The sequence below is a fragment of the Rhamphochromis sp. 'chilingali' genome, assembly GCF_963969265.1.
Source record: "Rhamphochromis sp. 'chilingali' genome assembly, chromosome: 7".
Classification (NCBI taxonomy): Eukaryota; Metazoa; Chordata; class Actinopteri; order Cichliformes; family Cichlidae; genus Rhamphochromis; species Rhamphochromis sp. 'chilingali'.
Genome location: NC_137934.1, coordinates 542,303 through 614,391, shown reverse-complemented (window position 1 = coordinate 614,391; position 72,089 = coordinate 542,303). Strand labels below are relative to the sequence as shown.

At 43.9% G+C, this 72,089-nt stretch overlaps 3 protein-coding genes across 7 annotated transcripts in view; 1 reads left to right on the top strand and 2 right to left on the bottom strand.

Moving 5' to 3' along the window:
* The window catches only part of lmo3 (LIM domain only 3), a 52,748-nt gene extending 37,788 nt beyond the window's left edge, over positions 1–14,960 (top strand). For both annotated transcript variants that reach the window (XM_080887335.1, XM_080887334.1), the window contains exons 3-4: positions 4,177–4,302; positions 13,435–14,960. In XM_080887335.1, coding sequence (XP_080743461.1) covers positions 4,177–4,302; positions 13,435–13,540 — 232 coding nt within the window. In that variant the 3' untranslated portion in view covers positions 13,541–14,960. The remainder of the gene's footprint in view (positions 1–4,176; positions 4,303–13,434) is intronic.
* Positions 14,961–42,570: 27,610 nt separating this feature from the next.
* dera (deoxyribose-phosphate aldolase (putative)) lies at positions 42,571–54,533 on the bottom strand. Its single transcript, XM_080887934.1, has 9 exons — positions 54,322–54,533; positions 48,505–48,602; positions 48,146–48,293; positions 46,975–47,070; positions 46,748–46,882; positions 46,327–46,455; positions 44,016–44,128; positions 42,911–43,060; positions 42,571–42,841 (listed from the first exon to the last, which is right to left on the bottom strand). Exons 1-9 carry the CDS (start codon positions 54,350–54,352, stop codon positions 42,785–42,787), a joined length of 957 nt encoding a protein of 318 aa, XP_080744060.1. The 5' UTR covers positions 54,353–54,533; the 3' UTR covers positions 42,571–42,784.
* A 6,308-nt stretch (positions 54,534–60,841) lies between these two features.
* On the bottom strand, positions 60,842–69,910 carry msrb3 (methionine sulfoxide reductase B3). Of its 4 annotated transcripts, none has more exons than XM_080886655.1 (7): positions 69,733–69,869; positions 68,640–68,752; positions 64,411–64,519; positions 63,947–64,024; positions 63,492–63,520; positions 62,735–62,832; positions 60,842–62,151 (listed from the first exon to the last, which is right to left on the bottom strand). In XM_080886655.1, the coding sequence occupies exons 2-7, from the start codon at positions 68,740–68,742 to the stop codon at positions 61,972–61,974; spliced, it is 597 nt and encodes a 198-aa protein (XP_080742781.1). In that variant the 5' UTR covers positions 68,743–68,752; positions 69,733–69,869; the 3' UTR covers positions 60,842–61,971. The 4 variants fall into 4 exon arrangements, with proteins under 4 accessions (XP_080742781.1, XP_080742782.1, XP_080742783.1 ...); XM_080886656.1 differs by lacking the exon at positions 68,640–68,752 and adding an exon at positions 65,218–65,367; XM_080886657.1 differs by lacking the exon at positions 69,733–69,869 and adding an exon at positions 65,218–65,367.
* Between the last annotated feature and the right edge of the window lie 2,179 nt (positions 69,911–72,089).

Below are 72,089 nucleotides of genomic sequence, written 5' to 3'. Positions count from 1 at the left end.
CTCCATAATTCTCTTTAGTGAATTTCCCAGAATAATAAAATACATGCGTGAGATACAGATGGAGTCAAACTTGTTCAACGGTGAAAGTAAATCCTGAGCTCAAAGCAGAAATTTCAGTTGACTGTTTCCGAACACGTTCACCAACGAGCCGACCGCTTCAGCTGCACCTGTAGACCTGGTTTAACATCTATGGTCATCTCATCCAGATCAGAGGTGAAACGTCTTCAAGCAACTTAAAGAAGTCTAGACGCTTTTCTTTCCAAGCTCCTTAGACTACGATGAGCTGGATGACTGAGAACCTTCACAGATATTCTAACATCTATGAGACGACTAAAAACTCATTTTAAAAAGTATAACGATGTGGAAATAAAGGGAAGACAAATAATTAGGCCTCATTTATAAACAGGGTGTAAGAACAAATCTGAGCATGAACTGTACATACAAATATTTTATGTACAAGTTTGTGATTTGTCGCCATTGAATCGAATAGAATAAGACAGCAGGAATAAATAACAAACAGGAGAAATAAACAAAACAACAGGAAGGCCCATGTTGGAGTGCAGGTGGGAAAGATCTTGGAAGTAGTGCAGATGATTTGGTCTGAGTGTGTGAGCGGCCCGAGCGATGAGGTTACTCAGACCGTGGCTCAGATGGGTGGATGTTTGTTACTAATCCGAATGGCCCAGAGGAGGAAGCTGTGAGTCTGGAGGTGGAGCCGATTCACCTGAGGCGCCGTTCGGAGGGCAGCGAGTCAAACAGGGGATGGGTGCGATGCAAGGGGTCAACTGTGATGCTGCTGGTTTTCCTGAGGCAGAAGAGGCTTACAATATCCTCCAGGGCTGGCAGAGGGCAGCCAATTACTTTTTGGGTGGTGTTAATTACCTTCTGCACAGCTTTCCTGTTCTCAGCAGTTGTCCCTGCGTAACAAACACCCAAGCAGTAAGAGTGGACGCTCTCCACGAGGAGCGGTACGAGGCCAGCAGCAGCTCCTGTTCTAGTTATTCTTCGTCAGGACACGGAGGAGGTCCATGATGAGTTCATTTGTTTCAAGAACGTTCAACATCAGGTTATTTTCGGAGGACCAGCGGGTCAATTCTCTACCGCTGCCTGTACGATGTGTCATCTCTGTCAGAGATGAGCCCAACCACGATGGCTCCAGCAACGTACTTGACGATGACGTTGGCTGAGTGGATTGGTGTGCAGTCATGTGTAAACAGGGGCTACAGTGGGGGGATGAGGACACAGCCCTGCGTCGGGGGGGGGGGGGGGGGGGAGCCTGACTGAGGCCAGCTGGGGGATCTGAAGGTGGTCCAGTTTTGTGGTCAGGATGTTGAGGATCATGGAGTTGAATGATGAGCTGCAGTCCACGAAGAGCGTCCTCGTGAAGCTCATCCTGTTCTCCAGATGGTTCAGCACTGAACACATGCAGCCCGTGCAGCCCGGATCTCAGCTGACCCTTCTCACCCTGGACACAGTCTGTTTGACCTGCTCCCCTCAGGCAGGAGGCTCCGGTCCATTCGCACCAGAACCTCTCGCCACAAGAACAGTTTCTTCCCCTCTGCTGTTGGACACATGAACAATAACCACATGATTGTCCCCGCCACTAACACATGACCCTACGCTGTGTCACTGCATCATTTCATGTTTGGCACTGAGCACCACCTGCACTCATGTATATATCTTTCTACGTAGCACTCATAATTCTTATTCTCATGTATATATCTCATGTATATCTCATGCACATATCTTTCTTTCTACATAGCACTTTAATTCTTATTGTCTGCACTGAAGCACCGCAGCAATTTCCTAATGTTGTAAACCTCAACATCTGGCAATAAACCCATTCTGATTCTGATTCTGATTCTGATGTAGAGCTGCCTCGGGTCACAGTAAAATCTGAATACTACCTACTATTAGTGGTGGTATAAGAAGTTGTGTTTCCCACTGTAACACTTTACAAAACACAAACATAAGGTGATGCATGTGTCCTCCAAACACACTTCACAAGCATCTCGATTCAGTCACTTAAATTGTATTTGTATCGTACCACATTTCAACATTAGTCACCTGAAGGCGCTCTATATCAGAATCCTCTTTATTTGGCCACGTTTGTGCACACTAATGAAGGATTGGACTGCAGGTCAGCTGCTCCTTTTTCTGTACGTGGACTCCTCATCGCTCTGGATCAGACCGATGGCGTTGTTGTCGTCTACGAACAGATGTTTCGCAGATGGCTCTCCTGAGGTGCAATCGTTAGTGTAGAGGGAGAAGAGCAGTGGGGAGAGAGCAGACCTCTGGGGTGTGCGATGTAACGCTCCTCAGCCTCACCTGCTGCTGCCTGTCCGTCAGGAAGCTCGTGATACAGTCACAGGTGGAGGCGGGCACTGTAAGCTGGGTGAGCTTCAGATGGAGATGTCTGGGATTACTTCGTTGAAGGCTGAGCTGAAGTTCACAAACAGTATCCTGGTTGAGGTGATGCAGGATGTAATGCAATCCCATACTGAGTGCATCCTCAGCCAACCTGTTTGCCCAGTAGGCAAACTGCAGGGGGCCCAGCAGGTGCTCTGTGATGTAATTTCCATTCTTCCAATGAACTTTGTGACCACAGACTTAAGGGTGACAGGCCTGTAGTACTGTAATCCTGTGAAGGTGGAGCATTTGAAGCAGGAAGGAACTTCCCACAGCTCCAGAGATCTGTTAAAGATCCGGTTGAAGATGAGGGGGGTTGGTTGACACAGGCTCACAGGCATTAGCGTAACCGGTCCTGGACGCTTTCGGGTCTTTGTCTCTGGAAGAGCAGACACACATCTTCCTCACAGGAAGCGGGTCAGAGGGGCAGGGGAAGGAGGACTCCAATTAGTCTTTTCTGTGGGTGTGGGGTTAGGGTGAGTAGATGGGAGGTATGAGTGGTTGTCTTTCAAGTTTGCAGTAGAAGGTGTTGAGGTCATCAGCCAGTCTGAAATTCTCATCAGGGGGTACTGACTTCTGTAGAGGGTGATGAGCTGTAGGCCTCTCCAAACTGATGCAGGTCATTGGATCACTGTAGCTGTTAGTTACGCTGATACTGTAAGACTAAGACCCTACAATCATAGAGCCAATGAACAGAACCCCGTTTGTGAGAAACATGCTCTCTTTCTAGTCCCTGTCAGTATTTCAGCTGCAGCATTTTGGATCAACAGAAGACTTTCAAGGAGTTTTTAGGACATCCTGATATATCACTATTCAGCAAAGCGAGTCGGTATAACACTTTAGCCTAGAAGTAATAAATGCATGAACTAGTTTTTCAGCATCGCTCTGAGACAGAATATTTTTATACAAACTGGAGTCTATTAGATAGATATGATACAAACCACTGCAGCACAGTACCTGTAATACCTACAGCATGTTCTAATCGCTCTAATAGGATATTATGGTCGACAGTATCGAACGCTGCACTGAGGTCTAGCAGGACAAGCACAGAGATGAGTCCACTGTCAGAGGCCATAAGAAGATCATTTGTAACCTTCACTAAAGCTGTTTCTGTGCTGTGATGAGCTCTGAAACCTGACTGAAACTCTTCAAATAAACCTCTGCAGATGATCTGTTAGCTGTTTGACAACTACTCTTTCAAGGATGTTTGATATAAAGGAAGGTTGGAGATTGGCCTATAATTAGCTAAGACTGCTGGGTCTAGAGATGCTTTTTGAGTAAAGGTTTTATTATTGCTCCCAGGCATTTGATATGTAGCCTATTAATAGAGAGACTGTCATATTTAATGGCAGGACTTCTTTGGGCAGTTTTGTAGGAATGGGGTCTAAAAGACGCGTTGATGGTTTGGAGGAAATAATTACTGAAGTTAACTCAGAAAGATCGATCTGAGAAAGAGTCTAAATAAATGTCAGTGCTATTGAAAGTAATAATGTGTCGGTGAGACGGTTAATTTTTTTCTGTAATGATTAAAAGTTTATTTGTGAAGAAGTTCATAAAGTCATTACTACTTGCTTGGCTCAACAGCACTCTCACACTACAATTATCCTTGAATTAATGCACAAAGTATGAAAAATAAAAGCAGGCACGAATTAGAAAACAGTTTTGAGGCCAATTGCTAAGTTAGATATATAAGGAGTTTTCCACTGATTCCTTAATTTGATAACTTACACACATATTTTTGTTTGCATCTGTTCATTTGTGCCTCAGGTTGTTTGGTGTAACGGGGAATTGTGCAGCCTGCAGCAAGCTAATCCCAGCCTTCGAGATGGTTATGAGGGCCAAGGAAAATGTCTACCACCTGGACTGCTTCGCATGCCAGCTCTGCAATCAGAGGTGAGTGGACCAAACTTCTGCTCTTTTCTCATATCTGTACTCATACAAATAGCTGGTCAGGATAGCAAGGCACTGTACACTGTTACAATGTACTGCAGTTCAGTACAAGATGCACAAAAAGGAACAATAGCAACACATCATGATGCTCAAGATTTGTTAAAAACAGGGCCATAGTTAGCAGAGATTGGTTTAATTGAATTGCTATAGTTTTTTTAAACTCATTTAAAAAACAAGAACTGAACAGTTTTCAGTATTTTCTAATTCGCCTCGTTTTCTCTTTTGTGGGATGGCAGAGGCCACAGGAAACACGCTCACAGTTTTATCTACTCAGATCAGAAGATGACTGAGTGGTGATGCAGTTGGTCCAAAAAGCCTTGGAATTTGTTGAACAGTCATACACAGACTCATGAGACATGCATATGAGTATTGAATGTTCAGGGGAGCCCATGAGGTTTCATTTCGCAGAACTTCATTACGATTATGGAAACAGTGGAGGGTTTCTGAAGACACTTTCTGGAGGCAATGGCAAAAACAGGATGTTGCCATAAGTATGTGAAGTGTATCGTATCTGTTTCCAAGGTCCTTATGATTCACTTGTTGCTTTTCCACAAATAGCTTTGTTGTAGCCACATGCACACACAAACCAGACATACTAAGCATCCTAAAGGAAAAGAAGTTAGTTATACACAGTTTGCACTGAGTAATTGTTCTGCCACGTCAGTCTTCAGCCTCTCCTATTCAGGGCTCTAGAGTGCGACCAGTTCGCACACACATTCACACACTGGTGATGAAGCTACATTGTAGCCACAGCCGTCCTGGGGCGCACTGACAGAGGCGAGGCTGCCGGACACTGGCGCCACCGGGCCCTCTGACCAAACCAACTTCATTCTAAGCCAAAGACTAGAAAATATGGTGAAGCATATCTGCCCTTTGGCCTCAGCTGCACGTGCCGAGGTAGGTCTCCCTGCAGGATTGCTTTTCCCTTCATCGGGAGCAGCGCTGGGCTGTTTAAATCACGGACAAACAGTATCCCACATTCTTGACAACATTTTTCTTGTTAAACAAAAGGGGGGCCTAGCAAAAGAAGTTTGGGAACCGCTGTATTAAGTTATGCAGGCTTGTTTGCACAACAAGGCTAAATAATTATATAAACCTTTCTGAATCTAAATAGTGTACTTTGGTAGAATTAAAAAATAAGTGTAGTGCAGGTCTATGGTGATTTTTAGTGCTACTATCATCGAGTTTTGATTCTGGTTCTGTATCGGTTAAGTCATAAGCAGTCCTGATTTTGAACTGTTGTAGTCCTGTTTTAATTCTGGATCAGTTCTGGGTCTGGTCTGGTTGAATTGGGGTTTAGTCCCACCATGCATACTACGCCCCGGGTGTATAAAATGTCTGGCTCCGCCTCTGGAGTCAACAGTGTCCATGAACACGACGTAACGTTCGATGATGTGTCATTTCAAAAGCATCAGTTGTAGGAGACGTGCTTACAGAGCGCTTTGTAGTGAATCAGAAGAGTCGACTCCCACTGAACGAGAGCTGCTCCTCACTTAATTTCCTTTGGCTGCTCAGCTCTCACACAGTGGCTCAGCTATGCTCCAATCCCTCCATATTGTGGCCAATCACATGCGAGGATATAGGATAATATCATCATGTGGGTGATGGACGCGACAGTCAAGTGGAGCGAGCGTCTGTCCTCTCAGTGAGTGAGACAGCGGTGAGGAGGGCTGTGCGAGAGCAAGAACACATAAATATGCCTGAAACACAGAAACGAAGCAGCACCTGGCTGCAGTTTAAAGACTTTTTTGTCTCGACTTGGTCTCGGTTTAGGCGGTCTTGACTACAAGTCTAGTGGCAGACATGAGGCAACTGAGACTCCAACCAGAGGCTGTATGGCAATGAACATACAGCATCTGGAAGACAAAAATATGAAAATGTTCAGATAGACAAATCAACTGTCTCCCTGTGGTGTGTGTATGTGTCTTTGTCATGAAAAGTAATTTATAACCAGCGTGGGAAGCCGCAGTAATGCCCCCCAGGAGCCAGAGGCAGAAAGAGAAAGATCCAGGCCATGCGCAGCCCCCAAGAGTACTGAAGACCTGAAGCCACACATCTCGGCAACAACTGCACGTCCATCCAGTTGGCTGAGAGTCCCTTAGAGCCAGAGGCAACCGCCAGCCAACCCTGGCCTCCCCAGGGTGAGTCCAGTCACCCTGGTGTGAGTTGAGAACAGGGCCCCAGGACTCCAGGTGCCCAAGAACCCTCCCCAACACAGAAGAGGCCCAAGCCACCACCCCCAACGTCAACAGCCACATCAGAACATCCAGCCACGTGCCCTGGAACCAACAAACATCCCAGGGAGGGCAGCAGCATCCAATAGGGAATGATGGGGAGGGCCAACCCCATCCTCCATGGCCGTAGAACCACCAGTGTAATTAAAAAGAAGAGGCAGGTCACCATGCAGTACAGCCAGCAAAGCCATGTGTATTGCCCTACCCAATGCAGCCTAAAACCTCCCCCACAACAAAGGGTAAGTCTGGAGTGTGCAGATGACTCCCAGTCTTGGGGCTCAAAGGGCCTGGAGCCCGTAAAGCACAGACCAGACATCTCGTGGGCCTGCTCCCCCCACACTGGAGAAATCTGAACACAGCTTAATCTTCCTCAAGCAAAAGTACAAGCCGCTCGTACAATCGATCACAACGTGACTCTTCAGGGAGTGGTCTCCGGGTCGTAACACTTCCAAGCTCAAATACACAGAGCAGCCATCAATAACAGCACTCAAGACAGAGGTGTGGCAAAACAGGTGGGCTGAACCAAACACGAGAGCCACATGACCACCGCTGCCTGTAGCCTTTTGTTAGCTAATGTCCGCTCTCTCAAAAACAAGATGGAGCGAAGAACCAGGGAAAGATTCCAACATGAAACCAGTGTTGTCCTGTCATTTTTACAAAAATGTGTTACTGTTCTGTGTCTGGCACGCTCATCTGATGCACTGTTCACTTATATCAATTTTATCGCCTCCATCAAACATGAAAGTCCCCTTGACCCATGGACCCTTCAATAAAGCAATTTTATAAATGACCCAGAAATGTCTCAGTGGTGCACCAGAACATGTGAAATCTGATAAATAAACGAGCTGACACCGAGATCATTCGAGGTTATGAAGTCTAATTATTCCCCAGTCCTGCAGACTGGTTAGTTAGAGGCTATGCTGAAGTTTTAAAGCTGAATTCCTACACCCGGGTTTGGATGTACCGCTACTCATGCACAGTCATTCAGGCATGTCTTCATGCCATTAGTAGGTCTGTGAGTACACCCAGCCCACTGTATCCCACAGATTAAAGACAGAAAACTCAAAGTCAGTCATTACTCTGATTTCATACACATCTCACTGCAGGACTCTAATGGCCACTGCCATGTTTAACTGTTAAAGGGCCATGCTTATGTGATGGGGCTGTTAGTGCAGAGCAAAGATGTAGAGACTGGATTAGAGAACTTATTTAATATTAACTTTATTCCCACCAAACCCACACGCACAGCTCACTAGCTGCAACCACCAATATGGCTCTCTGCCCCTTTAGCACACCTTTCTCTGGCCTTAAATACTTCTAATTGCTGATGGGAGTCAGCTGTGCAAAAAGGCAGGAGAGCCAGCAGGACACACCCACACGGGCAGTTTCAGGAGGAGGTCTTGCTGGGTGGTAACAGTCATCACCATTATTAAACTGACAGCCGCACTTTCCATGAAAAAAGGATCTGCAGCTGAACCCACTTCAGGCATAACATGTTTGTCACAAGGAAAAGTAATTTCTTTAAAATGACATCAAGCTGAGGGACTAAAGGGGACTAGATGCAGTACGAGGTCTATCAGTGAAAACAAAGGATCCCCACAGTGGATCTGATCATTCAGCAATAGTGCTGTCCTAGAGCTAACAAGACACGTAGCTGGTTCTGAGGAGAGAAAAGATGTTGGCAACACTGGGTGTAAAGAATAGGGAAGGAGATATGAGGCTTCATCCAGCAAGCAGTTACCCACAGATCAGCCCTGGGGGACAGCTAATCAATGGGGCTGTTGTCAAGTCTCATCATCTCTCCTGTGCTGGCCCAGTTTCTCCAATAAGTCAAGGCCACAGCTCAGAGAGGCTCGGGAAGGTTACAGTTAGCAAGGCGCAAAGGAGTGCAGGCCTGATGACAGTCTGGGAGAAGGCCAGTGCTGATAAAGGTGGAGGCTCCACTCTGATGTGGTGGAAGGGAAAAAACAGACAGCATAGCTAAGCAGAGACACCGGCTAACAGACAATAAGAGGTCTCTGTCACTTTGTGCCTGTGCTGGTAACTGGGCATGTGCAGCCAGTGTGTAAAACAATTCAATGTTTAATATGTCGTTGCTGGCAGAAGAGGAAAAGCCTGAAACGACCGTAAAAATGAAATAGTTGCAAGTGTAACAGGTAACGAAAGGTAACAGTTTGACAGGCATAAAATATTTTGTTTTTTAATTAGAGCTTGTAGGATTTGAAGGTACAATCACTTGAGTAATCAGCACTGCTCTCCTACCTGGTGTCTTGAACGAGACGTGGGTAACCACTTCACTGCGGCTATCAGGCCCATCTCTCCATCTTTAGTCTTCTGTCTTCAAGCCCCTGAGGTCTCAACAGCAACATCTGGCATCGTAGCTATTACCCCTCACTGGTCGTTGCCCAGTTGTAGTTGTTTCTTTTGATCCACACCAGCTGCTGCAGCCTTAGTGACTTGACTGCTTCCTGGAAGACCCGCCCTCCCATTTATAACTGAAATCACCCCAAACGGCCGCAGCAGATGGCCCCGCCCCCCTGCACCATTCAGGAGGAGTTCTTCCTTCCCACTGTCGCCAAAGTGCTGCTCATAGGGGGTCATATGACTGTTGGGTTTCTCTGTATGTATTATTGCAGGGTCTACCTTACAGTTGTTGTGATTTGGTGCTGTATGAATAAAACTGAATTGAATTCCAGAATTATTCCAAAATATTTTGTTCTCAAAATCAATATTATTCATTTTACCATCGTGTGTTCATTTGGCTTGAAGGGTGATCAGGGTGAATTTAAAAATGCAGTTTTGGATGGGGAGTGGGGGTCGTTGTTGTTGTTGTTGTTGTTGTTGTTGTTGTTGTTGTTTGTGCTCGTACAGTGTGTTTGAATCACTGTAACTAAAGTTACCATTGAGGTGGATGTAAGAAATTATGCTCTGAACCTGCAATGTAGCCCTGAATAACTCCTGCATACAGGTGGGTCATGTCAGGTACCCGAGCTCCACTCACTGTGTGGAGGTCCCAGCAATGAACTCAGCAGTCTTAACACTAAAGGAAGTCAGAGGCTCACTGCCCCCCCCACTCCCCACATCCCAGCTCCACTCCCCCCTGGTAAAGACGGCACTGCAGCTTGCTGACTTTGGTGAGCCTGCACACTGAGGGAGATAAGCAGCCCTCAGGACAATACAACAAAACGTACTGCTCTTACATGTTCATCATAACCTTCATTGCCCTCTCACAACATATGGAGTTATTTTTGTGCCACTATTCTGAGCGCACGTAAAAACTATTTGCAGGTGCAAGTGTTGCATTCTGAGGAGAAATTTATTTTGAGCGAAGAAAAGCTGAATTTGAGTCAACAAAATTCATTCCTGCGTGCAGAAAATGTATTTCAGTGTTTGCTGTTATACACACACACTAGCAGCCCCTCTCGCTCAGTTTTTGCATTTGCGCTCGCTCGCCATGTGTTGTTTACACAGCAACATTCTCACATGAAAATATCTTAAAAGTTTATTTTGTGACCCAGACAGAGTAATATTTCAAACTCCGCCCCTCTGTGTTCCTCCGCCACTGCCTCGTTTGAGTTTTGGACGAAATGGATTCTGGGATATTGCATTTCGTCATTTCGAGCTGATTGGAGACCAGAACAGCCAATCAGATGTTTTTGCATCCAAGTCTGTGATTGGCTGGTTTTGTGGCACAAATATAACGGTGTAGAGAAAGAGTTGAAGGCACGGGCAGAAATGTTGAGAGTGCGAGCGACACATTGCGAGCGAGCGCAAATGCAAAAACTGAGCGAGAGGGGCTGCTGGTGTGTGTGTGTGTGTGTGTGTGTGTGTGTGTGTGTGTGTGTGTGTGTGTGTGTGTGTGTGTGTGTGTGTGTGGATAACAGCAAACACTGAAATACATTTTTTGCACGCAGCAATGAATTTTGTTCACTCAAATTCAGCTTTTCTTCACTCAAAATAAATTTCTCCTCAAAATACAACACTTGCACCTGCAAATAGTTTTTACGTGCGCTCAGAATAGTGGCACAAAAATAACGCCATAACAACAAGGCACAGGAAGGTGGGGCTGCCTGGGTCAGTGGGGTTTTGTTTCTCCTGCAAGGGTAAAGGAACCCTGGCCAGAAACACAGATAATCTAGTTAGGATACACTAAACACTCCATTAGTAAATATAAACATATGCATCTTGATGCATCCTCAGTCATTAAGTAAATCTCCTAAAAATCTCCTAGAAACGTTTCGTCATCATCAGGCGACTCCTTCAGTCTCCGCTGACTGCAGGTTTCCAATCTTACAAACAGTACATTTGCATAATGACTGAAACCAGCCACTGAAGGAACAATTCTCATGACCAAAACAACCTCTGGTGAAGCGGACGGCACAACACAGAAGAGCCACCTCGTCAGGCCAGGACTCTGCAGTCTATTCACACCTACAGGCCAGTGGACACTCGTTCAATGATGAGGACGTGCACATCCTGGACAGGGAGGAACGCTGGTTTGAGGGCGGAGTCAAGGAGGGAAAGACCATCTCTGAATGGAGGAGGGGCCTAAGGGTACATCTGTCATCATCTTACAATGCTGTGATTGGAGCCATTCCCCAACTCTCTGTGAATGGGACTCATGGTTGTTGGTCAATGGTCATGAGATTTGTTCCCTCAGTGGGCTGGTTTCAGTCATTATGCAAATGTGCTGTTTATAAGATTTGGGGAAACCTGCAGTCAGCTGAGACTGAAGGAGTCGCCTGATGATGACGAAACGTTTCTCCCACAAAACGCTACGTCCAGATGAACAGAATCAACCTTTGGAGATAAACATATGCATACACACAAACACTCAAACCAGCCCCTGCATCATCTCCAACCATAGTCCCAACACTGCTGTTGAAAGGACAGTGTTGGGATACAGTAGTTAGGGAGAAGCGTTTGTTGTCAGGAAGCTTGGCCTGTTTAAAGCCTCACATTAATGAAACATATGGGGGCTCGTCCGGGATTGCCTTCGCTGGGGGGTCCGGGGACCGCCCCAGCCTTTGTCGTCTGCTGGAGGGTCCGTGGGTCCGCTCCAGCCTTCATTCGCCTTCGCTGGAGGGTCCGTGGGACCACTCCAGCCTTCATCCGCCTTCGCTGGAGGGTCCGAGGGACCGCTCCAGCCTTCGTCGTCTGCTGGAGGGTCAGTGGGACCGCTCCAGCCTTCATCAGTTTCATCTGCCTTCGCTGGAGGGTCCGAGGGACCGCTCCAGCCTTCGTTTGTCTTCGCTGGAGGGTCCGGGATCGCTGGAGGGTCCGAAGGAGGGACAGCTTCGGCCTTCGGTCTTCGCTGGAGGGTCCGAGGACCGCTTCAGCCTCCGTCTGTCTTCGCTGGAGGGCCCGGGGACCGCTCCAGCCTTCATCCGCTTTCGCTGGTGGATCCGAGGGACCGCTCCAGCCTTCTGCAGCTGGTGGGCTGCGTGTCCGTGTGTGCAGCTGGTGGGCTGCGTGTCCGTGTGTGCAGCTGGTGGGCTGCGTGTCCGTGTGTGCAGCTGGTGAGCTGCTCATCCGCCTTCGCTGGAGCGTCCAAGTGACCGCTCCAGCCTTCATCCGCTTCTGCTGGAGGGTCCGGGGGACCGCACCAGCCTTCGTCGTCTGCTGGAGGGTCCGTGGGACCGCTCCAGCCTCCATCAGCTTCGTCTGCCTTCATCCGCCTTCGCTGGGGGGGAGGGTCCGTGGGACCGCCCCAGCCTTTGTCGTCGCTGGAGGGTCCGTGGGACCGCTCCAGCCTTCATCCGCCTTCGCTGGAGGGTCCGTGGGACCGCTCCAGCCTTCGTCGTCTGCTGGAGGGTCAGTGGGACCGCTCCAGCCTCCATCAGCTTCGTCTGCCTTCGTTCAGCCTTCGTTTGTTTTGATCAAACATTTCACTTGGGGTTACATGTTTGATTTTTGGGTGGGGGGAACTGTTACGTTTCGGTGTTGTCAGTGTTTTGTTTTAGGCGTGACTGTAATGTGTTTCCTGCTTTACTTTGAAAGTCTGTCTTATCTCAGTGTTTTCAGTTTACGCTTCCTTGTCTCGTCAGTTCTGATTTGCCCCAGCTGTGTTTCCCTCCTGTTGTCCATTTTCCTGATTGCTCCCTCTAGGTATTTAAACCCTGTGTTTCAGTGTGTCATGGTCGCGATCTCCCCCGTGTTGTAAATAGTTTGGTGTTTTGTTGTAAATAAATAGTTTGTTGTAAATAGCTGTAAATAGATTTGTCGATACTTTCGTTTTGGGATTTTGGTGGTGAGCATTAGTGGGGGTTTTTTGTGTGTTTTTTTTTTCTTTATTTTTACTTTTTTTCGTGTTGCACTCCGGTTGCCTAGGCCGGGGTGTAACATACCCTCCAGCGAAGGCAATCCCGGACGAGCCCCCATATGTTACACCCCGGCCTAGGCAACCGGAGTGCAACACGAAAAAAAGTAAAAATAAAGAAAAAAAAAACACACAAAAAACCCCCACTAATGCTCACCACCAAAATCCCAAAACGAAAGTATCGACAAATCTATTTACAGCTATTTACAACAAACTATTTATTTACAACAAAACACCAAACTATTTACAACACGGGGGAGATCGCGACCATGACACACTGAAACACAGGGTTTAAATACCTAGAGGGAGCAATCAGGAAAATGGACAACAGGAGGGAAACACAGCTGGGGCAAATCAGAACTGACGAGACAAGGAAGCGTAAACTGAAAACACTGAGATAAGACAGACTTTCAAAGTAAAGCAGGAAACACATTACAGTCACGCCTAAAACAAAACACTGACAACACCGAAACGTAACAGATGCTCTGATGTGAACGTTCTCCTTCTTTTCTCTTTGTGCAGGTTTTGTGTTGGAGACAAGTTCTTCCTGAAGAACAACATGATTCTGTGCCAGACAGACTATGAAGAGGGGCTAATGAAGGAGGGCTATGCTCCCCAGGTCCGCTGACCCTCACAGGCCAACATGGAAGAAGAGGAAGAGTGGGAGAAACTCCAGAAAAAGTGCTAATGCCTTCCTGTCCATGTTCCCCACGTGTACATACGTAAGAAAGACTCCCTGAGAGGGCAAACACACTGTTGTACAGAATAGCCATAAAGACGCCGTGGCAGGGAAAAGCCCTGGAAGCCTACAACAAAATGTATCGTGTGAAAAACATTTTTGGATGCTGCCTTTTCCCACCAACCAACAAATACTGGCCTGAAAAGGAATTTTTAACCAACTGCTGGCATTGTTTGCTCTTTTAAAAAAGACTAGTCCCACCTACCATCGCACCCAACTGCACTGCACAGTTCAACAGTCTGTGATTGAATCTGAACTCGACCCGGATATCGTCAATCACTAAAACTGTGTGCTGAAGAACTGAGTATAAAAGTATGAAATCCATCCATTTTGTCTCAAGTGTGGCAAAATAATACTTTTGGGAGTGCGTGTGTCGGTCCATGGACATCCTTTCAGGCTACAGACTTCTGTCATACGTCCTTTAAGGCTTTGCATGGATCCTTTCAGAAACCTGAAACTCCAAACCTGACAAACAGTCAAGTGAGAAACACTTACCTTTATGCTGCCCATGCAGCATTAGCAGAGCAAACAGGGAAGGGAGATATGTCAGACTTAACCAGGGTAAAAATGAAGGTTAATTGTGGACTTGATATTGGACATTTTGAATAAGGTGGACAAACATCCAGCTGCTGAAGTTGCCTCATGTCTGGATGTGTAAATAAGCAATTGTTTGCTAACACCTCAGTCAAAAGATTTATTGGGGAATAGTACAGCATGTCAGCTCCTTCTGCAGCCCACAAGTGTGTAAAAACCTCTATAAGAAAAACTAAGTGTTACAGGATTATAAGTGTGAGATATTTCCATGGTTTGACAAGAGTTATCGCCGTTCCTAAAATGCAGTATTTTGGACTGGGACGCTGCCACTATGATTCTGTGATGGGTTATGTTGTTTTCGGTGGGGACGGCTTTTCTTTTATTAAAAACCTCCAGTCAAAGTGAAGTACTCATGGACACCGAGGATGTTTAAGTGGTTTGTAGAATTTTGAACATGGATAGTTTCAGTCATTTCACTCACACATGGCCACAACGCCTTCCTCCCACAGTGGGACATTGTCCTCGTCAGCTGAGAGGAAAACATCTCATCTTTCTGTATGAACCCATCTGAGCTCATGGCACCGTTAGCAGGACGACAGGAAGAAGCTTCTCTAATCTGTAAATTGTGGATGTACATTCATTTCTGCTTGCTTGTACAATGATTTCTTTTTGTGTCATCCAGCATGAGAATCTTATTTTTAGGACAATGCCTGTAAATACTATAATTGTAATAATTTTAAACACAAATGTAATAAAGTTTTATTGTCTAACCAGTGGTTATGGTGTTTTTCTTCTGTTTCCTATTGATTTGACTGTTGATTGACAGTGTTTGCTGAAGCAGTGAGGGTTCAGTATCAAACCCAAAGATGCAGCTTTAGTTGTAAAGCAGCCTCAGGAATGAAGCTGTTCTCTGTGCCGTGTTACAGCTTATGATATACGAGTCATCAGAAGTGCAGTTATCGGTTTGTTGTCTTTGCTCCTTCTGATGTTCGGGTCACACAACCTAAGAGCAGAGAGCTTTGGTTGACAGTTACATTTTTCCACTTAGGTGAGTTTTTGTTTTGTTTTTTGTGTCAAATTTTTCTATTTTGATTATGTTTCATGGAGCAAAAGAAAAAACAAAGCTTCTTTTACATGTTACTCTTGCAGCCCTCAACAACACTGACAGTTTAGGATCATCTGGAAAGGTAAATTATTTGATGTGAAGTTGGACTTCACAGATGTTTCCATGATTTTACAGTTAAGCTAACTGAATCTGACAAAGAGAGAAAATCTTTGATGATGTTAAAGCTGCTCTGCTCTACATGGAGACGTTATAGTGTTTTTATTTTTAAGTGTGGCACCAATAAGAATTACTCACAGATGCTAAGTGCTCTTATCAACTTATCTGAAGTCAGATGTTCAGCCCTGAATCTCGATGCTGATTATTATTGGACTGTCTATGTTGTTTGTGTCGGTGATGATGAAGAGGAACTCAGTGATGGTCGGCACCATTCAAATGTTGATGAATGCTGGTTTTGTGATTTTGTATATTTTCCAAGATGTCATATCTTAACTCGGGAAAGGTTTGGTGTGGAGTTCTATAATCATCATTATAAATAAAAACATTTGAAATCACAATTAAACAACCAATCACCTCTTACCAATAGCAACAACTTAAATGGTAAATGGACTGATTCTTATATAGCGCTTTTCTACTCTCCAGGAGTGCTCAAAGGCTACGTTCACTCTGCAGGTCTTAATGCTCAAATCCGATTTTTGTGTGTGTGTGTGTGTGTGTGTGTGTGCGTGTGTGTGTGTGTGTGTGTGTGTGCTCGTTCACACGACAAATAAAATGCGACAGCAAACGCGGATTCAGGACCACATACGAAAGTGACCCAGGTCGGATTTGAAAATATCAGATTTGTGCCGTTCACACTGTCATAGCATGATCGGATAGATGGTCGCATTTGTCGGATTTGATGCGCTTTCGCCTGCAGTGTGAACGTAGCCAAAGCGCTCTATACAACATGCCACATTCACTCAGTCACACTCAGTCTCACAAGTACTTTCTCTATACGTAGTGCTTTCTAACTACATTCACACACATTCACACTCCAATGGACGCATCGCAGAGCAACTTGGGGTTAGTATCTTGCCCAAGGATACTTGACATGCAGACTGGAGGAGCCAGGGATCGAAGCACCGATCAGTAGGTGACCTGCTCTCTCTCCTTAGCTTCAGCCCCTCTAAGGAAAGTGTAACCACTAACACAGTGTAACACGCTTTTTCTTTGTGAGTGGATCTAACCCCTTGGTTAACCTTGATAAAGTCACTTGTGTCTTTTGCATATTTTTGAAAACCCTTTTCTCAGTAAAAGTTTGGATTAAACCAAATAAAATAAATTAAAATTTGCAAATTGCTTTAAACCTAAAGACGACGTATACATATTAGAGCACAATTAAAACTGTTGTTTTGACAACAGTGTCGCTAAGTGAGGAATTGAGCTGTTGCAGTTTAAAGACAAATGCATTAGTGTTTGAAGATAAAGAAATAAGTAATAGTTATTACTTGATTATTGTGCCATAAGACTGTACATGATGCTGTTATCAAATTCAAAAGCAGCATTTTTTTAAGTAAAATTTCTGACTGATGTGTTTTCTGTACCATTGTCTGCATTCTGTTATTTACATTTTAGGTAGCATCCATTCTTTTTTGGAGACTGTTTAAACACCTCGTTTTACTGCAGAGTCTTTTCTAATCACAGTGTAAGACGCTCTCAGTGGGATCTGCACTGCCCTCCCTCCTCCTGAAGACATGTAACCTTGAGAGCAGTAGAAACATGTCCTTGACATTTTCACTGACCTTACAAAGCATAAAGAAAAACTACGATGCAGAACCCTTCACTCGTGAGCTTTAACAGCTATTAAGAACCTTCAAAAACGGATTCGCTCCAAGCCTGCATATTGTTAGCATCTTCATCCATGGTTTACAGCTGATCCTGGGTGTGTGGATAGTCCTGCTCCCTTTGCCAAGTGGCTGCAGGGGCAAAAATAATGATCTTTACAGACATACCAACGCTATCTGGAACAGATAACACAGCTTTAATGGCTCCTTATCCTTTGGCCCCTACATTGTGATAGGCATCCTGGAAAGTATATCCCAGTTGTTGGATCATTAGCGCTTTATTGTAGGCATAATGTACTTTTGTTTGTGTGGGATTTGAGTTTTCTAGCGAAAGCGTAGCTCTGCTGTCGGTACCAAAGGACAACAAAATGCAGAATCAGTAGGTCACAAAACACAACGCAATGTTTGCTTCTTAAAAAGACAAACATAAAACTGATTCTTTGTATCAAAGTAGTATCTATCTGATTTCCTCTGCTTTAAAGAAGTATCTCAGATCCTAATCTCAAACTATCTGTGGAGACATTACATCTGTGCTTATTATGTCTGTATAAGCAAACTTTTGCACTGTTTACTACCATTGTGTGTGTGCGTGCGTGCGTGCGTGCGTGCGTGCGTGCATGCATGCGTGCGTGTGTCCAGGGAAAGCATTACACAAGTTATTACTGTCAGTAGCTTCGATGCAATGAGGACACATAGAAACAAACTAACAGTCAGTGAAAGCAGGACTGTGCAGACTTTCAGCCTCTTGGGTCTCAGGGTCTTTCTTTTGATGTAGCAGTAACTTCTACCAGATGTCCATTTAGGCCCCAGCCTACCAATTCAACCATGAACGGAAGATTACAGCAAGCCACCTTCCACACACACACACACACACACACACACACACACACACACACACTATTCTTCAAAGTGGCCAGATGATGATGGTTAGAATGGACGAATCAGCTGAGAGTAAGATTTTAATTATTTGAACACAATATCAAATAATACCCATCAATAGACTTCACACTGTTCAAAATGCAGGAGCAGGACTTCTCCATATATTACACCAGTTTAATGACTCTACAGTGGTTTTCCATCTGCTTTAGAGTTGATTTTAAGATTTTATTTCTTACTTTTAAAGCTCTTGAGGTCCTGGCAGCAGAATATACAGTTCAGTGTGTATCAAAAGAATAATCTGATTTCAAAGCGTTTGAATTCTATAGTTGTTCACTGATAATGACATTGAAAACACCGACTGTGTTTTCAATCGTTAAACAGGAGATTTACGAGTTTCCATGAGTTTCCCACGGTTGCCAGTAGGCAGCATAACAACATCAGTGGCTGCTGTGACTCCAGACATGCTTGAAAAACTATGGGACAACTGTCATGAGGACATTTGCTATGCATCCAGAGGGGCAAACATTGAGTACCTGTGAACACTGTAAGTTTTGTAGTTTAAATTTTGGTAAATGGTAAATGGACTGATTCTTATATAGCGCTTTTCTACTCTCCTGGAGTGCTCAAAGTGCTCTATACAACACGCATTCATGCAAGCACTGTTGTCTATGCTTTGTCAGCGCTTTCTAACTAACATACATTCATACGCATTCATACTCTGAAGCATCGGCCTCTGCCGTGGCCTTCAAGGCCTCCGAAATAAACCTGTGGGTTGTCATTCTTGTGTGTTAACAGACCTCTCTGCACTGAATCATATCTGCTATTAATCTCTGTCTCTCTTCCACAGCATGTCTTTATCCTGTCTTCCTTCTCTCACCCCAACCAATCATAGCAGATGGCTGAGCCTGGTTCTGCCGGAGGTTTCTTCCTGTTAAAAGGGAGTTTTTCCTCCCCACTGTCGCCCTAGTGCTTGCTCACAGGGGGTCATATGATTGTTGGGTTTTTCTCTGTGTGTATTAATGTGTGATCTACTGTACAATATAAAGCGCCTTGAGGCGACTGTTGTTGTGGTTTGGTGCTGTGTAAATAAAATTGAATTGAAATTGAGCTGAACTGAAGAGATCAGCAGTCGGGGGGTAGCCTGGACAGAGCCAATGAGCTGAATCTGTTTATCAGCAGGTTCATTACTGGACCTCCTGTTGCCCTCCTCACACATTGCCAACCTTAACACCGCCTCGGCCACCAAACAATGCACCACTACATGCTCCCTCCCCCATACATCCACACCCTCCTCACAAATTTCCCTTTTATAAATGACTGTGACGTGAGGAGAGACCTGGGGCCACTACACCAAGGTAAAGCTGCAGGCCTTAATCATGTCGTTTCCAGCATCCTGAAGTCCTGTGCTGCCCGGCTTTCTCACATCCTGCAGTAACTCTTCAATCTGAGGCTACATCCACACTATCGTTTTCAGTCGTTTTCACAGAGTTGTGCGTCCACGTTGAAACAGCCAAAAACACTCACGTTCCAGTCCTGCATGAAACGCATGAAGATTCGGCCTGCCTCATTTCTGCCGTTTATTTACTTTCTGGTTCGTTGAAACATCGCAGCAAAACACAGAGGAAAACACCGAGTATTTTAAATGGACTAACAATGAGGCGGAGTTGTTGCTGCGAGTAACACAAAAGTAAAAAGTTGCAAAAGCGAGTGAGAAGCATGTACAGACTGATATTAATCTTTAACAGGGCTGTCAAAACTGAGAGCAAACAAAACAACTGCTGTATAATGCCCTCTGCTATCTTTGGTTAATTGGTCACATGACTGCATCACATGACTAAAATATGTCATCGTTTTCGAAAGTCTCCGTTTTCGCTGTCCACACTGCGACGCAAACGCACCGTCTTCAAATGTATTTGTTTTTGAGAGCGGCGGGAAAACGTCGTCTCAGTGTGGACGGGAGCCAAAACGGAGAGAAAACGAAGTGTTTTCAAACGAAAACGCATTAGTGTGGACGTAGCCTGCTGCAGGAGAAGGTACCAACGCTACGGAAGACATCACATTTTGTGTCAGTACCAAAGAAAGCCACCCCTTTTGACCTTAATGATTTCAGACCAGTTGCCTTAACGTCACATGTCATGAAGGTGCTGATGAGACTGGTTCTTACTCAGTTTGCTTATCAGCCTCTTGTGAGGGTGGGTGATGCTGTTGCAGCGTCCTGACTCTCGGCTGTGGAGTGGTCAGGAAGAAATCGACTCTGTCTAAATGTCAGCAAGACAAAAGGAGATGGTGAAGAAAGAGTGGACAGCTGCAGGTACTTGGGCATGCACCTGAATAATAGACTTAACTGGAGGACTAAGAGTGATGCTGTGATTAGGGCTGGGTATCGTCACTGATTTCTAGAATCGATTCAATTCCGATTCACCACGTCCCGAATCGCTTTGATCCACGATTCGATTTAATTCAATTCGATTTTAATCTGGGAAATTTTGACAGTCAGAAATATTATAATTCAGATCAGAACATTTACATATTTTTGTATCTATAAAAAGGAAGCTGACACACGCAAGACTTTATCACAGGTGTAGGCGTCACAGCAGATGCCTTTGTGTCAAAGTAGCTGAAGATAAAACACAGAAAAACATGAAGGTTTTCCTGTTCTGGGATTTTATAAAAATATTCTGCAGTACATCAAAAACGAAAGAAAACCATTAATCAACACATGAACATCACCTCTGAAGTTACAGCGGTTTTATTAGAGACACGGCTAAGTGTTTTGCATTTTGCATAATTTTAAAAACTTTAAATTTGTTCAGTATTGAACGGCAGAAATTAGGTTTTCTTTTCGGAAGAATATAAAACGAAGAAAAACGTCGTCCGACAGCCTGTAAACAGCGGTAGACCTGTGCGTAACAAGCAAGCGAATAATGAAGAAAACAGATTTTTAGACGGGAAACTGTGAGAGAGAGAGAGGGGGGGGAGAGAGAGAGAGGGGGGGAGAGAGAGAGAGGGGGGGGGAGAGAGAGAGAGAGGGGGGGGGAGAGAGAGAGGGGGGAGAGAGAGAGGGGGGGAGAGAGAGAGAGAGAGAGCTGTGCATCGCGGTGGAAGCAAAACAGTAAAAGTCAGAGTGAATTCATGACGATGTTTATGTGAAGCGTAGTTTGGATCTTCTTCTGCTGCTGGTTCGGTCAATATTGTTTGGAGAGAGATCAAACTAACAGCTTTAGAATCAGCGCATAAAGGGCGTGAACACAAAGCGCCGACCCACCGAAACATCAGAATCAGCGAGCTGTCGGCTTTCAGCCCCGACTGTGAGAAAGGCGACATCTCACTGATTCTGATCCGCGGGTCGCGCTGTGTGTTTAAGTCTTTGTGCAGAATCCGTGTACCTGCTCTCATTTACTGTCATTTACTGCGAACGTGCACCCGGTCAAATCCTTCTGCTCACCGGACCTGGAGTACCTGATGATTAAGTGCCGGCCATTCTGGCTACCGAGGGAATTTACAGCAGTGATTATTACGGCTGTTTACATTCCCCCACAAGCCGACACTGACCGTGCACTCAGGGAACTGTACAGCGCGATCAGCAGCGAGGAAACCGCACACCCAGAGGCAGCGTTTATCACAGCCGGAGACTTTAATAAGGGAAACCTGAAGAAAGTCTCACCAAAACTCCATCAACACATCCTTTTCAACACACGTGGAAACCGGCAACTCGACCACTGTTACACCTCTTTCCGGGATGCGTACAAAGCCCTCCCCCGCGCCCCATTCGGCCAATCAGATCACTGCTCCATCCTGCTCCTGCCCGCCTACAGGCAGAAGCTGAAACAGGAAGCTCCAACCCGGAGGGCGGTGCACTGTTGGACGGACCAATCGGAGTCTGCGCTGCGGGACTGTTTTGATCACGCGGACTGGGAAATGTTTCACGTGGCCGCCAGAGACATTGATGAATACACAGACTCAGTCTGTGGATTTATCAGGAAATGCGTGGAAGATGTCGTCCCATCCAGAACAGTCAAATCCTTCCCAAATCAAAAACCCTGGATTAACGGAGATGTTCGCGCGGCACTGGCGGCACGGAGCACCGCCTTTGCCTCCGCGAACACATCGGACTACAAACACGCACATTACCAACTCCGGAAGACGATCAAAGCAGCCAAACGTGAGTACAGGGACAGGGTGGAGCAACAGTTTGACAACCCTCGGAGTATGTGGCAGGGACTAAACACGATCACAGACTTTAGAGGGAAAACCAGCACACCGCAGACCACGGCCTCTCTGTGTGAGGATCTAAACGTATTCTACGCTAGATTCGACACAGCGAACACCATGAGACCGGACAGTGTGCGCACCGCGGATGACGTCAGTGCGCACACTGTGTCTGAGGAGGATGTGCGGAAGTGCTTCAGGAAGGTGAACGCACGCAAAGCTGCTGGTCCGGACGGGATTCCCGGCCGCGTCCTCAGGTCATGCGCGGCTCAGCTGGCTGGAGTGTTCACGCACATCTTCAACCTTTCCCTCTCTCTGTCTGTAGTCCCAGCCTGCTTCAAAATGGCCACCATCGTCCCTGTACCCAAATCCTCCACCATCTCCTCATTGAACGACTGGCGACCTGTAGCCCTGACCCCCATCGTAAGCAAATGCTTCGAGAAGCTGGTCAGGGACTTCATCCGCTCTGCACTACCCGACTCACTGGACCCTCTACAGTTTGCATACCGCCACAACAGGTCCACTGATGATGCCATAGCCCTGACACTACACACTGCCCTGTCACACCTGGAGAAGAGAGACACGTATGTGAGGATGCTGTTTGTAGATTACAGCTCAGCATTCAATACCATCGTTCCCTCGAAGCTGGACAGGAAACTGCAGGATCTAGGACTGAGCAGCTCCCTCTGCAGCTGGATCCTTAGCTTCCTGTCTGACAGACGCCAGGTGGTCAGACTGGGCAGCATCACCTCATCCCCCATCACACTGAACACTGGTGCTCCACAGGGGTGTGTACTGAGCCCTCTCCTGTACTCACTCTACACCTACGACTGCACAGCCACTAACAGCTCCAACATCATTGTGAAGTTTGCGGACGACACTACAGTGGTGGGTCTTATCACCAACGGTGATGAGACGGCTTACAGGGAGGAGGTCAGCGCCCTGACCCACTGGTGTCAAGACAACCATCTCACCCTCAACGTCGCAAAGACAAAGGAGTTGATAGTGGACTTCTGGAGGTGCAGAGAAGTACACACCCCCATCACCATCAACGGCGCTGCTGTGGAGAGAGTGAGCAGCTTCCGGTTCCTTGGTGTACATCTGGCTGAGGATCTCACGTGGTCAGGACACACAAACAAAACAGTGAAGAAGGCGCAGCAGCGCCTCTTCTTCCTCAGGAGACTGAAAAGATTCGGCATGAGCCCCCGCATCCTCAGGACCTTCTATCACTGTGCCATTGAGAGCATCCTCACTGGATGCATCACCACCTGGTATGGCAACAGCACCGCCTACAACTGCAAAGCTCTCCAGCGAGTAGTGCGGTGCTCTGAACGGATAATTGGAGGTGAGCTTCCCTCCCTCCAAGACATCTACAGGAAGCGGTGCCTGAGGAAAGCGGGGAGGATCATCAAGGACTCCAGTCACCCCAGCCATAAACTGTTCAGACTGCTTCCATCAGGAAGGAGGTTCTGCAGCATCCGGTCCCGTACCAGCAGACTGAGAGACAGCTTTTTCCATCAGGCCATCAGACTGCTGAACACGTCATAGACACCTCAGCTTCACTACTGGAACTTCAACATTATGCACTCCATACTGTATATAAACGCCACTTGTTTTGCACATATTCAACTCTGTATATTTTATATATTTTATTATTATTATTATTATTATTATTATTTTATTTTATTTTTTTACTATTTAATTTGTAAAAATGTGTATACACACACACACACACACACACACACACACACACACACGTAGGAAAATATTTAGTATACACATCCAGAAATGCATACACTATTATATATTGTACATATATTTATTAGTTTCAGGTTGGCCATTCTTGTATTTTGCTCGTTTGTGTTGTTGTGTTTGCACATCTCTGTTGCTTGTGGGGCTCGCACACAAGAATTTCACTCGCATGTGCTGTGCCAGTGTGCCTGCACATGTGATGTGACAATAAAAAGTGATTTGATTTGATTTGATTTGATCTTAGCGGTTTGGTGGTTGTTGAAAGTTTGTGAGATTTCACCTGAGATTCTGGCATTTCGGGCAAAATAAATTTATATTAAAAAATCGATTCAGGATTTTAATGAATCGCTTTTACATTATCCAAGCCAGAATCGATTTTAATCGATAAATCGATTATAAAAACCCAGCCCTACTGTGATGCTTTCTAAGGAAGCTCAGATCCTTTAATGTGTGCACCAACACGTTTTCAGCCTGTGGTACAAAGTGCTATTTTGCTTTTGCAGAATCTGGAGGCGTCCGAGTCGGGGACAGGAAGTCACTGAGCAAACGCTTCACTCCACTCTATCTTCACTTTTACTTTTCTTTCTTTTTGTCACTGTTGTAAATATACAAATTCTTGCAGTATATCATAGTATATGGCCCTTACTTAATTATTTAACCATCTTGTTTCTTGTTGTGTATTGTAGACTATTCAATACACAACATGTATGTTGCATAATGTCGTTTTTGTGATTCCTGTCCGTGTCACAACGAGGCAAAAGTGTACACTGGAGAGAACGTGTGTCATCAACCATATGGATACAAAGCAGTGTAATAAAGAAAGATCACTGTGTTGCTGTTAAATGTGCAACATGTTGCACCTGACTGTGCCTCCACTCTAACATTTATTTGGTGACATGAGATTATGCTGTTAAAGTCCTGAAAGCATCTTTTGGTGACCTCCAACACTGAGCCTTTAACCTCACGTGCACCTCTTGCAGTATTTGCAGGTTTTAAAATCTGTGGGTAGCACAGGAAAGAGACTGAATCTGAGAGAAAGCAGAGAAAAGCGGAGCTGCTGGTGGAGGCTGAAGTGTTTGTCTTAAGATGAAGCAGACCACTTGAGCAAGACTCTCTCTGAGCGGCTTGGCCAAAGAGATTAACTGAGGCTCCGCTAAAGGTTCTCCCAACCTGAAACAGCACAAATGAGGCCCCGGACTTACCTGGGACAGCCTACAGGGACAAGATGCCAAACTGTCTAATTTATCATTTATCCAAGGGGAACTTAGTGTTACTGCAATACAGGGAACAAGTTATAGCTATGATCTGTCCTGCAACACACCTGAATGAAATGATTAGGTCATTATCAGGCCTCTGGAGAACTTCAAGAAATGCTGAGGAGGTCGTTTAAATCAGCTGTACTGGATCAAGGACATCTAAAACCTGCAGGACACCGGCCCTCGAGGCCTGGAGTTGGACACCCCTGAGCTACATGTTACATAAAGAATAAAAAGAAATCAGTAAAAACTCATGATTCTAGCTAACATGTACAAACAATTATGTGGCAGGAATAATTGCACTGATTGATTTTTAATATAAACTGCACAATTAAAATGTCGTTAGTCATTGAATAAATCTGACTGCAGAAAAAGAGTCAATTCCTGAGTCAACTGTCACAACAGCTGCTTCAAATTCTACTAAACAGAGAGAAAATGCTGTGGTGCAAGCACGTGATGGCAGTGGGAAGAAAAAACGTTTAAAGTGCAATTTTATTTGTATAGCACATTTAAAAACCACAGGTATGTCAAAGTGCTTCACAGAATGAGATAAGAGCAATAATAAATACAAATAAATAAAATAATACAAATAAAATATACCAACAGGTGGAGACAAAACTAACCAATAATACACCAGGCATAGTAGGCACAACCCGAAAGGCTGAAGGTTAAAACATTATAAACATTAATAAAGCAAAAAAGATAAGTTACAGTACACTTACAAATGTGGGCTCTAGAAGGCGGGGAAAGCAAGGCTAAACAAATACGTTTTTAATTGAGATTTAAAAGATTGAATTGAATCAGACGCCCGAATAGCTTGAGGGAGGTTATTCCAGAGGTAGGATGCGACAGCGGCGAATGCGCGGTCACCTCTGGTCTTGAGCCGAGATCTAGGTCGCACCAGGAGCATTTGATCTAAGCGCTCTCCCAGGGGTATAAAAGCTAAGGAGATCCCTAAGATAGCTGGGTGCGGTGCTATTTATGATTTTAAAAGTGAGCAATAAGATTTTAAAATCAATATGAAATTTAATAGGGAGCCAGTGCAGGTCGGAAAGAGCTGGAGTAATAGACTCAAACCTGCCAGTTCCAGTTAAGAGACGCGCAGCTGCATTTTGAACGAGCTGCAGTTTGTGAACGAGGGCAGAATGGAGACCAGTGTAAAGGGAATTACAGTAATCTAATCTGGATGTAACAAAGGCATGGATACGTTTCTCCAGGTCCTTACATGGTATGTAGGGCTTGGCCTTAGAGATTAGACGTAGTTGATTGAAACTCGATTTAACTACAGAGGACACGTTTGTCCAACTTGAAGGAACTGTCCAAGACAACACCCAGGGTCCTCACAGTGTCAGAAAGGGAGTCAGCAAAGGGCCCAAAAATACCAGTTAGTTCAGCCCGAGAGGAGGGAGTATCAAAGACTACAATTTCAGTCTTCTTATCATTTAGAATGAGAGAATTGCTCAGTAGCCAGATTTTAACTTCATTCATACAATCGGAGAAGTGTTGCAACGACGACGTGACATCCTCAGCTAGTTCAAAATAGATTTGAATGTCATCCACATAGAAGTGGAAAGAAAAGTTGTATTTATCAAAGATTCGGCCCAAGGGTAACAAGTATAAAGAGAACAGCAAAGGACCCAGCACAGACCCCAGGGGGACACCAGAGGTAACAGGGGCAATGGAGGAGGAGCAGGTACCCATGGTGACAGAAAAGGGCCTTTCTGTGCTTCAGCACCCCCAAAATGAATCAAAGCACCCCCAAAGATTTCTTACTTTTTTTGACAATATTTGCTGTTAATGACACACTGCTAAAAATATAACAATTATACAGTAGTTGGTTGAGACATAACATTTTAACAACACAAGTATAGATATTTTTATGTGGTTCAGCCACAACTCTACTAAAACCTCAGCCAGTAATAGGTAGGCCAACGTTTGGACCGTCCAGTTGTCTGTATGACTGCTGCAGTATGTGCGCCACATTTGCACACTATCAGAAAGAGCCAAACAGCCCTGGTGGAGTGAGGAGCTGTAAAGAGAAGTAGAAGCTCTGTTTTTAAAAATGTTTTAAGCTTGTTTCAAAGATTCTGTACAGCAGCTTTAAATGTTTTCCAAAAGCACACATACACTTATCAGTGTTTCTCACACTTTTTACTGTGTGTACCACCTGAGAAGTACCCAAGTACCACTATGAAAGCATGAAACTCAAATCTTACAACACAAAATTAGTGTCTGCAGTAAAGATTTTTATTTGTAATAATTTATTCTGTTTTGGGAGTGTTTTTTATGTATCTGTATTGTATTATACATGGATGGACGGAAGGACGGAAGGACAGACGGATGGATGGACGGATGGACAGATGGACAGACGGACGGACGGACGGACGGACGGATGGATGGACAGACGGATGGATGGACGGACGGACGGACGGACGGATGGACAGATGGAGGGACGGACGGATGGACAGATGGATGGATGGATGGCTGGATGGATGGATGGATGGACGGACGGACGGACGGATGGATGGACAGACGGATGGATGGATGGACGGACGGACGGACGGATGGACAGATGGAGGGACGGACGGATGGACAGATGGATGGATGGATGGATGGCTGGATGGACGGACGGACGGACGGACGGACGGACGGATGGACAGATGGAGGGACGGACGGATGGACAGATGGACAGATGGACGGACGGATGGATGGATTTTGGTGACTTAATTTTGAAATATCGATCATATTGCTACAAAAGACAAACGCGGAGAACACAATGTATTTGATGAATTCTTTGAAGTGATGGGTACATTAAGAGTTACATATTCATCTTAGACACTTTCTGTGGTTTGTGCCATAAGTGAAAGATGACACAGAGCGCTGGGCAGTTTGTCTCTGGCACTAATCATCACCGCTGTGTCACATGTATCTTAGCAGCCCATTCTTTCATTTGAGGGAACCAGCGGATGAAATATTGAGCTGGAATTTCACCACAGCTCCAACACAGCTTCTGCTAAGGCTGGGTGTCTGACAAGCATAAATTATGTTAATAGAATTTAATAAAAAACACTTTACTCCAAAGGTTTCAGTACTTTGAACTGTCAAAATGATGTAGTGCGCTACCTGCAGAGAATTCTAAAACTTAAGTTAGAACACTAAAATATTAAAACTAGAAATAGCGATCCTTTGTGAGAAATGACCTAATGAAAAGTGAAGAATGCACAAGTGTGTCTCCCAGGTGGAGTTTTCTGCTTTTATTAATTGTGCTTCCATTATGGTTCAGTATAATTAAGAAGATATGAAAGAGATTTGCAAATATTTTAATGAATGAATTGCCAGTATCGTTTTTTTTGTCAATCCCACTTTGTGCACAGAAACACACAATGCGCAAAGTCCTCGTTATCTAAAAACACCAAAATTGTAATTAAGTTAAAAAAGGGGCTTTTATGTTAACACTGATTGATTAGTAATCACGGCCTCTTGAAGAGTGGACTTATCAGAAAATTACTCTTAAAAAAAGAAAAAGTTTTGTCTGCAGCCTGCCACCCACACAATCTCCCACCCGCCACTCTATTTAACTCACAGATGGATGATTAAAACTGGTTGCTTGGCTGAAGTGTTCAATTCCATCATGCAAGAGGGCAAATCAATAATATTTAAATTACCGATGGTAATTACCTTTAGTCCCATAACTGGGATCAGCACAAGCTACTGGCTCTGTGCTACCGTCGACTAAAACATATGAAGTGGATCATGTATGTCTGTGTTCACAAATGTTACCCTCATATTGTGCTGACGTACAGATGGATGGGAAACATCCACATTAGTGTTTATTTAATCAGAATTCAATAAATAATTATTTTTTTAAAAATATGTACAATTTTTATAATATTAATATCTATTATTTATTTACTTGTTGACTTTAGTCTTAAATATTAAATTAATAATCCATCAGATTCTGTCAGGGATCTTCACATAGTTTGAAAATATGGCAGCAATTAAAAATATTAACTTAGTCAAGAGATTTTTACTTTAACTGTTTCCCACACAGAATGAACACAATGGCTGACAGCTGAGGCGTGCTTGTTTTAAGTAAAATACTCATCAGTCATTTGTTAGTAAAAAGAAAGAAACATACAATACGCACACGCACACGCACACACGCACACGCACACACGCACACGCACGCACGCACGCGCACGCACGCGCACACGCGCACACGCACACACACTGGGTAAAATGGGTAAATATTATCTGAACACTGGGAATTACCTATAAGTGCTGCTCATGGCTGTGGTTGTTTCAGTGTTAATGTTTTGGGGGCTTGTTTCTTTTTTTTATTGTAAGTTTTCAACCTTTTAGGATTTCTGCTGATGACGCTACAGAAAACTGGAATTGAACTGATGATGTCGACACAGTCCCAGTTATGCTGCATTCGTTGTGAGTAAGGCGTAGTGGGCGTGTCTGAGGCTGTTGGTTATAAACGTACCTGTTCTGGTCTGAGGAAAGGGACAGACCCTGGAGGAACAAACGAGTTTTTACTTACAGTGAAGGACACAATGCAGCACGCAGGAGCAGTTCAGGAAATCTAATGAAGAAACCTGCTTGAGCTGAAGCACATTCATGAGCTACATCTGCTCCACGTGACTTCTAACACGGAGCAGCTCGGCTGACTTTAAAATGCCTCCCTCTAGTGGAACCACAGCAGGTTCTGCTCTTTACATTTTACTTTCAACGTCTCCAGCAGCTCATATTAATTTAATGCAAGCTGCAGTACAATGAGGGGATTTTATGTTTTTATAATGAATGCTTTAAAATCTCCTAAATCTGAATCTCACTACACATGGATTTATTCTTTGTGTTCATCAGTTAACAACAGTGAAGTCCAGACATTCAGCTTTAATTCTTAGATGTGCTTTAGGGCTTTACCACACTGGAGACTGCTGGAAACTACGTTTGATTTTATCCTTTTATTTCACCTTTAAAAATGCTTTTCTTGCTTTTTTGGTATCATTCTTTTCAACCTCACATTTACAAACTGTTTTCACACAATTAACCAAAAATTACAGACAAAAAAACATCTGAGTATTAAAAACTTTAGCAAATTCTTTTCTACCATTAAAATCAAATAGAAATTGTAAATTTCAAAAACTCGTGCACAAATTTTGCAGCATTATATGGAAATCGTTACAAGCAATGCTTCATGCTTTGGTGTTATTTAACTATTTACAGAACAATTAGGTGTCACGTTAATATCCCACACTAATTATTGGTGTATCGCTCCTGCTCTCCACTGTTTATATAGCTTTGGTTTTTTATGAATGGAAATATGCTGCAAAATGTGACAGATTGTAGAATAAAAAGTTTAAACTTCTGTTTTTGTGTTTTTACAGCAACAGAAAAACGTGTGATTGATATTTACGTGAATATGAGAGCTGCAAACTTATAATTCACCTTTTACTCATGTGATCATGCAGCATGGTTGGCAGGATGCGGCGAGTGAGGTCGTCTCATTGGCTGAACAATTTTCAGAATCATCTTGTAAGATAATCAAGCCTGCATTTAAACAGGAGCGCAAAGAAAAGCGTCTTTGGACCTCGTGGACCATCAGCGGTCCAGGAAGATCGTCGCTCCTGAGAGACGGCCTTCTCTCTGTTAATGTTAGTGTCCGAGTGTGAATCTGAAACGACGCTACAGTGCACGTCTGTGTGCTACAAGGACGAAACACAAATATGAGACAAACCAACTATGCAGCATAAAACAACGAGCTTTAAACACAACAAATACATTCCAGAGTTATTGTCTATATTCTTCTTATAATAGTGTTATTATTCTCATTATTGTTATTGCTGGTGATGATGAGTTAATGTTGCTTTACCATCATTGCTGTAACTCCCTCCTTAATCCGGGAGTGGAAAGCACTCTCCCTGCACACACTCACACTTGTTTTCTTACCAACTCCGCCTCGTCTGTACGTTTTCTGATCCACTCGAGTCTTTATGGTGTAAAACAGACCAATTTCCGCTTCCTCTGTCTGTGTTGGTGCTGCAGTTTCTCCCCCTGCATTTCTGCACAGCTAATGCTAGCAGCAGCCTCCTGTGACTGCGAGGACTTGGTACTGCTTGTTACATGTCAGGCAAACTGACACTTTCTGTTTTTACTGTCTTTTTACAGCTCCACCTTTTTCCACTTCTTCCACACCAAACTGAGTTCTCCAAAGTGTGCGAGCACACAGCCAAGGTAGGGGAGGGCCCGCTGCTCCGGAGCAATACAGTGTTGGTAATGATAACGAATGAGTGGGTCAGTGCTTGTAGGGCCGACAGGCAGAAGCCCTTCAACTGACCCATCGGCCCACCGAGCAAATGCTCAGTCCAGCCACGAAGAGTCAAACAGGGAATGTGGATTATCAAACATTAGGTCTCTGTTGTCTGCCTTCCCGTAAACATTCCAACATCTCAGTGTTTCACTGTGCTGCAGCCCATCAAGAGCTTTGAACTGCCCCCATGTTTCAGAGGTGACTGCCAGCTTTCTGGGTTTTCTTTAGGACTTTGATCATCTACAGCGTACGTCACGTTTTCTGATTGGTTGAGGGTCACCTGTCTTTTATTCACTTTACTGATGGTTCAGGTGGCAGCTCGGACCCTCAGGCATGCGTCCTCTCATCAGGCACAGAGTGGCTGTGCTGAGAACATCCAAGTGTGTCTCCAGGATGGTCGACTCACACGGAGGGTGTCGAACTTTCACTCCGATTGTGAGTTTCTTTTTTTGGATTAAGTATGTGTGCGCGCACACACACACACACACACAGTCAATGACTTAAAGTCATCAACAAAGTAAAAATCTTTGCTGATTTTTTGCATCATTTTACTAAATATGACCAAAGTAAAACTCTCTGATTCACACTGTTTAGCTGCATACTATTCTATTATAGAACATAGGGTTTCAGAACTGTATATCATCTATAATCCTTCAATAACGTGTTTATTTGTTACCTATCTGCAGTCCAAATCTCTGCAATATGTCAAAAACCTGTTTGAGTGACACCTGATGACATATCATACAATGTGATTACCAAAGTGTATCAGTGCAGGAGCTTAGGCAGGAAAATGCTGCAACAAAAGCCGAGACTCTGCTTCATGTTTCAGTTTCTTCATTTCGGCAGTGCAGCTGCTGCTCGTCAAGCAAACAGAATAAATGGGTTCCAATTAGATCATCTAGGAGAGGGTACCTAATTTACTGTCGATTAACAAGGATTTAAGGAGTGCGAGGTGGAACCTGCTATTTATAAGAAGGCTAACATATCAGATAGCACAGTGATAATGGAGATGAAGATTCGTTTGGTGTTCCTGCTGCTCGTCTGGTCTCTACATCTCTCCTACTTTCCCTCACTGTCAGTCTCTACACTGACATCATTTCTCTGTCCAATCATCTTCTTGTCTGCCTTGTTTGAGACAATCAGCCTCCTCTCTGCACAGTTTAAATCTGTGCTCTTCATCATTCTCCCTTTCAGACTCAGACCCACCTCCTCCCCGTCTCCACCTCAGACAGAGCTCCACCCGAGCCTCATCTTCAACACCACCAGCATCGAGACTCTGAGGGATCCTGTCCCGATTTTAATGCTTAGACAGATGCTGCAGGTGAAACGACACTGACACGTCTTCCTCGTGTCATTAAAGAAAGCAAACTGAATTTTACAATCCACCTTAGGATGTTTCTCAGATATTTGAAACTCTGCATAATCACCAAACAGCCGATTCTATTGAAAGTCTCCAGGGTTTGGATCTCGTCGGGCGTCTCTTGGTGGCATTTTTATTTTTCATGTGGCCCCATTTTCTAGAAAATGCTAATGAAGGAAATTTCCAGTGACAATGAAAGTGTACTTCTTTTGTGTGCAAAGCTCCCTTTGGGGAGCACGAAGCTGAGGAAACCTGCTCTAATTCTGTCATTGTCACACTTTAACATAAGCACTCGTTCAGTTGCCTTTGTTCAACGATACAACGCGGCCCCAATTCTTCCACGTTAATTTAAAAACAAAACCCTGACGTGGTGATCCTCGTAGGAATGTTTGGTGCTGCTTCCGCGTCTCTCGCTGCGTTCAGGCAGTGACGGCTTTTCTTCCTCCTTTTTTGTCTGCTCTCATCCACAGGAGGCCTTTACCTTTGTCACCGAGCCTTAATGACAGGATGCAGGTCCAGTCCGAAGAGTTCAGAGTTCAGATTGAGGATTAAAGAGTTGACAGTTTTGCTGCAGGTCAAATCAATCAGGACAAATCCGTCCTCAGATAGAGATACAGTCAATGAAGAGTCGAGCTGAGTGATGAAGAATAAATACATGGAGAACATTATGTTCTGCCACTCTGAAATATTTACATAAAATATAACAACAGGGATCTGCGTGCCTGTAACCTTTATTCTAGCTTGATGTGACTTTGATTTTTAGCTTGAGGCCACGTAACAAACGTACGCACCGCTCACACGGCAGGGATTTATGGAGCCTACTATAGACGGAAAAGTTTCTCCGACTTTCTTTTCCTCTCTTCTTCTTCCTCTGACACATAAATCTCGGGATAAATCTGGAGGAGAAATTTCACAAAGAAGAAGTTCTTTAATTTCATCAGCACTCCTGACTGACAAGTATCATTATGGATAAAATTATCTCGGTAATTATCCTGCCCAGGGGAGATTTATATCCCTTTGTGGGAGCTTAGAGGAGAAGCAGGAACGTCAGGACGTGGTCTGTGCAGCAGAGTAAGTGCTTTGTTAAAATCAGCCTTTCTACTGTGCGAGGCTCGTTGGAGGACTTGGTGTGGGCTTTCTGCTCTGCACTGAAACACAACTGTTTGTTTTTGTGAGAGAAACTTGGTTATGAAATACCAGCGTTAGCATTAGCCTGATTTCTACTGTTAAACAGTATTGATTATTACTGAGACTGCTCTACTTTTAAGGTGGAATTGGGTCTCATTTGACTTCATCCTGAAGTTTGGTTTTGTTGTTTGAAGCCCACTCTGACAATGACGTCGTCCTGTGAACTGAATGTTTTCTGCAGGACAAACAGGCCGACCGGGATTTGTTCTTCTTTGCCTTGTTTGGGATTTTCTTGTCCTGTCTTGTTAAAAATAAATAATTGAATTGAAAAGTCTGTTTTGGGCTTCGACATGTGCACTGATTTATATGGACACAGCCCTGCAGAGTCCACCATCAGAAAGCAGCTTGTTGCGTCTTTGAATGATTTTGGGGGATATGACATCACTGCATGCCTGGATGTGTAGTTTTGTAGCTAACAAAGCATCGACTCTTTGACCCTTCAGACGAGTTCTTGTATTTTTCTGCATGTTTGGTCGCAGAGTGATTTAGCTTGTAGTCCTTGAACACAGCGACCTGTGAACTGCAGAATAAGCTCACAGCTTTTTCTTTGACTTCTGTAAATAAACATTTTACAGTCCAGACCTTGTTAGAAACACAGCAGTTGGTATTAATCTCTTTTTTATTACATGAGCTGACGTGTCTGACATGAGGATTCAGCTGCACGTGCATCCCTACACAAATAAAAGTCACACTTTCAAAATAAAAGCAGCACAGGGGGCACAAACTAGGGGGCGGAGTTAAAAAGAAAACACTTTGCACTAATGAACCATGGGACATTATCATTGATGACCGTTACTACCCTCTAGGTATAGCCTCTGAGTCATCCCTCCAGCATACTGTTGGGTTTATGCTCAGATTATAAATTTATTATCAAAAGGTGAGTGAACGGTTGATCTCAAATGAGTTTTGCATGGACCTCCATCTCTCTGGCTGCTGCACCAGAGCAGTAAAAACTTTTATTGCATCTGGTAAAAACTGAATGTTAACATGATTGGTCCTCGGATGAGAGGTTTCCTAGTCTATCCGCTCCAGGGAAACAGGGAAATGTGGATTATTAAACATTACGTCTCTCTTGTACGTCTCTGTTAGTACATGATTTAACCCACATAGAAAACAGGTCTGGCCTGGATGGGGCATCAAGCTGGCACTTCTGACTGACTGGCAGGGTGTATGTCATCCAGATGTGGGTCAGGTCTGGCAATGAGGCACCATTTATGTTCCTATTTTAGTTAGAAGACCCAAATGCCATGTTGCAATACTATACTGCTATGGTAGCCAACGTTTCAAATGCAGGTTTGCAGGTTTGTGAGTGTACACTTTATCTCAAACCTAGTGAGGGTTTACTCGTGTTTACCACTGGGTGGCTGTAGCTCAGGAGGTAGCGCAGGTTGTCTGCTGATCAGAAGGTTAGTGGTTCGATCCCTGGTAGTTAGAAAAAGTCTCTGAGTGGGTGAATGTGTTTTATAGAGCACTTTGAGTGGTCTACACAGCACAGGACCACCACTGTGTCTGGTGTGGGCCATAGCAGCTTTGCTCTGTGGGAATAGTGTGTGTACAGGATGGGAGGGGGTCGTGAGTGAGGCGATGGCAGGATGACGGTTATTCTCACAGTTTCTGGGACGACCAACTCAGATACCGGAAATTGAAAACTCACCGGTTGTCATGGAAACCCCAAACAAAAGATTACCCCTCTGTTTGTGAAACAACAGATTTCACTCAATAATGAGATTTCAGCAAACTGTTTGGGTCCCTCAAAGAGGGAGCGGAGAACACCGAGACAGCAGAATGTGCCTGAAAATGAATATTTTATAATGAATCATTTTTATAATATTTGAAACAAATATTTTATAAATATTTCTTTCACTTTGTTGCATCTACAGTGTTACATCATAATTTAAAGGATGTGTTTGTATCATCTCTGCCCAGTTTCAGCCTGTTTCAGCTCTGATCTCTATCCTGCATGATTTATGCCATAACTGTAAAATATTTCTTTAACATTTAATCAGTCTGTTCCTCATTTTATCAAAAACACACAGTTCATCATAGCATGCAATATTAAAAGAACAATATTTCTCTTTTATACACACTGCAGCACACACTGCAAAAAATACTCGTCTTTGAGAAGATGATCTCAGTGTTTGAAACGGTTCAATTTTACAGCTGTACATTTTTTATTCAATCATTTTATTTATTAATACAATAAATTACATTTTGGCCATATTATATTTACATTACCAAAGTGAGCTGACTCTACTCATGAACAACATTAGCTAAGTGTTGCTAGCTAATCTTAAAATTACTGTTGGACACAGAAAAAACCCGACAATCAAACGACACTTCTGACCTTCACGATCTTCTGAAGGCCCAGCCTGACTGTGAAGCCCTGGTCCTGGGAAGGATGCAGACTTAGGACACACCTTTTGTTTTGCTGTCTCCTGTTTTGCCACTTGATGTCACTGAAACAAAGCTTTGAATGCATGAACTCATCCACCAAGTAAAACTGGAAACGGATCAGTTGCAAAATTCAGAAACTATAACTCTTCATAGAAAACACGGGACTTGGAAGACTGAGACATTGAGAACAGGTTGTTCAGGCCGTGATTGATAACGTGATCAATAACAGTTCCCCGGGTTTCATCTGAGACCTTCCAGCTACACCTCTACCCCACACAGACTCCTCTTCCTCTTAGAACTCCTCCATCCACGCTGATGAGAAACAGCACAGACCCCCTCTGAAGGCCTGCAGACTGAGTGCTAATTGAAGATTTGAGTGAAGGCGTGTCAAACAGGTGCTTTGGTGATTTCATACGGATCTAGATGGTTTCTAATATTTACGAGCTGTTTGGTTGCATTAGCTAAAACAGTGAGGTTTGGGCTGTTTGAATGACAGCTGTGTTAAGAAAGGGTTGACACATTTGGAAGAGGCGTCTCCTGCTCTGCTCAGAGACGATGAAAACTGAGGGGATCCCAGTTTCTTTAGGCAATCAAGGAAAACTGTAATTACCTTCTGCGTGGCCTTTTGTTCTCAGTGGTGGTGCCAGCGTACTAAACTCACAGGCGGTAAGAGAACACGTTCTCCACTGAGGAGCACTAGAAGACCAGCAGCAGCTTCTGGGCCAGGTTGGCCCTCCCCAAGGCACAAAGGAAGTGCAACCAGACTCCACCCTTTCTTCATTTATAATGAGAAGAGGCTGGATCTGTGGACGAATCATTCAAACATTGACTGTGAGACCAACACATGGGTGTAGCACGGCTAATGAGCCAACAACAAGCCGCTAACAGGCTGACAAGTAGAGAAGAATAATGTAAGTATTATAAGATGTGTGTCTTTTTAAATAAATATAAATATATTTAACTTAATTCTAAATCTGTCAGTTGCAGTAAAACCATTAGCAGTTAAGGCTGGAGCAGCCGGGCGTCTTAGAAAGTGCAGGACAGCGTGATCGTGTCCAGCAGGTGTGCGAGCTGGAGCTGCACAGAGTAGCAACATGGCAGCTCCTATAACAGCGCAGTGGGGGGAGGAGCCAAGTCCTCACTCTGACACAGCCACAAACAGCTTTAGTTGTTCTTTGTTATGAAATTGTGAATTTCCCTTATGAATCTTGTGTTTGGATTTTTTTCCTATAATAATCTATTTGTGTTTTACTTCCATTCCTGCTGTATGACCTTTAGCTCCTGTTTTAAACGTTTCAGGTTCACTGTAATAAACATGAACTGATTACCAGTCTCACTGCTTAAACAGTATTTTTACTATCTGTCCATACGTTTCATTTTGGCTAAATAAATTATTGCTAATCATCCCCAGTCTTACTGAACAGTTTGTCCCACCTGGCTGTGATTCACTGTGTTCTTGTTGTACGCTAACCAGAGAGAAGAAATCCGGTTGGATACGTTCACCACACTATATCTGAATATTCTGCCACAGTTTGCAGTAAAAATGCTTTCACTGATCAGCTGAGGTCACCCTCCAAACTCTGATTAAACGTGTCAGTTTATTCACCCTATTATGCAACTCCATCCTGTTGTCACTGATTGTCGTGTGATGGTGCTGATGTGGAGGCTGCTGCTGATCAATAAAAAACTGTACGTGTCCAGAACCTGGGAGGCATTCTGTAATTAAATCAATATCTGTGCCTGGCTCGTGGCATTAAGATTATTGGCTACGCTGGAATTTAGTCACCGTTGTCTTAAACCGAGAGTATAAACTGGCTACCATAAGAAATCAATGGCTGCATATCACAACCAGCATCCTAATTACCTGGCAAGGAATCAATGTGGCTTTCTGCGTTACCGCTCTCTCGGGCAAATCACAGGACGCTATTTTTCTTGGTGACTCTGCAGCTCAGAAGATTACGCCCATCAGAATCAGAATCCGTTATTATTCCCAGAGGAAGTCACAGCTGCTCCGAGACAGTAAAAGAGCAGCAGAACACGTTAAAGGACCAATATAAAATACTAGAGTATATTACAGAATAGCTCTAATATATAAATATTCTGATATATGACACAAAATTGAAATATAAATGAAGCTGAAATTGAGGTGCAGATACTATTGTCGCACGTATGAGTGCTTATAAAAGCTGTACAGAGAGAGCCGCAGGCAGGAGTCCTTTCAGCTGAACAGCCTCCCGTGACGGCACCTCATGGGGTGGGTGGGAGCTACTGGACTGGATCTGTTCCTGTTTAGGCTGAAATGGTTTTGATTCATGAAGCCATGCAATGATGTAAAAAATACCTCAAATGCATTTCACTTTCAAGTAACAAGCCTGTTTGGTAAAGAGTAGAAATGACAGATATTTGTAAACAGCTGTCAGAATTCAAATATCTGACTGTATTAAAACACATTTTCTCATTGCTTCAACAATTAAATAACACAGAGAAAAATGTTTCAATAATTGGTAACAATAAAAATTTATAATAATTCATAAATTTTAAGAGGATGGAGGTCCTGCAAGCTTTGACATACTCCACAGTGTTATATGTCCATAACTGTTTAAAGAAAGAACGTAGAAGACGATGTGTCTAGATGGAAATCTCTACCCACATCGCTCATGTGAAGGGTCCGTTCAATAAAAATGATGCTCTTAGCAAGAATCAATCATTTATTTTCAATGATCCCGAGCTCCAGACTGGTTCAGATCTCTGGATTGTGTATTTCTAAACCCCCGCGTGTCAGCTTCGAAACACTGCAAAGGAGCAAAGATAAAGCAGTCTACGTCTAAACTAAACCCACAATGCTTTAGTGTGCTGTTCTAGCTTTGCTCTACTTACTATCCCGGGTTAGTTTGTGGTTGCATTATGTTAGTTTACATCCATGTATATGTTTTTAAAGTTAACACTATTGAACCATCAGGTCCTTTTTCTGTTAAAGGAACATTTTTGTTGAATTATGCTTGTTGACGTTGCTTTGGTTACACTTACCGTTGTTTGTCCCTTTGTTCAGATCTCACATCCAGAGCAGGTGTGTGGGCGGGGCCGGCCCAGCACTTCCTGTTTATGACGGCTCATGATGTCACTGACTGCATCACTGGGTACAAACTAAGCTTTTTGAGTTGTACTGCATAAAGTGTTTTACTTTTGAAACCATTTGAGAGTAAATGAGTTTGTAAGATAGATGAAGTGTTTTGTTTTTTGGCTAACCTGTTTGTTAATGAGAGACTGATGAGGTTCAGGTGTGTACAAATCTGTATGAAACCAGTGAGGTTTGGACAACCGGGGTTTTTTAAGATGACAGAAAATAAAATACACCAAGAAGAAACTTGAGCAGTCTGCTGATGCTGTCGTCTTATCGCTATCTCACACTAATCAAGTCCAATTTCACTCGCTGGCCCACAGTTGAGCTGCAGTTTGGGGAAGACCTCGAAGGCGACTGGTGACGCCTCCCTGGCAGATCCTCATGCACTAAATAGAAGTGAAGAAGTTAAAGAATTGAGAACAAGGAGGGAGGGGCACGTAGACGAGAATGATCAGCTTGCAGAACTGAGGGAACCGGAGGGAGCGTGTTTGGAGGCGTGGTCCCGCTCCTGAAATTCCGACGCATAATCTCCAATACAAACACCTGATCTCAAAAGCCCCAAAATTACTGTCTAACACATACAGGACACTCCAAAATAGATGCCCCCCCCCCATTCTAACCAAGCATAGGATGGAAACTTTGAAATCCACATTGACAGCAAATGTTCCAACACTGGGAGGAACTGTTGCTTCCAAGAAATGGTTGTTTCTTAGTTATGACGCTGTGACTCAGTGTTTTTTTCCTTTTTATTTAAATGACTCTCAGTATGTTTGATATCCTCCAGAATCTTGATGTAGTCGATTATTCAGATTACTAAACTGAATTTTAAAGATGTGAAACATCCTGTTAAGTGATCTAAGTGATTCTCTCACCTCAAAGCTGAACTTTTCTACAGACACACATTTACAAGATAGAGACCACTTTACCCTGAAATGTCCTTGGGAAATCTGCCACTCATTCAAACGGACCGCTCGTGGTCACACCTGCGCCTAATCCCCCACAATTACGGTAGATCTACATCTTATTTTAACTACATGATGGCTGTGTTGACTCTTGGAGACTTCTTAATCCACAAACAAGGACATATTCATTTTTTTAATCTTATTCCTGTATTGATTTTTTTCACTGACAGTTTAAAGTGATTCCCTCTGACTGTCATCCAGCTGTGCCCCCCTTACTGTGGACTCTAGACCAATCCCATTTCTCCTTCCCACGGGGTTTCTATTCACTTCTGCTTTCAGATGATACATTTAATGACTTCATTGCATCAGCAACTGGTGAATTTTTATCTATTAATAATAACAATTCAGTTTATGGGAATCTCTCAAAGCTTATCTATGTCTGCAGATAATTTCTTTTTCAGTTCACCAGAACAGAACCCAAAATCCAAGCTGCAAAGAGAGACGAGAAAGCAGGGAGGGAGAAAGAGACGTGGGGGAAGACGAGCAGTAAAGGGCCGTGGGTCCGACTCCAAACCACACTCCTGCCCTCCAGCCAGGCAGCATGGGGTCACTGAACTGGCAAACACTCTGAATCAAAAAATGCATCTTCCCTGCAAAACAAAGTTTCTTGCTTTTACATCCTGGTGACAACACGGTGTATCCTTACTCCTCTGGAAGTCACCTAACCCCCCAAACTCCCTGTGGCTCAAAGACATGATGCCATTTCTCAAACTAGAAAAAACAACTTGTTTTTCTTATATTATTTTAGTTACTCACCAACCTTGTCTTTAGATTAGCCCACTTACTTGGTAGGGATAGTGGCTATAGTGGGCAGGTGATGTTGAAGATGGAGCTGACAGGCAGAAGGAAAACAGGAAGACAACAGAGAACATTCATCGATGCAGTGAGTGTGCAGGGATCGTGTGACAGCAGAGGATCAGCTGAGGCAACCCCTCGGAGGAAGGTGAATGAAAAAGCTCGTGCCCATCACTCCACAAGGCACCGACTCATTCGTCCAAGGTCAGCGTCTGTAATGTCTTCAAGTATAAAAGAAAAAGTTTTCTGCCTTGAGATGAACCTCAAATGTATTTGTATGCTGTTCAAGCCCTGCGTCTAATCCTCAGGAAGACGTTCAGCACAGATCAGTGGACAGGTCAGGATCACTTATGGTTGGCAGCATAAGCCGCACGCTTCCTATCGCAGATCTGTTGCTCTGATGGCTCATTTATATTTGCCATCACTGCCGACACGACTGGTGGTTCTGCCACGAGTGACGTAAAACTGCTGCAAAAGCCACACTCTGGTTTCAGCTGATGGTGCATCTCTTGTACACAGCATGGTGCTGCACGGTCACCTGACAGCAAAAGTCCAGCTGGGCCTTTGTGTGTTTTTGCTCAGCACATCTCGTCTTTACCAGAGTTTAGAGTTCAAAATCTCGACTTTAATATTGAAATTTTGACTTTATTCCCAAAATGATCAGTAATGTTTTTTTCCTTAAACATTCTTCATGCTTTCAGGAGAAACTTTAAAAAACACGGACTGAGACCGTTTTGCTTCCTGTCTTTCTCCACCAACACTAATGTGCTGCATTTTACACTCTGGAGCTTCAGTATAAATGTTTAATGAGGCTGTGATGTGACAGCTGACACACCTACAGCCAACATAACTTTAAACTAAACTCAACTTTACACTCTGCTGCATCTTTTACAGTTTACCAACTTTTATAATAATAATAATAATAATAATAATAATAATGGATTGGATTTATATAGCGCTTTTCTAGGCACCCAAAGCGCTTTACAATACCACTATTCATTCACTCTCACATTCACACACTGGTGGAGGCAGCTACAGTCGTAGCCACAGCTGCCCTGGGGCAGACTGACAGAAGCGAGGCTGCCATATCGCGCCATCGCCCCTCTGGCCAACACCAGTAGGTGGTAGGTGAAGTGTCTTGCCCAAGGACACAACGACCGAGACTGTCCGAGCCGGGGCTCCAACCAGCATCCTTCTGGTTACAAGACGAACACCCAACTCTTGAGCCACGATCGCCCCCATTTATAAGAATAAACAGGAAACAAACTGTTTTTCCACTCCGTGTTTATTTTATGAAGTGCGATTGTTAAATTATAACAAGTAAAAAACTTTGATCTTCATCACATTCTTCGCTTCAAGCTTTAAATTACCAGCTGGGTTATTCATCAGGACACTGAAAGCACCTTGAAGGAGCAGCAGATTTACGAATGAGGCTCGTGTGGATCTTCTGAGCTTCTCTTTAAAACGTGAAGCAGGTGAATTCAAGCCATGGGAAGCTCATGATACGCTGCATACTGTCCAGTCACCTGATGATAAATCTGTCCAAGCAAAAACATCTGTAAAAACCTTGTGTAAAACAAGACATGTCACATCTACTGCGTACCCACCTGCCTCTCAATGTCAGCCAATAGGCTGCTGGCTCCCAGGCGAAACAGGCCGGGACAGAGCCAATCATCACCCAGCTCTTCTTTGATAAGAGTCAGCCAAACCAAAGACTCTTCAGCTGTTCGGATGCCCCCTGCTGGCTTAAAGCCCACCTAAAAGAAGGCATGCACACGTGTGTCAATAAAACACACAACACACTTGGAGCACGATGACACATCTACAAAGGTGGTACTTGGAAATACACACGCCTAAAAAATGTTACGTGCACATGCGTCAACCAGCAGTTGGACCCATGTGACCTCTGTGGCTGTTTACGTTCCTCCCTCTGCTGCGACATTATCCACTCTGCCAGAGCCCGGCTACAGACTCAGCACCCGAGGTTCCATCTTTGGTGACTTCAACCCTGCCAGCTTTCACACAGTAGAGCCCCTGGTCCATCAGTACAACCCTGTCCCCCTGCCGGCTTTCACATGGCAGGGGGACAGGGTTACTGATGGACCAGGGGCTCTACTGGTCCACCAGTACCTACTCAGCTCAGATCGCCACGGTTTGCGGGGTTTTCCATTAGGTCACAGTACCTGGTACTTTTTCAGTAGTAGTTGTTTGTCGCAACACTGACAATAAAGTTCTGAAGGCAAAAGCAGGTCAGAACTAACACGGTGTAACTAATAAAGAGTGTTTTAATCTGAGGAACTTTGCTTGAACCTGGTTCCACAGCACTAAAATCAAAACCGTCCGTTTTGACACTAAATACAGAGAGCACACTGTGGCGAGCCTCGACTGGCCTACGATTGGTTATTGATGTAGACGCACGTCATGGTGACTCAACCTGTCTTGCAGCGCTGCCATGTAAATGTTTACATTAAGATTTTTGCTGCATCTTAATGAAACTGAGCAGAATTAAGTTCCTGCTGTTTGATAAAATGCTTCTCATCTACTCGAGTACTCGAGCTGCTCATACAACACATGACTCCACATTCATGCAAGTACTTCTTTCCATGTCAAAGACTTTCCGTCCATCAGTCACAGTGAACGTGATGCTGGTTTCATGAACATAATAAATGTAGTAACTGTTCTACAGTCAGTGAGTGTTCACGCCCACTGTACCTTGTGGCCCGTACTCATGAAGTAGTCACGGATGGCTCTCACCATCACTATGGCAACAGGGTAAGTAGCATTGACAGCCTCCTTCCCTGTAGACGTCTTGATGAAGTCTGAACCTGCCGTGTTGGAACAGATGAGATGTCTTCAACAAAAGCACGTACTGAGGTTATGTTGCATCGCTCAGCTGTCGGGTTTCGACTTCAAATTTGTCCGACGGGACGACAAACGGCTCGAGGCCGGCGTTCCCATGCAGGTCGACTGCACCGACAGCGCGGCCGGAGAAAAGCGTAAGCTGCTGCAACAAACGACAGCTTAATGCTCATCAATAAAAATCATTATTTCTTTCCTCGCCTTCCTTCACAGCCAATTATATTTTATCAGCTAGACTGATAAAAATAGAAGATGAAATGACGCAGTTTAACAGATTACCCACAAACTGCAGGGGCAGAAAAAAGAGGCGCCGCCCTCCTGCCTCCCTGAGTTATAATGACCGTTCATTACCGAACAGAACAAGATGGAAATTTTACAGTTCATTAAAGACATGTTATATGTATTTTTTCAGTTTCTCTCCCCTCTTTCTCAAACTGGCGTAATCCTTAAGATTCGTTATACGGAGTCTTAATTACCAGATAATGGATAACGGTTATTAAATGTGGGTGGCGGTAATGAAGCTCTATTCATTTGCGTGGGCAGGGAGATACTGGCGGGGAACGGCGGGGTAAAAAAGGCTATATCAGAGATTAATAGGTAAAATTATCATTCAATTTCAGGAATCTCATATGCAATTCATAGGAACAAGAGGAGATTAAGGAGCAAGTGTGGTGACAAAAGCAATGTATTTTAATGACGATCTCTATCAGAGCGCCTGACAATTTAGGTCTGTAATCGGCTTACTGTGTGTGTGCACGTGTGTGCCTGTGTGCGTGCACGTGTGCCTGTGTGACGGCTAGTTAAGCACGCTCGCGTGTGTGCATGTGTGCCTGTGTGCATGCGTGCGTGCGTGCGTGCACATGCGCCCGTGTGCGTGCGTGTCAGCAATTTTTGTTACATGGCGTAAATGTTTCTACATACGCTGCAGGTATGCAGGCAGTGAGTGCAGATCAGCTGTTATTAAAGCAGAGTTAGGAGCAGATCAACATGCTACTGTCATACAGCCTGTGTGACCACGTGCTTCATTTGACACGACAGAACAGATGACCAATGAAAACACGGGTCTGAGATCCTGTGTATCAACTTATTCTGTAAGCTAGTCTCAGTCATTTAACAGCTGTCAGAGTGAAGAGCCTGGAGAGCGAGTTTACACTGGAGGCCTTTCCTGCTGCGAGCCCAAAGGGCATCTGTGACTCTGCCGAAAAATCTTTATGATTTCACACCTTTGATCAAAACCATGAACCCAGCGTTACGTGGACATGAAGCCTGCATGTATAAAGGCTCATTTACATCATGGAGCCCTGTTCTCAACAACGGTCATAGACGTAACTGTGTGATACGTGTTTAAAGTTTAGTCTTGTGCAGGACACGACATCACCGGGTCGGCTCGTAGCTGCTAATAGTTCCCTCCATCTCTCTGTTGGCAGAGCAGAGAGCAGACGTCTGCAACATGCAATCATTTAATGGAATAAAACTGTCTTTCCCCCCAAACATCATAAGCAGCTGCTACATGTGCATCACACTACAAACACAACATTTCTTACCAAAGCACGACTGGGAATCCCAACATCAGCAAACTCTCAGAAATCTCTGTTAGACTCCCCCCCCCCCCCCCTCACTCATTTATACAAACCTGAACATCACAGCTACAGACAGACTTTCACATTTTAGTGCAGCGAGACAAAGAACGACGAACAGCTCGAGCAACAGGAAGTGAAAGTGGATGGGATGCTGTTGCAGCCAGAGGCAGTAAATGACCCCACACACAGTGGGTTACTGGTTCTCTCAGCAGTTAGCAAATATAAACTACAGCCCAGTGACCTCACACTCTGTAGACGCCGCTAAACATGTCGTAAAACCTTAAATCGAGCTTCACAGACTGAGTTGCATCTGTAAAAGGCCTCCATGGAGTAAAGAAGCTTCATACATGCAGCGTTTCATTAACACAGTGCTTTGTTATTACATCCACAGCCCAACCTGCTCGTCTTTAAACTGAAATTACTAACAGAAAACAAATATAAAGCTGGAACCATGCAGTTTTTATTTTATGATCAGCTTCACTAGAAAGTGTAATTAAACTATCAGATGAACACACACACACACACACACACACACACACACACACACACACACACACACACACACACACTGCTGTGAGACTGACCAGCCATCATGGCGACCATGCTGGCTCTGTAGACGTTGGTGAACGAGCCGAGCTCTCCGACAGCCAGGATGGTCTTCATGTGGGCGGGGCCACAAGCCTCCCGAAACTGACGGATCTCGTCGTACATGGCTGCAGAGGGAGACACGAAACTGAAATCACTTGACGTGTTCAGTGCACGCCCATGTGTGTGTGTGTGTGGGGGGGGGGACGACACTGAGGGAGGGAGGCCTCACCTTCTCTGCTGCCCTCATGACGCAGACAGAAGTGACAGGAAACGGGCGGATTACTGGATTAGCCGATGGTTTGTTTTGTAACTGGCATTTCATCACGTATGAAACTCTTACTACAGGCTCAGACATCAGTATTAAACACACAGATCCTTCCATACAACCACAGTAACGACAGTGAGGCTGCAGCATACCTTCCCACTGTCCTGTAATGGCCAGCATCCTGTTGATGACGATGTCGATCTCCGTCGCGCCGTCACTCACTGCTATGCGCACTTCCTGCAGGCGGGTCTCCAGTGGAGTCTGGCCAGCTGGGAAGCCAGTGGCCACTGGGAGAAACAGATAACACAGTGGAGCCCAGGCAGCACAAGCCTTTCATTTTCTATATTACACACACAGGGTTGCCATAGCTACGACTTACCTGAGGCGACAGGAAGGCTGGAGTCGGCTGCTTTAAGTGCTCCGACAGCATCAGTCACACGAGATGGATACACACACACCGCTGCTGTTGTCACGCCTGACATCAGGGATCAGAGCAAAGAAGAAGAAACGTGGTGATAAACTGGCCTGTGGCTCCCTCTGCAGGCGGACTAGTGTCTGAGCAGTCTGGCATGCTTACTCATCAGGTAACGATGAACAAATAGGATGATAAAACTGATCAATGAGATCATGGTAGCAGAAAAAGGTAAATAAAACATTTGAATTCATGCGGTTGTGAGATGTTAATGGTTCAAAGCCTCCTGTGTTTGACTTTGTCTGTGAATAAATGAGCGACAGCCGTCCTCACCACCAACGCTCTGTTCACACTGGCTTTAAAGGGAAAAAGCAGCTGTGCGTCTTTGTCAGAGCAAACTGGAACATGAGCGCGTAACCACAGTGATGTGTAACCCTGTTCTGCACAGAGACGTGGACACTAATAAAGACCAACACTGTGTGTGCAGAGTAACGCACGTTTCAAACATTATGGGATTAACGATGAACGTGATTAAACTTAAAATGCACGTGTAATATCTTTTTATTTCATCCAGTGAGCCCGGTGTTAGAGGCTCTCAGAGGTTCTTTTAGAATTAATGACCCGTCACGTCCCTGATCTGGACTTTGACTGGGACGCAGCAACAACGGTTAATGGTTATTTTGTTTCTCAGCAAACAGGAAAATCTGCTTTTAAAGTAAGGTTAGTTTTGCCACACACGACTTTTTGTTTGTGTTAAATAAATAAATTTCACGGCTTTTTGTTGATGCAGGATTATATTTGTCCGATGTTGCGACCTGTGATTTACACATTATGTCCTGACAGGTGAAATCGTAACATGGAAACAGCCGTTACTTGTTTCTCACGTGATGCCGACGGGATTTTGCTGGCATGATTTGGGAAAACTGCAAATGAATACAAATTTGTTGTGATTCCTTTTACACTAATGATGCTCAACACAACAATATTCAAAACAGCAGAGAGACGTTGAGAATTAATACTAAGCACCACTGAAGCTATCGTGACAGGATACGCTAGCTCATTATTTACTAATAATTATTTTATGACACTAACGCTTGTTTTCATTTGATCAGTTTTCCTGACAGACGTGAGGGCGGACCTTTGTCGTGCATATCAAGCTTCTTGAGCAGGTCGTATCGAACTGGCTGGATAGCTTTCAAACAGAGCCTGTGCACGTTGGAGGCCGTATCGTCTCCGGCCAGAGTGGTCAGGTCGATCAGGGTCGCGGCCTTCAGCAGCCACGCAGCCTGCAAGGACACACAAGGAAACAGCGCTCAGAGAAGGATACACCGTGAGACATGTTAAAAATGTAGCCCTGAAACCCGCCTTATAGTTAATACTGTCTATGACCACAGAGGTGTGCTTACATGTACGTACACATAAATGCATTTTGGTGTTACAAGTTAAGACAGCGTGGGCTTGTTGTCATCGTGCACCACAGCTTACAGCACAGCTCACCTGCCACTGTTTCTTGGGGATCTTCTGTCTTTGGATAAACTGAGCCCTCTTCAACACAGCCTGTGTGTTCACTCTCACTTTGGATATCCTTTCCAGGTCTGTTATGAACACAGAAGAACAGAAACAAACTCACTTTATTAAAGTGGCTGAAACACACAGAGAGTATTGTGATATTATTCTGTTATCATATGTTACCTTATATATGTAATCAAAGTAGTTGAATTAGAATACTGCTGTAGATCATATTATACCCTTTAATATAGAGTGTGTGAGCTGTATGTAGTTTAGTTCTCATTATACTTTTGAGTTAACAGAACATATTTACATATTAGTTCATTAGATAAATGTGCATCACTCTGTATCCTTGATCTGCTGGGAATGTGTTACACTGTTTTCTTGACATGCTTAATTGTTGAATCATGAAGAGAAGGAGACTCTGTGTCTAAGACAGGGGAGATAGACAGACCACATTCCATACCCCCACCTTACAGAAAGCAGAGAAACAACTGCCGAGGTCATAACTTAGGCGCTGTAACAGAGAAAGAATGTGATGTTTTGGCTTTTACGACTAGATGGGGGCCACTAGAGACTATAAAAAGCTGAGCAACCCGTCACCATTTTGAGACTTGCTGTGACCCTCTTCAGGCATGTCTCCCCATCATGATGGTCCTTATGCTCTTAAGTATTGAATTGTATGGAAATAAATGATTGTTGATTGAGCATAAATACACCGAGTATTGTCCTTCCTTCAGCCCAAAGATTCAAAGAATTGGGAGATTTCAACAGTATTTCAATCAGATGTCCTCTCGATACCAGAGGCAGAGATCAAAGCAGCACAGAGGGACGTGAGCATGAGGTGTCTAAGCACAACAAACTGTTGTATGTGAGGCCTCTTATCTTTATTTATATAATGCCACCCACTTGCTGCACATAATGTCCTCTTTGTAAATACTCATTCACTGTATATAAAGTTCTGTCTCTCTTTTTTGCACAGTTGAGGAGCGTTTCACTGCGTGTTATATCTGTATAACTATGCACGTGACAAAGAAGCTTGAATCTTACAAAGACTCACAGCTATCTGCCCCAAAGAGGAACACCAGAGAGAAACCAGGAGAGTAAGTCAGCTTTGAGCCATACAAGGTAGAAACTCAGCATCAGGGGAACAACATGAGAACAGCCGCCAAAGGCTGGAGACTCAGTAATACTGGAACAATCTGGTGTTTAAGTCTGACGCCATTAGTCAAACGAACACTGCAGCATCACTGAGAGTTAAAACTGTCTAAAGTCTTTCATCTTTAATAAAACGATCAGCTTTGCTGCTTTACCAGGTGTAACAATTAAGTTTAACATCCAGGCATCCATGAAAACAGAATTTATGACATTTAACAGAGTTAGAAGTTAGCAGGAAGTTAGCTCGCTAGCTTCCACCTAAACATGATATAGCATGTTCTGACTGAGAGGTTTCTGAAGCATTCAAACGTACAGCTCTGTTATCACTTCCAACATAAATGAAGACAGAAAACTAAACAGCAGTGACGTTTGTAGGGTTACTGAGGTTGGCTAGCTGCTATATAATGATGTGCTACGTGTGGCTAGCAACACAGCTATGTTAGCATAGCATAAACACAGTGAAGCTGGAGGTTGAATGCTAACTTTTTTTCCACTCGATAAAAGTTAACGTGAGGGTTCCCGATGGTTAGAGATAGGGCTGCTCAATTAATCGAATTTTAATCTCGATTACAATCTGGGCTTTCAACGATCATTAAAAGTGACTGAGCCGATTATTAGCCCCTCCCTCGTGCTTTACTCTCACACTGCTCCGTGTGGCAAATCGAACGCACCTCTCTGCATTTCGAACACGCGTCACAACAATTAAGAGCAGCGGTCTCCAACCTTTTTTGTGCCACGGACCGGTTTATGCCCGACAATATTTTCATGGACCGGCCTTTAAGGTGTCGCGGATAAATACAACAAAATAAAACTAGTACCGGTACCGAAAAAAATGAAATTTATTCATAACACACGTGAAAAGACCGAGGAAAACCGAGTAAACGATAAAGACGATAACAAAATAACGCTGAAAACCGATAAAAACCCTGAAAACCATACATTTCACACCTGAGCCTCAACTCTCGCGGCCCGGTACTAAACGACTCACGGACCGGTACCGGTCCGAGGGTTGGGGACCGCTGATTAAGAGGACCAGAGGGAAGCTCGGAAAGCTAAGCAGAAGTTATTTGGAGAGGAGAGTGACTGCAGTTGGTTGAAAAGAGGTAAAAAAAAAAAGCTCCAGTGGTGTGGAAACATTATGGGTTCAGTCAGACGTGGATCAAGTAGACACAGTGTGTAAACTTTGCTACAGTGTCGTAGCTGCACCACAGAGCAACACTGCAAAGTTCACTAAACATTAATGTTTACATTTTTCAATTATTTTTTATATTGCAAACATTTGCACTGTTATCAGTATTTGCACACTATTTTATATTATTTTTTGACAATCTTTAAAGTCATTATTCAACACATTGTTATTGTTAAATAAATATCATCAAATAATCGAGATCTCAATGTCAGTGAAAATAATCGTGATTATCATTTTTGCCATAATTGAGCAGCCCTAGTTAGAGACAAATGCAATCGCATGGCAGGATGCTGTAAACGGACCAAACTTCAGTCAGGAGAACAACTGAGATAATCCATCCACAATATGAGGTTAGTCATTAATGTACTGCAACAACATGGGAATAGAGCAGCTGCAGAGAATTCAACATTAATGAATCAATGGTACAGAAGTGGAGGAAGCAAGAAGAATGAGCTGAGTAAAATTTGACTTATCTGACTGTTTTGTTTTGCTTAAAGTGCCTTATGGTCCAAAAAATACGGTAAGTCTTAGAGTAAGTTGAGGTAAACCATACAATGAATAGTTTATTCTGAAAGACCTCCGTTTTTCATCGTTTGAATATTTATTATTGCTCATTAATAAGACCAAAGTATTTGTTATCAAAATAATCGATGGAATAATCAAACTTATTTACTCAAATAATCAATAGCTGCAGCCCTAACATGGATGGCTTCAAGCTGTATGCTGGGAGTGAATGAGGCTCTACAGAAACGACATGAGAATTTCTTTCATATTGGAGACGTGCAGTTGGAGCAACAAAGAGACAAAAAAATGGTCAGAAATGAGGGGATTGTACTACCAGTAGGTGACACTGCAGACTGAGGACGGCTACAAGTACCTTAGAATCTTGCAGGTGAATGGGAACCATGAAGAGGAGCCGAAACCACCAAATACCCAAGATCTTGGGAATGCTCGCTCTTGGAAAGAACAAGATCCGGGCAATCAACACCAACACCCTGCCTGTACCCTTCCATTAGAACTAGGGCTGCCACGATTAGTCGACTATCAAATTCGTCGACGACTAATTTAATAGTCGACGCGTCGTTTGAAGCTTTGTAAGAAATAAGTAGTAGGATTTAAGAGTGTAATAACGCACTGAAACAGAAGATGGCAGGACTTAAGATATTTTCAGGCGAGAATGTAGCTGTGTAAACCTCAAATATCTGCTCAGTTTATCAAGACACCGCATATTTTCAAAAACGCTCCGACGTTTTCGGAGACGTCTGTTACCCACCAGCTTGATAGCTAGCCGGGGGCAAGGTCACTAGAGCCGTGAGAACACCGGACCCCACACGTGTTAGAAAGCCTGTCTTTGTCTACTCAGGTTAAACATGATATATGAGTCACTTAGATAACTTAAAAATGTTATTGTTTGGCTTTTTCAGTGTTTTATTTGTTCCTGAGTAAATCGGTTTGGCTGAGATTAAAGTTATAGTTTTTACACAGCTGAATAAACGTCAAGCAGACAGCTGATTATCAGAAGTGTGAGATGCTCCAGAATTTACTCCGGTGTCCTGTTATATTTTAGATAGCAAGGAGTTTATTAAACTTCACCGAAACAATCTGCAAATTTCATTAAAATTTAATAAACTATCATCTTGTCTTTATTTTTAGTTAGCACAGACCTTACACACTTAAAGCTGTAAGCTAATGATAGTTATATAAGAGCAGATGCTGCTGGTGCAATAAGCTGTACTTTTTACGTCCAATGGGTGATGATCTGATTAGTCGACTAATCGCAGAAATAATCGGTGACTAGTCGACTATCAAAATAATCGTTTGTGGCAGCCCTAATTAGTACCTACTAAGATCGACTCGCCATGATTCGCTGCGATTTTCAGGGTTTTGCAGTTGGTCATAGTACCTGGTATGAGGTACTAATATATTACCTGCTCACCTGGGGTTACAAAGTGATGCAAGCAGGTACTAAAATGTGATGTCATCAGACTGCATGCCACTGATTGGCTAGTCAGTGGCATCACTCGGTGAGTCATGAGAGCGTCTTGTTCATGAAAATCAAAAGCACCATTGTTGAACCCAGGCAACAAAGGAAAGGCTACAAAAACAACGCCACGGTCCCCGAGTGTGACAAAAAGACACACCGAGCAGCAGGTGTATCCTCACGTCGACGACCTCCTTTCTTGTAGTGTTTGTGTACCAATTACGTCATGGGACAATGGTCACGTTGCTATAACAACAACCACACACATTAGGTAATGGAAACCAGTCAATCTGAGTAGGTACTAATGGGAAAAGGGCTTAAGTGTTTTCCCTTATGGTAGTGTCGGATTGTTTTCTGTGGCACACCAACAGTCTGAAAGAATGAAAATGCTGAGTTTTTCATCAGTCGTTGTTTTAAACATATTTGTAGAGGTGGGAAGTACTTAGTTACTATACTTAAGTAGAATTTTCAGGTATCTGTACTTTACTTGAGTAAATGGTCTGTCAGTCACAAGGGCCTATCAAATACAAAGAGATGAAAGACACAAGACAATGAAATGTATGCATAATGTATAGCACCATAGTCAGGTGTCTATAAGCTGTGCTCATGTTACTTTAGCATGTAGCACTGCAGAAGAGCAGCGAGCATAAAGAGTAACGTGTTTTTTATGTCACATAATTTCAGATGCAACTTTTCCATCAGCTCAACAAATGTCAGAAAACACAAACTGTTAATGTGACCGCCAGGTTAACCTGTGACACGTCTGGATTCATTCTGACCTGATCTCATGTTCATACATCAGATACGACCTCTGTGCTCATCCCTTACAAATACACTAGAGTACAGGTGCAGGTGCCTCACAGGTGACTCTGGTTGGACTGACAAACATCCACTCTGAGCGCAGGTTACTTAAAGTGTACTGTGTAGATGTTGAGGTGGCCATCGTCAAATCACAGAAGGAGTGAGTGGGAAGAATAATAACAGCAGGACATTTGTGGAAATATAGAATATAAATCAACTTTGTCATTCTTTAAACTTTTGTAGTGTCACGAGGTAAACCCACGTGCTCTTCTTTCTAGTCCGAAACAAACTGTCAGCAGACCGCAGTGCTGTGTTAGGTCTTAATCAGACCTCATGAGTATTCAATTACACAGTAGAGCCAGCTGTCACATGATTGCTCAGTAAAAACTAGCTACACGTCGGAAAGCAGGATTAAAACGCTTCCTTTGCTTGTTCCGGTTCTATTTGTTAGTGTGCAGTAACATCCGTGCTCTCAGGGTCAGTCACCTCTAACTGCTTCACTGACTTCACCTGTCCTAACTTAGCATCGTACACTCAAAGTTTCAGCGTGAAATCCTGCGCAAAGCAAAATGACGACGTGAATATTCCTTGGTAACAAAATCATCGTGCTATTGGGTCACGGTAACGTGGGAGCACGATTACTGCGGACGTTCTGCCCGTACATGCGTTTACTTACCGAGCGTCGTACCCGGATTTCTGGGTGACATGTTTCGCCACAGAGAACGCTGTCGTTTGTGAACTTCGTCATCAGTCGCAGCCAAAATACGTATGAAGTGCGCTCAAAATGCCCGGATGTGTTCTTCGTAGGAAAGTCAAACGCCAACGAGGGTAGAAGTTTGTGTGTGACAAAAGAAACGGAAGATATTTCAGAGCGCAGCGGCATGTGGTATTAATCTTTCTCTTTGCATCCGACATGAGGATTCACCTGCACGTCTACACAAATAAAAGTCACACTTTCAAAATAAAAGCAGCACTGGCATGAACTAGTTTTCATTTACCTTTCCTGTTTGCCTGACCCTCCACCAGATGTCAGTGTAGCGCAGGCTTTTAATGACGTTTCAATTGCAGAATGGATACACAAAATAAATCCTAATTTTGTCACATATATTCAAATCAACTTGAATTTATTTTATTTAAAAGGGACAGTGCAGTTTAACATAGTTCAAGTGCAAGACATGAAACTGATGTACTGCAATCAAACCACTAAATTAATTCAAAACCCCCAAAGCAAATTCTGAATTCAGCTGGAAATATGATTCCTAGGGTCTGAATATTTATATAGTACGGTGCATTCAGGTATTCACAATGCTTCACTTGTTCAGTTTTTTTTCTATGTATCAAATTAATTTTATAAGAGAGTGGCGCCCACTGCCACCGCTGTGGGTGTGCCACCAGTGAGAACGCAGCCTCCTGGTCGAGTTCTATGCCAGTCGGCTTAGAGCAAAGGCCCACCTTCAGGCCCCTGGCAGGATCCAACGCCCAGGACGAAGAAGCCTCAGTCCTCCTAGCTGTGAGAATGGGTGGAATTGGGCTGTGTTAAATGTTCAGGTGACCATGTCAAGTGTTCCCATTATATTTCATTGTTGTTCCCCAATAAGTTTTGAATGCATCACCAGTTTTATAAGTAAATACATTTCTAAAGGTGCTATTAATATTAAATTCTCACCAGAGTTGGTTGGTAACAACCCATCCAATCCACGGATGCAAAGAAATCAAACTACAGATGTCCATAAATTAAGGGTAATAATGAGAAATATACTGAAATTGATTTAATACTTCGTAGAAAAGCTTTTGCTGGTGATGACAGTTTCAAGTTGCCTCTTGTATGGAAACTCTAGAGGCATGCAGGTGTGATTTTGGCCCACAAACAGTCAATCCTGAAGGTTATATGGGCCCTGCAAGTCTTGAACAAATATCTACAAACGTTCCAGTTCTAACAGTCAGACAGCTTTTGAATCCCGTTTGGTCCACAGGACAATCTAACATGGCTAGACACCTGAGCCACAGGCAGTTTCTCAGGTTTGCATTCCTGCATTCGCTGGTTCTGTTCCACATTCGGGCACTGGGTTTCTTAGTGAACTTTAAAAAGAGCTCACGAACTCCAAGTCAGCAGATCTCTTTCTTCGATTTGCGACTGGATACATTAGTCGGACCACAGAGGGGCCGTGTTTTATCACTGCCTCGCTCAGTTTCAGCTGGGACACAGATGGCATTTCCAAACAATGTTATGGTTACTGGGCACAATGGCATCAACGATTGCTTAGTGCCACTCAGACTGTTAAAGATGGTGGTGGACACTCTCTCACAGCCTGTGTGCATCGTGTCACCTCAGGGGGAGGCTGAGGGTAACTAGATCGTCCCTGGAGGGAGTCCAGGCTCCTGCACCAGGGTCTTAGACTGAGAGGGTGTTGTTTTGCATGGTGTTGTCTTCAACAGCAGTCTTTTACATAAACAGGTAGGGAGGGACGCGGTCCTTTCCTCTGTTAAAGCTGTCTCACTCTCTGTTGTTATGGTGCAGTGTTTGTTTTCTGCCTGTAAGAGCTGCTCATGTTCCAGGCCATCTGACCCTGAGGCCAGACCTTCTCTTAGCAGCTACATCTCCTCCTCATATTGGCTTTGATGAGGTGACACCAGCTGCACATGTCCTTGCCATAGATTTTTTGAAAGGGGCTAGCGTCCCTTCATGGGCCTTGACTTCTGTGCTGGATGCCCTTTGTGGCCCTCGCTCTTTGAACTCATGGATTCTGTGGATATGACATTTCTTTCATATAAGTAGGGATGGGTATCGAAACCCGGTTCTTGTTGAGAACCGGTTCCCACTGTCTCAATTCCTTGGAATCGTTTGCCATTTTTACAAACGATTCCCTTATCGATTCCAGTTTCCCCGAATGACGTCACCACGTTGCGGAGCGTCATTTACCTGGCAGGAAACACGGCGCCTAAGCAGCTCAAACGCTCAAAAGTTTGGTTATACTTTGCGAGAACGGATGACAACAGGGCAACTTGCAATACTTGAAAAGTAGATATTTCATTTAAGGGAGGAAACACTACGAACATGCAAAAGCATTTGCTCACAAACACGCGATGACCTTAAATGAATGTCGTGTTTTTAATTCCACTCCGGACTCGTGAATCTCAACCAGCAGCAGCGGTAACGTTTGCACGTCCTCTCCCGTTAATGCGGCAGGTAAATAATCAACTAACAGTGCATATTATGTTAGCGCGATCTGCCTTATTACAAACCTGCCATTACTGTGCATTTAGTGACCATGATGAGAGAGACAGAGTCTGGCTCAGATGCTGGCAGTTCTCGCTGCAGTCTGCCGGTAGCGTCTCCTTTCAGGCAGGATAGACGAACGTCACCGAGCAGAGACTCAGTTTGTGGTCAAAGGCTTGCACCCGTTTGCCACAGCAAATGATTTTCAGTAAGTGAATGTGTTTAATTGTAGGCAGGGACATTACTGGATATTCTTGTGTAATTGCTACAGAATAATTTATGTCATACTTTGTTATTGCTACCAGTGTTGGTCAAGTTACTTGAAAAAAGTAATCAGTAACTAATTACTGATTACTTCCCCAAAAAAATAATCCCGTTACTTTACTGATTACTTATTTTCAAAAGTAATTAATTACTTAGTTACTTTTTAAAAACACGATTTACAACCTGAATAGGTGATAAAGTGATAGATCTTTCAGCCCAATTCTACTTTTTCTGCATAATCCATCATACAAATGTAATCAAATGGAAAAGTCTCTTTTTAAAACTTGTTTTATTAGTTTTAATCTTTTAACTTTATGAATCAAGCAAAAATGTAATTATCTGCATCATTCTCTGACTTGAATAAATTAGTTTAACATTTAAACCTATTTTCTGCACATTCCAGCTCATAAAATAAAATATTTTTTGTGTTTACACTCACTCTTTCAAATAGATGCAAGTAAAACACAGCAGAAAATAAATAAAGTCAAAGACTCAGCGGTCCTGTTGCTCTATTTTCACCTGTAAAGCAGGAGTGGGGTAGGCGGAGGTTTACCCTGGAGCAGGTGTGCAGCGGTCAGTGGAAGAATCCGCGAGTTTCTCTGTGAGTTTCCCATTACGTCGTAGCTACTCGGTGCTTGTTGGAAGTTTAGGGGTTTTTTCGCTGTAAAAAGAAGTTTTCTTCCCACGCACAGTGGACACTAATGTTTTTGTCACTTTTTATGGAATCAAACTCAAAGTAAGGTCAGTGCTTCCACGCTTTAAACGCTGCACGCTCATACTCTCTCTGCACTCGATATGTGATCCATTGTTGATCTGCACACAGCTGTTGTCACGAACGTCGCACTCGCTAACGTCACTGTCATGAGACATTCTCGCAAAAAATCACGGTTTTAGTAACGCAGTAACGCAGCGTGCCTAAAAAATTAGTTATTGAAAGTGAAAAAATTAGTTATTGAAAGTAACGGTAATTAACGGTAAGTAACGGTAATCTAATTACCGTTTTTGCAATAGTAATCCCTTACTTTACTCGTTACTTGAAAAAAGTAATCTGATTACAGTAACGCCCATCTCTGATTGCTACAGAAGAATATTTATTTTATTATTTTACATTTACAATTTTTTTTCCTGGGGACCCTGTGACACCCCATTAAAGAGCCGTGGGCTGGATCTCTTAAGATCTGTTGGGTTTGTAAGGCCATGTTACTCCTAAATTTCTATCTTGTTCAAAGAGAAGATATAAAACAAAGTTCTAAGCTAATCGACCTTAGTGTTCTCCTTTTTTAAAAAGAATCGATAAAGAATCGAATCGTTAAACAGAATCGAAAATGGAATCGGAATCGTGAAAATCTTATCAGTACCCATCCCTACATATAAGACTGCATTGCTTCTCACTTTCTGTTGCGCCTGAACACTGCATATTTACCCAGGGTTATTCCTGCAGCTTATAGCTTTATGGAATTTGAGCTTCTGAGCTTTTGCTTCTCTCCTTCTGCATCTGAGGAGCAGAGGAGTTTCCATTGTGTGTCCGTTGCGTGTGCTACATATACCTACATTGACCACACTCAGAATGTGCAATGTGTGACCTGCCAGCTCTGTCTAAACAGAGACTCACTCTCCTGCTGGATTACAGAAGTTCATCCGTCTACAGCACCAAAGGTCTTGCTTTGCCTCAGGATGTGAGAATGGCAACCTCGGTGTCTAGTCTGTGGGAGGTGTATATATGTCCCATACTATATGTGATGTACCATATAGTGAATCAGCTGTGAGGTTCAGTATGTTCCCCAAACCACCGACCTTTCAATTAGATGACCTGCTGCAGCCACCCCAGCGTCAGTTAAATGCAATGAATGTAACTAGTTTAACACTAATTCAGAGGTAAAGATTCAGAATGAGGTTGATTTTATTTTTAAATAGACTGTTTGAAAAAGTTAAAGGAACACTTTGAAAATACATCAGATTTCAGTGGAAAATAAAATTAATTCCTTCACTTAGGCGGCCTCAGTGTGGTTCTGTTGGCTTCAACACGTCTGGCAGTGGCATGTATTGATGTGCCATCCTGAAAGAGCTGGACTACCTGTGGAATCTCTCTGTGATCTACACACCCTGTCAGGCTACCAGTAGTGACACTGACCCAGCCAAATGCAAAAATAGTGTGAAAACACTTGGAAAAGATGAGGAGGGTTGAATTCCTGCCATTCAGGACATTTATCTTCAGCGATGCCTCCGTAAAGCACAGAGCATCATCAAGGACCACAGCCACCCAGCACATCAGCTGTTCTCCTCTGGCAGACGTTACAGGAGTCTGTCTGCTCCGACTACAAGACTTAAAAACAGTTTCTACCATCGAGCCATACGACACCTCAACCACAACACTTACACACACACACAGGACGCACTCAGAAGCTACCTGCAGCTTCACAAGTACTCTGTATAATCTGCACTGCTCACTTCACTTTATTGGTATTTTTTTTAAAGTGCAATACTGTACTAACTGCCAATAAAACCTTTGTGCTGTTCAGTCTGTGCTGCTGCTCATTCCTGCCACTGTGCAATATCCCATTTGCCCCCCCCCCCACATTCCTATTTAAGATTTTCTGTATTTAATCACTAGGGTTTACATAATATTTATATATACATACATATTTAGTCTGTTAACTAAATGTAATTTAGTGCTTTTAAAGTTTATGTTTTAAATCACGTTAAAGGAAGGACATAAAGAGAGCGGTGACAGGGTCTGTCAACAATGGTGACAATGGTTGAAGTTACAAGTCATCTCAGAGGATGTGACACCCAGAAAGAGGGGGGGGGGGGACCCAGTACAAACGTTTGGTGCAGAACAGTTTTCCATCCCATTGTCTTAAAGAAGATTGGATCTCAGAGGTCACAGCTGCTTATTTTCAACACCACAGCCTCCCTGAGTGTTGTTGCTTACTGGGTTCATCTCTGTATGACATGCTGTCCTGCTAGAAGTAGACATCAACTGATTAGTGTGGATAAAGTTCAGCTCAAACTGGTTTCTTGAACATGACAGTGGGTTCAGTGGACTCAAATGGGTTCCAAAGTCTTGACCCAAAAGAACACCTTATAAATGGGTTCCAACACATTTGCATCAGTGATGTACGGCTAACAAATCTACAGCATCTGTGTGATGTTACCACGTTAATATGGGCCACAATCTCTGACCAGTGTTTCCAGTAATGTTGAAGCAATTCCATGAAGAATTAAGGCACTTCTGGAAGGTCTAGTCCGGTTCTAGCAAGGTGTTCTTAATCAAAAGGCCAGCGAGTACAAACAGCCTACTTGGCCATGACCGTCCAGCTTTTGTCCGAACTAGTGGACTGGTCCACCAACCGTGCACCTCAGCAGGTTCAGACATACGGTGAGTGTTCAAGGCAACTGAAGTAATCAGACTACAAAAAGATAACAGGTACTGATAGAAAGAACACTTTGTATAAAGTTTAATGTTCACAAAAACAATTAATAGTTTCATGTTGGGTTTTGCTATACCTGCTTCACACTTTCATTGCCTAATCGTAACATCTACTCTTACCAGAAGAAGCCTTTGTTGCTCTTTGTGATACTAGAAGATAAAACTCACAGCAAGCAGCGTTCAGCTCACTGGTCCAGCCCTTAACAACCGTCTCGTGTTGCCTTGTGGTCCCTTGGGAACTACCCACAAATACGTTACAGTTTCAAATATACAAGCAGCAAGTCATAGTGTTGGATACTTTTTATTCACCAGTTAACTATTTCAATTCACACTGTGACCAAAAACTGCAAATATTTCTCAAGGTAGAGCTAAAGAAGGAGCAAGTGTATATATCATTAATAAAATATAAGTGTGCAACCATGTCTTCAAAAATATATGGTCATAAAATCTAATCATTTCAAAGTGACGATATAACAATGTCTACATGTTTGTGTGTGCATGCCTACAAACCAGATCATGTTTAATTCTGCAGACACAATCCAAATACAGACACAGGAAATGAAAGGTTTTGGGTGGATGAAGCTGATCAGCCATACCATGAACATGTAGGGACAAGTTTTTGAATCCAGGAACAATCGGTGAGCAGCAGAGCAGCGCCACAGTGTTGATGAAAAAATACAAAGAAGGTCAGAAAGATCTAGAGAACGCACGAGAGAGGAAGTGCATGAGGATAGCAAGGCACCTGGGGTCAGGTAAGACAGGTTCATGGTGGGGGTGAGATTATATCAGGGCTGTGAGCCCGTCCTCGTTTGCAGGGGACGGAGGTGGACAGATGAGGTCAGACAGAAGTCTCCATGACTGCAATAGTTGGGATCTGTACTGAGAGTAGGGAGCCGGCAGGTGAGCCCCCACAAAGGTGGAGGTATGTGCTAAAGACACGAGGAATGAATGCTGGGTTTTCTTCCTGGATGGGCAGGATAACATGGGCAGGACATTTGCAGAGGAGGGACGGTGCAGGCAGGAGGCAAAGAGGAAGACCAGAGTGAAGATTGATGAATGTAGAGGAGGACATGCAGAGGGTTGGTGTGACAGAACGAGACGACAGCAGTTTGTTTTTAAAATCCAAAGTCAATCCATTAACCAAATTTTAATAAGTGAGAGTAACAAGAACTTTAAATGAAGTGTGTTCCTGTGCGCATCATTAAATGATTGAAAACAGCTTATTTTTCCTCTAATCTTTTCCTTATCTGCATCTCAAAAAGAAATACACAACTTCCTTCTTGCATGACTGTTCACAGAGAATATTTGGTCAGTGGCTGAATCCTGAACATCACCGCATAATCACCTGTTTCTTACACAGTAAGTCAGAATAGAACTAATCTCAGGGGCTTTCTTCTTCTTTCCTCTGTTTTTCTTTACAGCTCAGTCTTCTCATCGCTCGCAGAGCTACTGGCAGCTCCACCCTCAGCTTCACCCCTGGAGGCAGAGGGCGCGGTGTCTTTAGGCTGAAACGCCAGTGAGGCAGAATTGATGCAGTATCGCTTCCCTGTGGGTCTCGGACCGTCGTCAAACAGGTGTCCCAGATGAGCTCCACACTGAAGCAGAAAGGAAGAGATTTACTCCTGATCCTGATAAATGGCAACGATATTCTCCACATGACTTTATTTGCATCATTTTGGTGAAAATTCAGTCGCCAAGAACAGAGACTGTTTGAAAGCAGTCTGATTCTGATCCGGTGGCAAATGTTATGCTTTCTAAAAACCCTTCAGCTACATTTTGTTGAGCCTGGGTCACAGTGAACGTAACGACTGGTGAAACATAGAAACATGAGTGCTGTGAGTCACGTTTTTGTGAGTCATACTGAATCTTGGCAAACGTTGATCTGAGAGAAACGATGTGTTTCTGTCTAATTGAAAATGTAACACAGCCTAAAATGATTCAGTGCATGAATACATCTAAGTTTCATCCACTTTAGTGCCCAGTGGGTAGCACCTCGGGCTAACAGCTTGTGTCCCTGTGTTTGTGTGGCTTCCTCCCACAGTCCAAACACATGCAGTGGGGTTAGGTCACCTGGCCCACAGGTGTGACAGTGGATGGTTGTCTGTCTGTGTCAGCCCTGTGACAGACTGACGACCTCGTAGTAGAAGAGTAAACAACAGCTGTTGATGACGAGTTTACCTGACTGCAAGTAGCCTCTACTCTGTGCATCCCATAGGAGAAGTCATCAGCCTTAGTAATGGATTCCTCCTTCATGAGGTCGCTGAAGGATGGCCAACCTGTAACCATGACAGCATCACGTCGTCTAGTAACAACACGCTGCATCATCATCTGTAACATTGTAGCTACGTTTGTCTGTCGGAGTTACTGTGAATCTCTTTTACAGAGTCGGTTGTTTGTTTACATGAAGTGAAACTTTGTTTTCTATCAAACCAGCTCAGAGCTTTTAGTCAGAAGCAGATTTAACGATATTTATTTTCATATTCATGGACCTGAAAACTTTACAACAATGCATAACAAAAGAGACATCCAGCCAAGTGTAATGACCATCACTTCGACATGAACTACGACGCACTACAGCCACGTATGATTGTGTTGATCCACAGTTTAATTCTTTCTGTTCAGCAGCTGTAAAATATTCATCTTGTTTGTCTAGTGGAAATAAACTATAATAACAGAAGTGTTGGACCACACCGTATTGTTATTGATGTGTTTATAAAAGTTGTTCCAACATTTACAAAAGACTGATAAACAAGTCAGAAACTCCTGCGGCTACACGTCTGCCTGTTGTTGACCGTGTCCCACATTCAGCTTGTTTCCTGCGTGCTGTACAGTATCAGTTTAAGGCAGTAAGAGCTCGTTCTTAGCACACACGTAGCTTTACATACAGTACATTCAAATAATCTTTTACATTTTTAAAATGTGAAGTTTAACTTACCTGATCCGGAGTCAAATTTAGAGTTGGAACTACGAGAGAAAATTAAAATGCCATGAAGAAAAATACTGGTTTGTGTCTTATTCGCCATATTATTTTAAACTGTAGTGGCGTGCTACGTCTCCTACTGTCAGCTGTTCTACTGACCTTTACGTTTTTACCCCACAGCCATCAAAAGCTGATGGCGTACTGGCGACCTCAAGTACAAGGTCAAGTTTTCAGAAATTCTTGTGAATGTGACAACTGAAGGAGGAAGTCACCTGGGATTTTCACATTAATACCAAAGTTACATCTACTGAAACTCTCAGATGACCTTGACCAGAACTATGCTATGATTTCACCTTTATCCCACAGGTGCCCGTGTACAGAGGCTGAGGGGCAGCAGGCGAGTACGTATGCACACGGCAGCACTGAAGCACTGCGCTAACAGTCACACAACAACAGCAGGGCAGTCTTACCTGAACAGGGCCGACCCACAGACGACACAGGCGTAGGTCCCTTCATCTGTTTGATACGTGAACTCTCCACTGAAGGCGCTGTGGAAAAGAACGAAGTGAAACTTCACGACACTGACTTCATTTAGCTGTGATGCACTTCAGTTCGGACCTTTCAGCGCACTGAGGCGACTGTTGTTGGAACTGTGTAAATAAAACTGATCCCAGTCCTGTTCATGTAACTGAACAACAAGCTGATTGATTTTATCTGGTAATAACTTAGATCAAGTAGTAAAACATCACCATAAATGATGTAAGCAATAATCTGTCAGCTGGCAGCAACTATAAGCTGACAGTTTCATGATTTAGTTTCAAATACTGAACGGGTTGAAGTACGGCTTCCAGAGTAACTTCTGTGATTACATCGACCAGGTCACAGTTTTTACATAATGAACCTCAGTGGTTTATTTTGAAAAACTAACTTGTACCTCTCAGTTCCTCTTTCCTGGGTCACATGGTACTGCATTGGTGTGAGGCGCTGTCTCAGCTCCTCCTGTGTGAACCTCAGAGGCCATGTCCTTTTAGTCCTACATGCTCCTGAGAGGTCAGGCACAGAGAGCAACAAGTATTAACTACACTGCACACCGTCATATAAACAACATGAATACATCTAAGAGCAGGTGGATCAATAAAAAACAGATTGTGCTACAGTTGAGATGAATAAGCTGGATTGTTTACACCTCAACAATCAAAATGTTCCAAATGGATTTCTACAAATGGATCATATCCACCTGAGAAGCTCTGTATTTATGTACGAACTGAAGGAAAGGTGCAAGGCTTTTACGGAGATGCTCCTCTGGGTTGACAGAGAACATATGTGCATGTTGGTAAAACTGGCTGTCCAGGAAAACAAAAAACACACTGGCACCATTTCAGACTGCAAGAATCTACGAGCAGGATGTGGTGCAACGTCACAAACAAAATCACTCAGTGCATGCAAGCTGCAAGAAAGCCAAGCGGTGAATCGTTTATCTGTTAGACTAGCAGGTCAGAGACTAAAGACGAGTTACAGTGGTTGCACTCATTTTTCAGCCAAATCTAGGACCTGGCAACACATGAAGCAGCTCTTACAGGATGAAGTTTACTGGAAAACACAAACTGGCACCAAGTCTGTGTTTGTCAAACATCTATCAGTGCAAAATCTTGGAAAAATGTAAAGTCAGGCTGACACACCAGGAGTGTTAAAGTTTTAGTGAGGCAAAGCAGAGCAGGCACACAGCACCCAATCAGTGGACCTGAGGGAAGACTGCAGGACCTCAGAGCTACAGGCTGACTCTTGGTTATTAGATGCAGCAGATTGAAGCCCGACATGGATGTTGGAGAAACGTATTCCACCCAGCACTAGAACCAAACACCCCTTAGCAGGGTTGCAACCAAGGACTGGGCTGTATGAAGAGTAGCAGACAGAGGGTGAAACAACATCACGAGCAGTTACAAACGAACAGAGTCTCAGATGAGATGACCTGATGACCCAGCAGAGAATGTCAGACTGCTACAGTACGAGACTACAGGCAACATCTTCTACAATTTAACAGTCGTTTACAGCCTTAAACATTCATGTACATATGAATTCTCTGAGAGAGGTTATCACAACATGAGCAGGTCTGCCTCGTTCAAGTACGGGATAACATCAACGAGGCTATCACGTTATAATTCAGACTTTCATAAACACTATCATTACAGAAATGTTAACTTAAGTAAAGAACTGTGCAAAACTCGGTGCAACGACTTATTGAAACATGCAAACATAAATGAAATACATCATATACGGCACAAGTGACGTGTACAGAGTGCGACCCCCTTTATTCTCCGCACATCCTGAACGCTCTTAGGCAGTTAATGTCTTGAAGCAGTCTTCAGGAACCCGTCTCTACACTTATCAAAGGACATTACGAGGCTTTCTGGATGTTGACTCCCTTTGATTACGTGATCCCAGACTCCTTTGTGACCAATAATGTTCCATCGTGTTTGAGATCACAGTCGTGCTGCAGACTGAATCCAGTCAGAGGCTTTTCAAAAGATACTTGATGGGGATTATAATCTGACAGTACTTTCCTGCCTTCATTATTCTGTTAGCTTTGACAAGACGGCCAAACACCACAAGTGGACAAACCGCCCCAAACAATGACACAGCCTCCCCCACGGTGTTCTGCAGATGGCTGTTATACCTCATTACTAATGACAATTGAACCAAATATTTCACATTCAGATTCCTCGTCCATGATGCCGACTTCATGAACCGTTACTCAATGAGAGCTTGTCGCTGATTTTCAGCAGAGATCTTGTGTAATATGGTTTACCTCAGCGTTTCTGACACGCTGCTAATACAAAGTGCATCAATGCCTTAAAACTGGTTCTTTACCAGGCTGTCCGTCATCTGTAGACACAATATTGGATTAGATCTTTTTTTACAGATGAACTCAGTGCTGTGAAAACAGATACAAGCTTTCTGAAAGTGTAGAAAACTGCTCACAGATGTTTTTAATGTCAGGGAGGCGCGTGTCGTTCCTTGTAGTGATATTCAGCTGTTGACAACTGTCGCGCAGCCTGTTAGTAGGCCCTCGATTGTGCTTCTGCGGAAGGTTGAGGAGATGTTGGCGTTCAAGCCAAACCTCCTAAGCCTCCTTTAGAAAGTATAAGCGCTGACACACCTCCCTGACTACACTGTCCATGAGTCCTGGAGATGTCCTTAATAATGTTCCCGTCGAGGAACCTAAGCACCGCTGATGTGGGTGGGCAGGTGTTCTTCTCTTTGGTCCAACATCAACTTCTTTGTTTTGCTGACGTTGAGAGAAACGGTTGTTGTCCTGGCACCAGCTGTTTAGTGCCTACACCTCACCTCTGTAGATTGTCTCATCATTGTATTACAAAACATTACAAGACATCCTGGTGTGTTCAAGCCGTCTTTTACATGTCTTGATGCACGCTCAATCATCCAAGTCAATCCCAGAAGGTTGATTCTGTTCATCTGGATGTTTTCAATGGAGAAACGTTTCAGCATCATCATCATCAGGTGACTGCTTCAGTCTCACCTGGCTGCAGGTTTCCAACCTTATAAATAGGGCTGCCACAAACGATTATTTTGATAGTCGACTAGTCACCGATTATTTTTGCAATTAGTCACTAATCAGCTCATCATCCATTAGACGTTAAACGTACAGCTTATTGCACCAGCAGCATCTGCTCTTATATAACTATCATTAGCTTACAGCTTTAAGTGTTTAAGGTCTGTGCTAACTAAAAATAAAGACAAGATGATAGTTTATTAAATTTTAATGAAATTTGCAGATTGTTTCGGTGAAGTTTAATAAACTCCTTGCTATCTAAAATATAACAGGACACCGGAGTAAATTCTGGAGCATCTCACACTTCTGATAATCAGCTGTCTGCTTGACGTTTATTCAGCTGTGTAAAAACTATAACTTTAATCTCAGACAAACCGATTTACTCAGGAACAAATAAAACACTGAAAAAAGCCAAACAATAACATTTAAGTTATCTAAGTGACTCATATATCATGTTTAACCTGTACGGAGCCCCCCAGGGGACATGGGAGAAAAAAAAATTAGGGAGGAAAAAAAAAAAAATTAGGGAGGAAAAAAAAAAATTAGGGAGGAAAAAAAAATTAAGACGGACTTTTGCGAGATCTCACAAAAGTTTTAGCCACATTCTTCGGAGGCCGCCAGCTCGAAGCCGACCGGGAGGTCGAGGCACGATGTGCCGGGAAAGCGGTGTTCCTCCCGGCTGTAGTAGGTCTCGACCTCCCGTTAGCTTCGAGCTAGTGGGTGTCAGATCTCCAAAAACGTCGGAGCTCTTTTGCAAATATGTGATGTCTTGTAAACCGAGCAGGTATCTGACGTTTACACAACTACATTCACGCCTCAAAATATCTTAAAAGTGTATTTTGTGACCCAGAAAGAATAATAAGAGTAATATTAAAACTAACAGCTGCCGCCATTGTTGGAAACTGAGCTGGGCTGCGCTATGAATTCTGGGACACAGCTTCTTCTTCTTCTGGGTTTAACGGCAGCCGACATCCTTGTACATGCAGTGCTGCCATCTTCTGTTTCAGTCCGTTATTACACTCTTAAATCCTGCTACTGATTCCTGCGTCTTTTGTGATCTTACAAAGCTTCAAACGACGTGTCGACTATTAAATCAGTCGTCGACGATTTTAATAGTCGACTAATCGTGGCAGCCCTACTTAAAAACAGCACATTTGCATAAAGACTGAAACCAGCACCACTGGCTCTTAAACAGGTCATTATTTAGCTCAAACCCATCCAGCACACTAGTCGCGGCTCTACAGTACGATCGGTACTTTAATACTTCAAGCCCAGTTCTGGTGACGATGTTTCCATCAGTGGGTCCTGACACATTAAAACCACAGCACTTCAGTAGCCTACTTATCATCTCTTTATAAATGCTTGTGTTTGCAGCTGACACAGCTGTATGCATGGTTTATGTAGCACTAAGGTGTGTTGATATTTTTGGTCATAATGTACAGTACGTATACGGTATGCTTTTAAGCACTGGATTACATTAGATTGATTGAAACACACACCTTCTTTGACTAAATAAGAACCACAGCCAACGTTGGTTATATGGATGATTTTACACCTAAACTAACAGGTTACTCTAGACGAGCAGCAGGTACCTAGAAGAGCAGCAGGCAATGCAGGGTGGCAGACTGAGCTGCTACCCTGCCTGAGGGCATGATGCAGGGCCACAAAAAGGCCACGTCTGACGAGGACAGCCATAACAGTCACACTGAAGACAGAGAGAGAGAGAAAAGAGGACTATCATATTTGGATTATTTTATTAACCCCAGAAAACATGCATGAATGGGATCTACTGGCTGTGATTCATAAGTTAAACTGTTTTGAGGTAAGTTCTGTGGGTAAATACTGCTGAACACCAGCATGGCTGCATTTAACTATTTACTATGAATTCTTGTTGAAACAGCTGTTTCGTGGCTGCAGGAGCTGATCCATGTCTCTCTATCACACACACACACACACACACACACACACACACACACACACACACACACACACACACTCTCTCTTCTAATACATTTTGAAATTCATCTTGTAAATTGTGCGTTTGTGTGACATATGTGTGTTATAGGTAATGAAATACTTTTTATAGTACTGTGTGAAAGTGGCCTGTAATGTAAAATGGTTACATTATATACACACGTGTGGAAAGCACAGAGTTTTGCTTCAGAGTGGATAAGGGACAGCATTACATACGTCCATTCAAACTGTAAATACAGGTTTCAGCTTAGAGCTCTGGGTGCTCCCAGGAACTGCACACCCAGCAGTGCGAGAGCAGCCACGGGGCTGGTGCTTCATGTCGGGAACGCAGCTACACGAAACCCTCCAACTGTGACAATTCGTGAGATTTTCACCAGATACGTCATGATGGCGACACCTTCGGCCACTAGATGTCAGTTAGGTGTAGCACCGTGGATTACGTCACGAGTGGGATTATGTAACACGCACCACATTTACCGATATTTGCAGCAAGTATGCACTCAGTAGGAAACGAGGACACGCGTGTTAAAGTTATTCCACACTCCCACCCGTCTCTGCCCGCCGAGCATATCCCCATCTTAATATTCGGTCTTCATTTGGAAACTAAATCGTTTCAATGTTCGCCCTGTTTTTAAAATCTGAGTGTTTTACATTCGTACAGTCCCCGATGGACGAAGACATTCCCGGTTTACTAACAACGCGGTAACGTACCAGCGAGGAGCAGCAGCAGGACCGCGACGCTGACGAGCGGCTGGCGGCGGAAGGAGCTCCCCGTGCCGGCGACTCTTCGGAGCATAAGCCAGCTGACGTCATAGGCAAACAGCGGAAGGTTATCGGCGCAACCAAACATGCGTCCGGGTAAAACGACCTGCACATGTCCAATTATGGCCACGACTTCACTCGGCGACTCCAAGCCCCTCCCCCTTCACGGTCCCGCGAGCTACCGTTCCATAATTCCAACCACGGACGGTATTCCCGGTTTTTCCGGAGTTGTTAAGATAAGATAAGATAAGATAACCTTTATTAGTCCCACACGTGGGAAATTTGTTTTGTCACAGCAGGAAGTGGACAGTGCAAAAGTTATGAGGCAAAAATTAGAATACAATAAGAATAAATACAGTACACAACTGTACAGAATAGAATAAAATAATATACTATATACAGTAGAATAAAATAGAATAAAAATATACAATAAGATAAAAATAGAATACGAATGCTATATACAACTGAGTAAAAATACAACGATGCCAGAAAAGATTATTGCACTTAGTATTATTGCACATGTGTGGATGTGTGTGTTTGTTCAGTTAAAGTCTTTGTTGTGGAGTCTGACAGCAGTGGGGAGGAAAGACCTGCGAAATCTCTCCGTCCCACACCGTGGGTGCCGCAGTCTCCCACTGAAGGAGCTGCTCAGTGCTGTCACAGTCTGCTGCATGGGGTGGGAGATGTTGTCCAACAGGGATGACAGCTTAGCCGCCGTTCTCCTGTCACTCACCACCTCCACTGGGTCCAGAGGGCATCCTAGAACAGAGCTGGCCCTTCGGATCACCCTGTTCAGTCTCTTCCTGTCCCCAGCAGAGATGCTGCCGCCCCAGCAGACCACGCCATAAAAGATAGCAGAAGCCACAACAGAGTCATAGAATTTCTTCAGGAGTGGGCCCTCCACTCCAAACGACCTGAGTCTCCGCAGCAGGTACAACCTGCTCTGCCCTTTCCTGTAGAGGGCGTCTGAGTTATGAGTCCAGTCCAGTCTGTTGTTCAGATGAACACCAAGGTACCTGTAGCTGTCCACAGCCTCAATGTCCATACCTTGGATGTTCAGTGGTTGCAGTGGAGAATGCTTGTGCCTGCGGAAGTCTACCACCAGTTCCTTGGTTTTACTGGCGTTGATCTGGAGGTAGTTCAGCTGGCACCAGTCCACAAAGTCTTGAGTCAGTCCTCTGTACTCCTTGTCGTCCCCATCAGTGATGAGGCCGACTATTGCAGAGTCATCAGAGAACTTCTGCAGGAAGCACTGGGTGGAATTGTGGGAGAAGTCTGCAGTGTAGATGGTGAAGAGGAACGGAGCCAGAACCGTTCCCTGTGGGGCCCCCGTACTGCAGACGACCCTGTGCGACACACAGCCCTGAGTCCTCACATACTGTGGTCGGTCGGTGAGGTAGTCCAGGATCCAGGTAGTGAGGTGATGGTCCACTCCAGAGTTCACCAGCTTGTCCTTCAGAACCGAGGGAAGAATAGTGTTGAAGGCACTGGAGAAATCAAAGAACATGATTCTCACAGTGCTTCCAGCGGTCTCCAGGTGAGCGAGGGAACGATGTAGGAGGTGAATGACGGCATCATCCGCTCCAATGCCAGGCTGGTAGGCAAACTGAAGTGGGTCCAGTGATGAGCTTATTAGGCGCCGAAGCTGAGCCAGGACCAACCGCTCCAGGGTCTTCATCAGGTGGGATGTCAGAGCCACCGGCCTGTAGCTGTTGAGGTCCTTGGGGCGTGAAGTCTTTGGCACTGGTACAACACAGGAGGTTTTCCAGAGCTGTGGGACTCTTCCCAACCTCAGGCTCAGGTTGAAGAGGTGCTCCATCACCCCACACAGTTGGTCCGCGCAGGACCTGACGACCCTCGAGCTGATGCCATCTGGACCCGCTGCCTTCTTGCCATTAATCCTCCTCAGTTCCCTCCTAACCTGGGTGGTTGAGAGAGACAGGCTGGAGCCTTGTGTTGAGTGTGTATTGGATGCTGTTGTTGGGGGTGGGGGGGAGTGAGCAGGGTGAATAGAGGAGGTGTGAAGTGTCTGAGGTGGAACAGCAGCAGTGGGGGTGGGTGAGTCTGCAGCCGATGTTGTAGACTGCCTCATGGCTGAGTCAAATCTGTTGAAGAAATGACTCAGTTCATTTGCCCACCTCACATCCCTCCCAGGCAGAGTTCTGCTGTTTGTGGCCTGAGATGGTTCTGAGGCCTCTCCAGACTTCACCAACGTTGTTTTGCTGAAGCTGGTTCTCCATCTTCTGCCTGTAGCTCTCCTTCCCATTCCTTATCAGTCCCCTCAACTCTCTCTGCACCCTTTTCAA

What these genes read in the sequence shown, in the direction of transcription:
- dera (XM_080887934.1), bottom strand. Translation starts at nt 54,352, where the DNA reads ATGTCACCCAGAAATCCGGGTACGACGCTCG. An exon ending in GCTTGATATGCACGACAAAG is followed by an intron (nt 47,071 to 48,145) that starts GTCCGCCCTCAC and finishes CCCTGATGTCAG; the next exon opens with GCGTGACAACAGCAGCGGTG. An exon ending in TGGCTGACATTGAGAGGCAG is followed by an intron (nt 42,842 to 42,910) that starts GTGGGTACGCAG and finishes TTGCTTGGACAG; the next exon opens with ATTTATCATCAGGTGACTGG.
- msrb3 (XM_080886654.1), bottom strand. Translation starts at nt 69,871, where the DNA reads ATGTTTGGTTGCGCCGATAACCTTCCGCTGTTTGCCTATGACGTCAGC. An exon ending in CCTGCTGCTGCTCCTCGCTG is followed by an intron (nt 64,520 to 69,732) that starts GTACGTTACCGC and finishes CTGACCTCTCAG; the next exon opens with GAGCATGTAGGACTAAAAGG. An exon ending in TGTGGGTCGGCCCTGTTCAG is followed by an intron (nt 63,521 to 63,946) that starts GTAAGACTGCCC and finishes TTTCTCTCGTAG; the next exon opens with TTCCAACTCTAAATTTGACT.